The 72,089-nt window shown below is 41.7% G+C and overlaps 1 protein-coding gene and 1 long non-coding RNA gene across 6 annotated transcripts; one reads left to right on the plus strand and one right to left on the minus strand.

Moving 5' to 3' along the window:
• Window positions 1–21,404: 21,404 nt before the first annotated feature.
• Window positions 21,405–43,282, plus strand: LOC450382 (lysozyme-like protein 1). Of its 2 annotated transcripts, none has more exons than XM_507723.7 (5): window positions 21,405–21,575; window positions 24,218–24,381; window positions 24,896–25,054; window positions 42,166–42,244; window positions 43,047–43,282. In XM_507723.7, the coding sequence occupies exons 1-5, from the start codon at window positions 21,463–21,465 to the stop codon at window positions 43,114–43,116; spliced, it is 585 nt and encodes a 194-aa protein (XP_507723.2). In that variant the 5' UTR covers window positions 21,405–21,462; the 3' UTR covers window positions 43,117–43,282. The 2 variants fall into 2 exon arrangements, with proteins under 2 accessions (XP_507723.2, XP_009456452.1); XM_009458177.4 differs by having other exon boundaries at window positions 21,415–21,663.
• Window positions 43,283–43,913: 631 nt separating this feature from the next.
• On the minus strand, window positions 43,914–55,155 carry LOC104008133 (uncharacterized). 4 transcript variants are annotated; one of them, XR_008537754.2, is made up of 7 exons: window positions 55,114–55,155; window positions 53,888–53,978; window positions 53,255–53,708; window positions 51,704–51,799; window positions 49,829–49,972; window positions 49,539–49,705; window positions 43,914–44,922 (listed from the first exon to the last, which is right to left on the minus strand). It is a non-coding gene; the product is annotated as an uncharacterized LOC104008133 (long non-coding RNA). The 4 variants fall into 4 exon arrangements; XR_010146598.1 differs by having other exon boundaries at window positions 49,849–49,972; window positions 52,886–53,708; XR_010146596.1 differs by having other exon boundaries at window positions 52,886–53,708.
• Window positions 55,156–72,089: the final 16,934 nt, after the last annotated feature.

Here is a 72,089-nt window from a genome sequence, read left to right on the forward strand (position 1 = left end):
TTCTGGCTAGCATGTTTGTCAGCTTCGACTTGGTTAGACATAAAAATTCTTTTTTTTGTGGAAACAGCAGATGTTACTCTGTGACATTGAGGATTGACACCATTCATCTATCAATCTAGAATAGGTCCTCTGTGCCTAATAGTGCCTTCATCCTGAAATGCAGGACTCACTGCATCTGCTATAATCACTGCTACCAAGTGCTATGGGTGCCCGTCTCGCTTTTCAGGTGAGCTGAAAAGAATAGCTTGGCTGACTTCCAATCACAGCTAGGAAAAATTTGATCTAGAAGGTGGGCCTCTAAGACATGTCACCAATAGCCCTACCAGTAGCATTCTTTCCTTTCTATTTGTGAAACAATTTAAGATATTTTGTAATAAAAATCTCTTCCACACTGCTCCAGCATGGGACCTGTAACTTAAAACACTAGTCTTCCCTATAAGGTTAAATCACAGAAGACTCATTTTTAAATACAGAGGGTTTAGTTGACAGGGGCCGAATCCAGTGAACCATTTATTTTTTCTAGAGACGGGATCTCTCTCTGTCGCCCAGGCTGGAGTACAGTGGCACAAGCATGACTCGCTGCCACCTCGAACTCCTGGGCTCAAGCAATCCTCCTGACTCAGCCTCCTGAGTAGCTGGGACTTCAGGCGTAAGCCACCATTCCAGGCTAATTATTTATTTTTTGTGGAGACAGAGTCTTGGTACGTTGCCCAGGCTGGTCTCAAATTCTTGAGTCCAAGAGATCCTCCCATCTTGGCCTCCCAAAGTGTTGGGATTACAGAAATGAGCCACTGTGTCTGGCTTGGTGAACCATTATTAGACTTGAACATGAATAACAGAGAACAGGCCTTAGAGGAAAGGACAGAGGGCTGTCAAAAAATAATACTGTTGGCCGGGCGTGATGGCTCACGCCTGTAATCCCAGCACTTTGGGAGGCTGAGGCAGGCAAATCACGAGGTCAGGAGTTCAAGACCAGCCTGACCAACATGGCGAAACCCCGTCTCTACTAAAAAATACAAAAATTAGCCAGGCGTGGTGGCGCGTGCCTGTAATCCCAGCTACTCAAGAGGCTGAGGCAGGAGAATCCCTTGAACCCAGGAGGCGAAGGTTGCAGTGAGCCGAGATGGTGCCACTGCACTCCAGCCTTGGCGACAGAGCGACACTCTGTCTCAAAAAAATAAAATAAAATAAACATAAATAATACATTTGAGGCAAAGGCAAAATTTCAAAAAACATGGCTTTGCTAGGGCTTATGGCAGGATAGGTGCTGTAGCAAAGGCAGCCTGGGGCCACAAGGGAATTAATTAAGATACTGGATACCTCCACGTGGGTGGGCTGGAACAAGAATACCACTAGAGGAAGAGGTGGATGGTGAGACACCCAGAAAGCCGTCTGCTAGGTAATTCTCCCTGGTCTACATTGTCCAGATAAAGACATTGCCTTTGAGATTCTTATATGACATGATTATTTATCTCCAGACTTAGGGACACCTGGCCCAGGAGGGTGACTGCAATACCACCACCCTTTTTATTCCACAAATATGGCAATTGGTTTTCTAGGCCTCCTCTCTAGGCTTCATAAAAGAGCAATGGAAATTAAACTAACAATGCACATCCATCAATACCTTGCTCAAATTGTATTTTCAAACAGTAAGTTCCTCCAGAAATGTTTTACTACTGTAAAACATTCAGAAAAAATATATATCTCAGATGAAATGGCTTTATGCTTCTAGCAAAACAATATTCCTGGAAATATGTCAAAGTCTACCCATTTCAAAGAAAATATTGATATGAGAACATCAAATATTAACAAAACAAATCATGCCATCTGAAGGAAAGTAAAGAAATGACACAGAACTAACCCTTTCATGTGTTTTTGATGGGGATGTAATAGGATTTGGAGGGGGGCCGAGTTTCTCTTTAAAATGATAGCATCCATGTGAACACGTGTTAAATTCAGCACATTTATCGTCCAGTTGGTGAAGTAGTTCCTTGGGAAATGAGATGACAAATGCGTTTTGGTTTCATAAAATGTACTTCTGGCTTTCTTCGGTTGGTATTTAATTGGCAATGAAAACACTTTCCACAGATTGAAACAGACACCTCAGGATCTCATTTATAGTCCATTGGGACAGGGAAGTATATGGCAGGAAAACAGTTTCAGCTTCCTTGGAAACGCAAAATGAAAGAGAGTTTGCCAAGTCAGGAGTGTTTTAACAACCATCGAGTGTGGGGATCCATAAGGCTAGTCCACATCAAATTTTAGGGTGAACTCCCCGGGTGTGTTTGCGTGTTTATGTGTGAATACACATTGTTCTAGGGTTATGGTTTTCATCATATTTGGAGACAACTCCAAAAAGGTTAAGAACCGCTGATGTAAAGTAAAACAAAAATGAAATAGTCAGTAAGAAACAGAAGTGTATTTTGGAAAGAACAAATATTGTAAAACTGAATAGTTACTGTAGAAGGATTTGTTGACTCCAACATTTTCCTAAAGACTCGGCACCCAGGCCCGGGAAGGGGCAAAGGCAGAATCCCATTCCCTTGGCAGCAGAGGCCGTCCCTGAGCAGTCTTCGTGCTTTATGTCTTAATGTCCTCAAAGCCAAGATTTACTTTTAGGGTTTTACAAATATATGGCAGGATGAAAGGTCAAGACCCGTTGGGTCCAGAAACTGAGATGAGTAGGTCTAGCATGAGAACCAACAGGCTTCCCAAGGACTCAGTTTGGCACTGCCTCATTCTTCAGTTCTGAAATTAGGATGACATTAGAGAATATACTACAAGCAAAATGATCCCTTCGTAATTGTGTTGAAGTCCACACTTGTAGGAGGATTTCATCTGGCCTACAGATATTGACATTCATATCTTTTAACATTAGTGTGTGTAAAAGCCAAGACAGAAAATAATGCAGGTCATAGTCTTGCAACTGACTTGCAATACACACAAAGCCCAGCTCAAAGAGAAAGAGTGCAGCAGTCAGGTTCTCCAGAGAAGCAGAACCAATAGGATGTATATTTCTATGGAGATATGTTTAGACAGAGAGAGAGGACGGAGACAGAAGAAAGAGAGAGAGTAATATAAGGAATTGGCTCATGTGATTATGGGAACTGGCAAGTCCCAAGGTCTGCAGTTGGCAACCTGGGGACCTAGGAGAGCTGATAATATAGTTCCAGTTGGACGCTGCAGGCCTGAGAACCAGGAGTACTGATGGCACACATTCCATCAGCCCAGAAAAGCCAATGTTTCAGTTTGAGTTTAAAGGCAGGAAAAGACTGATGATCCAGATCAAGGCGGTAAGGCAGGAGGAGGAGTTTCCTCTCACAGCCTTTTTGTTCTATGTAAATCTTCAGTTGACTGGATGAGGCCCACCCAGATGAGGGAGAGCAATCCACTTCACTCAAGCCACCAATTCAAATGTTAATCTCAAAAGCATCCTTACAAACACACCCAGAAAAATGTTTGACCTATCTGGGCACCACATGGCCCAGTCAAGTTGATACAAAACTAAGCATTAAAAAGAGGCTGTTTCTTTTTAATCAATACCTCAGCTCCTACACATCAAATATCTATTGTCTTTTTCAAAGCTGCCAATTCAGTAGTCTTTGCAGATCTAATAATAATGGCTGGTCTTTGCTTAGCAATTACTGCATGCCAGAAAAAAAAATCTGAGCATGTCACACAGATTGACACACTTGACCTTCACAATAACTCTATAATAGAGGTTTTATTATTTTCCCCATATTATAGATGACAAAACTGGGATGCATGTTCTACAAGAGTCCAAGAGATTTTAAAAGAAGGGAAGGAACTGAGATTCAAATCCAGGCAAACTTGGCCCCAGAATTAGGCTTCCAGCTGTCTCTCACTCTGTCTCATGCATTTACTACTATCCTACAATGCTTCCACATCTCAAAATGCTTTTATCACTTTTTTTTCAGAAACACATTCAGTGCCAGTATGCACTATTTTGAAGTTTATTTCCTCTGAGGCTGAATTTTTTTTAAAGCCAAGTATAATTCCATGTCATATCTGCCTATTAAGATAGTTGATAAACTCAGATAATACTAACTTGGCAAGGGGTGCCTATAACCTAACAAGGTGAATCCTCAAGTGTTCTTCATATAATACCTCTAGCAACAAAAGCAAAAGAGAATTTGGTCAGTGCTGTAGTGTAAATGTTGTGTCCTCTCCTAAATTAATATGTTAAAATCCTAATGCCTAAGGTGATGGTATTAGGAGGTGGGGCCTTTGGGAGATGATCAGGTCGTGAAAACAGAGCCTTCGTGAATGGGATTGGTGCCCTTGTAAAAGAGACCTAAGAGAGTTGCCTTGCCCCTTTCATTATGTGAGGACAGAATAAGTTGCCATCTATGAACCAGGAAGCAGGTCCTTTGCAGATACTGAATCTGCTGATGCCTTGATCTTGGACTACCCAGACTCCAGAACTATAAGAAGTAAATCTTGGTTGTTTATTTCATCATACCAGTCCAAATGGACTAAGACAGTGATTCAATGACACATATAATTGATATGGAAATATTCTATCCTAACCAAATATGATAGCAGAAAATATAACAATAGTTATTCCTGGAATCTAAAACAAAGCGAGTGCTGTGGTTTTACACACCAATCCCCTGCCTGCATTCCAAACATGTAGCATTAACAGGTTAAAGTAAATTAATTTTTAAAATCATAACCATGCAAAAAGAAAAACAACCCAAGATTAGTGACCTCATGGGTTATGAACAGAACAAAATACACAGCAGTAAGTGGGAACTGAAGCCTTTCTACTGGGCTTCAAGATTGAAACATGTGTGAAACCAGGGTCTAAGGTGGCCCGCCCCGTTCAAATGGAGCTTTCATGCTGTGTCGTTAAACTGCACAGAGCTGCTGCCTGATGTGGTGGGAGGAAGTAGAGACAGCTGTACAGTTTGGAGGTGAGCAAGCCCTTGCTGGTTTAGGAACAGGAGCTCTGACATCCCATAGGACACACTAATAGAACTTGTTCTGAACTGGGAACCCTGGTGGGATAGAGGCAACTGTAAGATATCCACATAGAGGTATTAACATGGGGAAAGGAAAAGAAAACATGCCACACACACATCAACACACACACATCCTTCTCAAGGTGAGCACACACACACATGCTTCTCAAGGTGAGCTTGAAAACCAAAGCAAGAACAAGACACTATGAAACAAACAAACAAATACATGAATCCAGAACAGGGATGATTATAAAAGATAAGTACTACCACTCAAACAATAATATATTAACTGAAATTTAAAACTAAATAGAAGTGATAATAAATACTAGACTTGTCATAGCCATGGAATTAAAGAGCTATAATATACTGATTGATGCAGAATGAAGCACAGACAGATAAAGACACCTAAAATATGGAAGAGAGGCCAGGAAACATAGAGAACAGATTGAGACCCTCTCTGATGGACCTAATTGCAGTTCCAAAAGTAGAGAATATACACAATGGTTGGTGGAGTGGCATTTTTGAGAAGGTCATGGCTTAACATTTTCTTGAATTAAAGGAGAAAAAAAGAGTGTTCATACATGTAGTGCATGCCAACTGTGGACAGGACAAAAAAGACGTAAAACAACACCTAGATATTTTGTAGTGAAATTGTAGAACACCGAGGAAAAAGAAACAACCTTTAGAAGTTATAAGGGAGAAATGAGAGATGAGCTACACACCGGTAACAGTAAGAGTACTGTCTTAGTTTTCTGTGTTATGTAAAAAATTACCACAAGCTTAGCAACTTAAAACAACACACATTTCTTATCTCATTGTTTCTGTGGGTTGGGAGATTGAACATGGTTTAGCAGCAATTGAGGTGTCAGCCTGGGCTGGGTTGTCATCTGGAGGATCAATTGGGAAAGGATCTGCTGCTTCCAAGCCCACTCAGGTTGTTGGCAGAATTCACTTCCTTGCAACTGTAGGACTCATGGCTGTTGCATCTTCAAAGCAGCAAGCAGAGCGAGACTCCAGAGCCTGTCTGCAATCAGTCAGTGTTATGTGACACAATGTGATCACAGGAATGGCATCCCATTACTTTTGCCATATTCTATTGGTTAGCAGAAAGTCACAGGTACAACCCACACTTGAAGGGAGGTGATTACATAAGAGCTTGCACACCAGGAGGTGAGATTCTGGAGGCTGTCTTGAGGTCTGTTTGCCATAGGCAGTAGACATCTCACCAGCAAGAGATACCAGAAGACAGTAGAGGAATTGCCTCAAAGTGATGGAGAAAATAATCGTCAGTCTGCACTGGGAGGAAATTTCATTTAAACTGAGAGCCAGATAAAAGTCGTTTTCGAACACATAAAAACTTAGAAAGGTGACTACTCTTTCTGACTTTTGGAACAGTATTTTAAAATTATTTTAAATAACAGTAACAAAGACATTGGTAAAATATGTTGACATGGCTAACTACTGATATTTAAATGTTAAATAATTGATTATATTTTGTCTTTATAGAGACAGACCTAAAATTCCAGCTAGAAATATCATGAAGATGGGGAGATAAGATGGAAAGGAGGAGGGAATGCATGCTAACTGACTAACAGAGCCTTTGTTGTTCAGAAGAAAGACAGAGGCACTGGATAATTTTAGATATCATTAGGAAAATGTAAAATAAAATATATATATATAAACTGAATTTCACCAAAAAGTGAAGGAATACAAGTTGTAATATTCAAACCAGCCTAAGGGAGGGAAAAAAGCAAATTCAAAACAAGAACAATTAAAAAAAAAAGTTTTGTTTTTTTTTTGAGATGGAGTCTTGCTCTGTCACCCAAGCTGGAGTGCAATGGTGTGATCTTGGCTCACCGCAACAGCTTCCTCCCAGGTTCAAGCGATTCTCTTGCCTCAGCCTCCCTGGTAGCTGGGATTACAGGTGGGTGCCACCGCACCCAGCTAATTTTTGTATTTTTAGTAGAGATGGGTTTGGCCATGTTGGGCAGGCCAGTCTTGAACTCCTGACCTTAGGTGATCCACTGGCCTCAACCTCCCAAAGTCCTGGGATTACAGGCATAAGCCACCGTGCCTGGCCAAAAACATTTTTTTAACCAGTTCAACGGATGTCAAGAAAGTAGGAAAATATATGCAAAAAAAAGCATGGTTCAAAAAAGATAGCAGGAAGAAGCCGAATGTGTCAATAAACACAACAAATAAATGTAATGTGATTATACTCAACTATTAAAATATGGTGATTGTAGGCTGGGCGAGGTGGCTCACTTCTGTAATCCCAGCACTTTGGGAGGCCGAGGCGGGTGGATCACGAGGTCAGGAGATGGAGACCATCCTGGCTAACATGATGAAACCCTGTCTCTACTAAAAATACAAAAAAAAAAAAAACTATCCTGGCATTGTGGTGGGCGTCTGTAGTCCTAGCTACTTGGGAGGCTGAGGCAGGAGAATGGCGTGAACCCGGGAGGCGGAGGTTGCAGTGAGCCGAGATCGCGCCACTGCACTCCAGCCTGGGCGACTGAGCAAGACTCCGTCTCAAAATAAATAAATAAATAAATAAAATAAAATAAAATATGGTGATTGTAAAAAGCACAGTTAAAACATCTGGGGAAAGTTTTAAAATGGAAGAATTTTTTGAATTCATGAATTTCCAAAGCACCCTATTGCTTAGCTAGTGATTCTCTAATGTCTAGTGAAGGATTTGATGAAAATGCAGATTCCTGGGCACTGCCCCAGAAATATTGGTTCAACAGGTCTGGTTTCTAAGCCAGTCATCTGGATAATTAGCAAATTAGCCAGTTTTCTTTGATGAGGATGACCTGAATGCCAAGCTCTAGAAGGTCAGATTCTTCAGCAGCCTTCGGCCTAGCCATCTAAACCTTCCATCATCAGCTCATCCTACTTCTCCCGATTTAGCTTTCCTGATCCCCCAACAAACCATATTTTTCCTTTTACCAAGAAGAGAAGGGAGGCATGACTTTGTTACAGGAAAGGGGTCCAGATCTAGACCCCAAGAGAGGATTCTTGGATCTCACGCAAGAAAGAATTCAGGGTGAGTCCATAGAGTAAGTGAAAGCAAGTTTATTAACAAAGTAAAGGAATAAAAGAATGGCTACTCCATAGACAAAGCAGCCCCAAGGGCTATGGTTGCCCACTTTTATGGTTATTTCTTGATGATATGCTAAACAAGGGGTGGCTTATTCACGTCTCCCCTTTTTAGACCATATAGAGTAATTTCCTGATATGGCTGTGGCATCTGTAAACTGTCATGGCACTGGTGGGAGTGTAGCAGTGAGGACAACCAGAGGTCACTCTCGTCGCCATCTTGGTTTTGGTTTTGGTTGGCTTCTTTTTTTTTTTTTTTCTTTTTTCTTTTTTTTTTTTTGAGACGGAGTCTCGTTCTGTCGCCCAGGCAGGAGTGCTGTGATGCAATCTCTGCTCACTGCAACCTCCGCCTTCCCGGCTCAAGCGATTCTCCTGCCTCAGCCTCCTGAGTAGCTGAGATTACAGGCACCCGCCACCACACCCAGCTAATTTTTGTATTTTTAGTAGAGACAGGGTTTCACTATGTTGGCCAGGCTAGTCTCGAACTCTTGACCTCAAGCGATCCACCCGCCTTGGCCTCCCAAAGTGCTGCGATTACAGGCGTAAGCCACCACACCCTGGCTGGCTTCTTTACTGCAAACTGTTTTATCAGCAAGGTTTTTATGACCTGTATCTTGTGCTGACCTCCTGTCTCATCCTATGACTAAGAATGCCTAATGATCTGTGAATACAGTCCAGTCGGTCTCAGCCTCATTTTACCCAGCTCCTGTTCAAGATAGCATTTGCTCTGGTTCAAATGCCTCTGACAACTTGTCTAGTTTACTGCTTCCCAGGCTCAAAGCTACAAGAGTAGGTCCAGGGTGCTCTTCAGCCCTCATTTCTGCAGCAGCAAAGTTGAAAGTCAGACAAAATAAGCCAAAAAGTGCTGAACTATGACGGCTAAGTCCTTAGGGGTTTATTAGACTTTACTTCCCTCGGACATTGAGAAAAGTCTTCAGCTGAAGTCCATTAAGCAAATTGAAACGCTGGAGAAAAATAAACATAGATTGAGGTAGATAGCAGTTTTATGAGAGCAAGGAAGCAGTTAGTTCTAACAAAGCTCCCGTCTGTTACTTGGACTCTTGGATGCTCTTAAAACTCTTAAGATACTGTTCTCTCCAAGATATTTTTTTATGACTGCTGGCAGTCATAAAAGAAAGTTAATAGAATTTTTTCCCCCACAAATACAAAAGCTGGTACAACCAAAAATAAAAATATAATCACATTGTTTCTCAGCACAATTCCTGACACCAAGCCATTTGTCCTTGTGTCTCCAAACAGGGAATTAAATAATAAACCCAAGACTGTGGTATATTGGGTACATGCCACATAGCGCTTGGACTTCAGATGAAACCAAACCACACTAATATACACTTCCCCCAAAGTGGAAACCTGTATGTTAGAGAATCACTTCAAATTCATACTTTGGGGGAATTATTAGCAATATCTGAAAAACAAGACATTTTATTTCCAAATCTTTAATAATGCAAAATTAAAAAAAAAATTTTGTTGCACACCTGTGATGTGCAATGTTGGGCCTATGACACATGCGAAGAAGATGAACAAAAGAATTATATGCAAATCATCTTTCTTGCAGATGATTCCGTGCATTTATTTTAGGCATTTAAAAATAAAGTCACCACTTGGACTTTGTCTCCAAGGCAAGGAATATTCCCTCAGGGCGATGACTCTCAAAGCTCTATGCATGCATATTTTCCTAAGGGACAGGGGTGAAGCCAGCATTAGATTTTTCCATTTCACATTCTGTGGCATATTCAGAGGCCCTGCTCTCTTCCTCACCTTGCCCTGAGGTTATGGAAACAGAGCCTGGTTCCAGCCTCATTCTCCAGCAGATCCACATGCATGGCCTTGTTCCTCTCCAGGGGGCAGGGCTGCAGAAGATGAAGGAGGTGAAATACAGATTTAGTCGTTGGATTTTCTAAGCCAAGTAAATTCAATATTTCAAAACATTCTTACATTTTAAAAGGCTCGAGCTTTCTAAATACTGCAAAATTATTTACTTCCAAATATTTCCAGCCTTGCTTCATACTGAACATATACGTGCATAATTACAGACATTACATATTTCCAAAGAAATAAGGGGGGAGCAAAACCCCTGAGTCATCTAACCTCATTACAAGTGAGAACTATTGTTTTGCAGAAATGTCACAGTATTTTCTTAAAGGGAAAAAAAGCAAGTTGTACTAATTTTGTAATAGATAAAAGCAAAATTTCCTCTTTTATGTGCAATTAGTTACAAAGGAGAGTCTCTCTGAAATATAAATGGCCAAAGTCTCCCTCAGCCCAAGTAAATATCTCCCAAAAGAGCCCATAATAATCTCAGAGCTAGCTGCTGCTCTCTTGACACTGAAAATCAAATTAAATCTGATTATCCTTTCTAGCAGGGCACAGGAAAGATATAACCAGTTTAAATCCACAGAAACCCCGAACTTCATTTTTGCCAATCATTCTAACATTGTCTCCCTTGAAATCTTTCACAAGACGTGCCTTGAAAAAACAAAATGGGCTAATTTGGCTCCTCCTGTGCTGTCTTTTCTCACTGGTTAGTGAAGACGCTATGGCATGCATTGTGCAGAAACCAGAGACAAGAGGTTCAAATACTCCACAAACCAGATTACCAGCCAAAGGAAAAATCTAAAGGAGCAAGAGTTTCCCCAAACCCCCAAATGAAATTAGAAATAATAACCCCCTGGAAGTGCCCAAGGTCTTTAACATTTGTGGAATGCTTGGTTAATATCAAACATTATGACCACATGTGTGTTAGCAGGCAGAATTCCCACTCAACCCTGGAGTCTTGACTTTTCTCATGCAACCTCACTAGTGGCAGAAACTCTGCTGTGAAAACCTAGAATTGTAATTAGCATTATCTCCTGTTAAAGAGACTATGTGTACAACAAAGTGTAGAATTCTATGCTGTGTAAAATATGGAGTTTAATTAGAAAATGGGGAGCCTGAGGAGTAGGGGTGCCTTCTCAAATGGGGCTGGTGACCCACTGCCCTTGGAGTGGAAGATAAATGGGGACCAGCCTTCTGAGCACTCAGAGGTTTGGGAGGGGCAAGGGGACCTGATTAAAGTAGATGGAGAAACTTTTTTTTGCAGAGATTGTGAAAAAAATGACAACTTCTAAGGGGGACAGAATGCCTTTATTCAACATCAGCCACCATGAGCAGAAGCACACTTCTCAATTACAGCTGACCCTTGAACGCCAGGGGTTTGAACTGTGTGGGTCCATTTATCTTCAATTTTTTTTCAATACGAGTTGCACATAGTATGCCTGCCTCTTCTGCTTCCCCTTCTACCTCCTCCACCTCTGCCACCCCGAGACAGCAAGTCCAACCCCTCCTTTTCCCCCTCCTCCTCAGCTTACTCAACATGAAGACAACGAGGATGAAGACATTTACAATGGTCCACTTCCGCTTAATGAATAGTAACTATATTACTTTTCCTTGTGATTTTCTTTTTCTTTCTTTCTTTTTTTTCCAGAGTCTCACTGTGTCACCCAAGCTGGAGTGCAGTGGCGTGATCACAGTTCACTGCAGTCTTGACCTCCTGGGCTCAAGTGATCCTCCCACCTCAAGCCTCTCAAGTAGATGGGACTTCAGGTGCAAGCCATCGTGCCTGGCTGATTTTTGTATTTTTTGTAGAGACGGGGTCTCACTTTGTTGCCCAGGCTGGTCTTGAGCTCCTGGCCTCAAGTAGTCTCCCCACCTCAGACTCCCAAAGTGCTGGGATTACAGGTGTGAGCCACCACACCCAGCTGTGATTTTCTTAATAACATTTTCTTTTCTTGAACTTCTTTTATTACAAGGATACAGAATAGAATACATATACCCTACAAAATATGTGTTAATCAACTATTTATGATGTCGGTGAGGCTTCCAGGCAACAGTAGGCTATTAGTTGTTACGTTTAGGGGGAGTCAAAAGTTATAGATGGATTTTTGGCTGTGTGAGAGTTGAGGCCCCTTTTATTCAAGGATCAACTGTAATTTGAATGATGGATATTGGGCAATGGCAATAATTTGCTCTTCTTGTTTAGAATTGTGCTATACTAACACTGCTATATTAACAAAGGAACATGATGACATGGGCTTTCATTTTACACTGATATGAGCCGGTTATGTGGACAGTTGCATCTCTGGATTAAATGATAGTTTATTATTATTCATTTGTTGACTGAGCTCCCATAGCCATGTCCTATTAACTCAATATTCATTAAGCTCTGACTGAGTGTCTGGCACTAGGACTCTCTTTCTCAGAGCAAGTCACTCGATCACAAATATTGACTCAACAAGCACTTACCAAATGCTTAACTTGGAGCCAAACTTTGTGCTACACATTAAAAAGGCAAAAAAGTAACTCCCTGGACCTCAGCTTTTTTTAATCTGTAAAGGAAGGTACTGGACCACAACAATTTTGGGGGGTTGCCTCCGGTTTTTAAAAAAAAAAGAAATCTCATTTTGGTTTTGTTTGTTTATAAATAATTACCTTTAATTTATAAACTCCAAGAATCTAGATTCATTATTGCGGCTTCTCCTGATTCTAAATTAGACATTCGAAAGGTCACCAGATGATTCCATGCTCACCGTTGGAGCCCGCCAGCACTGGGAGATCAATGTGAACTGGAATTTTCAACACATGCTTACAAATTACTGCAAACCCCAGATACAATAAACACATGACAGAGAGGGAATCGAGATCCTTAGAATCATTTCATAAAACGCCTTTCCCACTTGATAATGGCAACATAATCAGGATTCCAGCAGAGACGGGGCCCTCCTGTGTGAGGAGGAGCTCAAGGCTGGAGGTGGTGGGTTTGGTGCCTCCTGTCCCTCTTATCCGTCTCAAAGTAACAATCATTTTGCCATTGACAGGAGCCCGCAGTTGTAAGCCTGCTGGGTTTCTGATTTTTCTTATTCTGGGAGTGCACGGTTGGATTAAATGATGGAAAAAATCATGCCACACAGACATTTTCCTTTGAAGATGTTAAGGAGAGTTCAGCCACAGTGCAAGTTCTTTCTGCATTTATCTTGGACTTTAAAAAAAATTGGAAATGGCTATAACATGACATGCTGACATATGAGAATAAAAATGGGAAAGATCTGTAAAGATGTTGGCAAAGAAAAGAGGTCTACCAATGAGTGGGCATTTGTAGGAAAAAAGTAGCAAAATGCATTGGGCACAGGACTGAATGTTCACACACACACATGCACACAAATACGTACACACTCACATACAGACACACACATAGCAAGAGATATTCTCCAAGGGTTAGAGCACCAATAACTGAAGAAATTCCTGGAGTACCACAAAGGTAGGGAATTTGCGTGTTATCCTACTGTCCTGAACTGTGTGTGCCTAAAGGATTTTGGAGTGTTTGGGATCCTGGAAAATTTTCTGCAAGCATTTGGCAAATGTTGAAAATGTCATGGAATTGAAATAATTTTTAACAGACCCAGTGCAAGATGAGTGTGGCATGGAAGACGCTGAAGGATTCATGTCATATCCATCCACCTGCCTCCAGGCTGTAGGCAGAACACAGCCTGCAGAAAAGCTATTTAACTTAGCAGGCTCAAAAGTAGCAGTTCTTAACATTGTGAAAGTCCCACGTTCCTTTGAGAATTTGGTCAAATTTAGAGTGTGTCACCAGAAAAATGAACATGAATACCCCTACTTAAATTTACAGGTTTTTTAGATCACTTGAAGCCTTGGACAAAGAACTCCTACCCTTATTAGAAAATATCCCTAGATCTTATTGATGAATGAATCTTTATGCTGAAGGACCTCACATTTCCTCACCAAAGTAACTTAAACCTACCTGATACTTTTGCCTAAGGCTTCATTTTTTTTTTCACCATAGGGGTGGGTTAATAACATTCATAGTAGTGATATCTCTACTAATGATCATAGTAACCATATATGTTAAGCTCTTGTCATGTGCCAGGAACTATTCCAACAGTTTTAATAGTAACAATTGGTCATTGGCAGGGCACAAGTTTGTATCCTGGAAATCTGATGTCAGAGCTTGCATTCTGATTCTAGATTCTTCTACCCATGAAAATGTTTCTTTTCTATGCATGACAATGGAAACTGTTGAACAACATACACAGTACAAAACTATGAACCATATTAAAAAGAAAATTTTTTTAAAAAAGTAAATCACCCACCACATCTGTCTGTCACCTAGGCTGGAGTGCAGTGGCACAATTGTAGCTCACTGTAACCTTGAAGTCCTGGGCTCAAGAGACACTCCCGCCTCGGCTTCCTGAGTAGCCGGGACTATGCTCAGCTAATTTCTCCATCTTTTTTTTTTTTTTTTTTTTTTTTTTTGTAGAGACAAGGTCTCACTACACTGCCCAGGCTAATCTTGAACTCCTGGCCTACAGTTATCTTCCTACCTTGACCTTTTAAAGTTCTGGGGCTATAGGCATGAGCCACAGTGCCTAACCTTAAAAAAAAAAATTATCCTTTTTCCTTATCATTTCAAAGAACTCTAGATGGTTACCTAGGGTTTTGGTCAAAGTGCACATCCTTTTGTGAGGATGGACTACTTTGCAGTTCCAGTGGCCAGCTGCTACCCACCAAATTCATAATTGGAACCCTACAAAAATCTAAGAAAGAGTGTAGTCTTGACAAAGTATGATGTCAAGATATATGGGTGGGTCTCAAATGACCACTGGAGTAATCCAACCTGTTTGATCACTTTTAGAAACATCTAGAGAGCAAAGACCAACTCTTTCCTATGATATAGTTGGTGCCTCTTTTGTGTTTGAATTTTTGAAATAAGCTTAACCAGCAATGGTAGTGTCTATCATACAAGTCTAAAATAGTGGAGGTGGTAGCAGAATACATACAGTGGGATGGGCCAAGGCTTATGACATGGCAATGAGGTTTGATTTCCTATAAATCCATCTCTGTGTTTATAACACATTCTATTGCTGTGTTATTCCTGGTGGTACTGTCTTAGTCATACCCACGGAACTTATCCAGTGCACTTGACTTGGAGACGCATTACCTGTGGGCACCCTTGAAACTTAGAGCCATGTGCTACAGTCCCCAAAGTTCCCTAGAGTAGTCTTAGACTCAGCCCTATCTGTCACCCTAATGGCATAATGACTCCCCTACTGGTCTGTAACAGTGTCATAAATCTGACTAGTAGGAGTTCATTGATTATAGTTAAGGAGGTGTTTTTTTGTTTTTAAACAGATTTGAAACCAAGTCTTATTCAGAGGCCAAATATTCAAGCTCCTCCCACTCCCCCCACACCCACAAAAAGTAGAGCTGGAGAGCAAGTCAGATTGCCCTGGGGACAGGAGTGGGTCTGTCCATTCCCAGGGTGGCTCAGACCTCCTGGTGTGGGGCTTGGGGAACAGGGGCATCCATCCTAAGGCAACTTCATGGGGCCTTTAGTCTCTGAAGAACTGAAGTTTTCACAGTCTGAAAACAGGTTTTGGGGAAAGAAAACCACAGTATTTTGAAGATGTCTCAATTCATATTGCCATTCTCTTGGGAAAAGTTACACATTGAATCAACCTCAGTGATTAATTCCCAATCGTAAATTCATTTGTCAGGTTGGCCAGCTGAGCCCACAGGAAAGCAGCCATCCACAGTGTCAAGTTAATAGAAGATGGAGAGGACTAGCTATTTCAGATTTTCTCACACTTCAGTGGGCATTAGGATCACCTGGGGAGCATGTCAAATCTCAGATTCCCAGAGACCACCACACCCCTAATTCTGCAGACCTCGACTAAGATCAAGACAATTTTATTTTAACATGTTTTTCAGGTAAGGTTCCCAGGCTGGTGGTGAGAACTACACTTTGAAAAACACTGGTAAAAACATTGTAGACCCAGTTATAGGAAATATCCAGAACAGGTAAATCTGTAGAGACAGAACACAGATCAATGGGTACCAGGGCTGGGAAAAAGGGAAATGGGAAGTGAATTAATGGGAACAGAGTTTCCTTTTGGGGAGATGAAAAAGTTATGGAACTAGAGAGAACCGATGGATGTGTGCTGTGAATGTACTTAATGACTCTCATTGTATACTTTAAAATGGTTAAAACAGTACATTTTATGTAATGTCTATTTTACTGCAAGTTTTAAAATAAACAAATAAATAAAAACACTGCACACATTTAAAACCTCTGCTGCCATCATCACCAGTGAGCTGACCAAGTCTGTGTTTGATTTGCTTTGTGTTTCTGTGTGGTCTTAGCTTTGTGGCTGGTTACCCCTTGTGGGTAAATGTGTAAGTCAGCTTAGGAGTTTGAATCTTTACCCCTGTGTTGTTTGGCTCTTGTGTCTTCATCTTACTTTCTATGGCCCCCAGGTAAGAAGATGGAGAATAATGTATCCATTTGCTCCTTTTAGTTTACTGCAATATGTGGTCATTTAGATGGCACATAATATCACCAGTGCGGTCCCATTTTATACAAAAAATAAGTAGGATCAGACTGTATTGGTAGAGTGAAATTAATATGGTTAATTTGATTAAAATGAGACCTTTAAATAATAGAACGCTCACATAATTTATCTTGAGAAGAGGAGTGAGTTTGAAAACTTTTTGTGGCACATGTGTGCTGGGTTTCTTATTGGCAATGTAGTTACAGTCATTGGCCACTGTAGAGATTAGTCACTTTTATTTTACAATAATCAAGCAGTTCAAATCTGCTCACCTTTTCTGTGATAAGTGGCTATCAACAGTATGCTAACAGATTTTTAAACTTATTTTGGAATCATTTTAGATTTATAGAAAAGTAGTGCAGAGAGTCCAGAGTCCCACATACCTTTTTCCCAGCTTCCCTAACATGAGCATCTTACACATCCACAGCATGTCTGTCAAAACCAAGAAAGTAACACTGGTGCAATATATTAACTGCAGGTTTTATTCAGCTTTCACTTGTTTTTCTAATATTGTCCTTTTTCTATCCCAGGATCCAATCCAGGACACCGCATTGCTTTTAGTTCTCACACTTCCTTAGTCTCTTCCAGTCTAGCGTTTTCTCAGCCTTGCTTTTCTTGACTTTGACATACTTGAGGAGCAGCGGTCAGGTATTTTGTGGATGTCCATCCTTTGGGGTTTTATTTATGTTTTCTCATGATTTGAGTGGGGTTATGGATTTTGGGGAAAGAAAACCACAGAGGTGAGGTGCCCTTCTTCTCATGTCCTATCAGGGGGACCTAACATGACTCATCCCTGATGAGGTTAACCTGGATCACTTGGCTAAGATAGAGTCCGCTGGGTTTCTTCACCAGAAAGTCACCATTTTCCCCTTTCTGCATTATATCTGTGGGAAGCAAGTCAGTCGAGCCCCTACTCAAAGGGAGGAGAATTAAGCTCCATTTCCTGGAGGGGGATTATCTACATAGATTACTTAGAATTCTTCTGAGAGACAGACTTGTTTCTTGTCCTCAGATATTTATTTATTCAATCATTTATTTATATCAGTATGTCCTCATATATATTTATTTTATTCTGTGTGTTAGAATCCAGTACTATCGTTGTTTATTTTGTTGTGCGATTGTCTCAGTTTAGGCCATCGGGGGTTTTCTCAGTTTGGTTCCTGTGTCTCTTCGACATGTGCCTCCCCCACCCTCAGCATTTCCTTATTCTTTGGCACCAACAAGATACCCCAAGCTCATTTTGCATTTTCCCTGACTCAGTTCTGCCATCAGCTTATTTTCTAAGGAGTCCTGGTTTCTTTTACTGGAGAATGAAATGGTATTAGAAGCAAGTCTGTGTATTGAGAATGCCCATAGCTACTGGAGTGCCACTGTTTCTAGGTAGATGGACAGATTTATATTAATGTCTCCAACTCTAATCCAGTGTCACAGAGTTCAATTCTAGTCTTTCTCTTTTGCTTGTTTTTAACTTCTCTCTCTGACAGTGTGAAATCTGGCTCCCATTATCTGCAATTTTTTTCTTCATTTGTTTAATGCTACTTTACATGTAGTTTCAGAATTGCTAACTCTTACCCCAGGGAGAAGGGAATTCACCAACTGAAGTACAGTGTTTATATACAGATTGTTTTGTCTTTAGACTTTAGATATTCAGTCAAAACACTGTTTTCTAAAGTTACCTGGATCCGCATCTCTTTTCCCACGCCTTCAGTGAGGTTATGTTATACGTTTGTAATACAGTTAGGTCTTTTTCTCACAGACTAAATTCTATCCTGGTATTCCCCAACATCCTGGATGATTTTTTTAAAGTTTGCATACAATGAAGTTCCCCCGTTGTGGTGTACGGGTCTACAGATTTTGACAAATTCATGAAGCCATGTTTCTACTACCCCAGTATCATAGCGAACAGTTCCAATGACCTAAAATAAAATAGAATGTGTGTGGTTCCTTTGTAGTCAATTTCTCCTCTAACCCTTGACAATCACTGAACTGTTTTCCATCCCTATAAATTTTGCCTTTTCCATAATGTCGTATATATGGAATTATATATAATACGTATATATAATAGTAATCTTTTGGGTCTGCCTTCTTTTATTTAGCAAAATGCATTTAAGATTCATCCTCATTGTTGCGGGAATCAAATAGCTCATTCCTTTCATTGCTGAGTAGTATTCCATTGTATGGATAGATCATAGTTTTTTAATATATTTGCCTGCTGAAGGTCATCTTTGTTGCTTCCAGTTTTCATTGATTATGAATAAGGCTGCTATAAACATGGGTTAGCTTGTTTTTGTGTGAATGTAAGTTTTTTATTCACTTGAATAAATACATAGGAGTGTAATTGTCGGTTTATGTGATAAGTCCATGTTTAATTTTATGAGAAACTGACTAACTGTTTTCCAAAGTGACTGTACCATTTGTATTTCCACCAGTGATAAATTGGAGTTCTTACAGTTCTGTGTCTTCATCTTTTGGTTTCATCTAATTGATTTTAGCAATTCTAATTAGTGAGAAGTGATATCTAATTGTGGTTTTATTTACTCTTTCCTGGTGACAATGATATTGATCATCTTTTCATATGCTTGTCATTTGTATATCTTCTTTGAAATGTCTGCTTAAATCATTTGCCCTTTTTTTAATTGGGTTATATGCTTGCTTATAGTTGAATTCTAAGAGTCCTTTATATATTCTGAATACAAGGCTTTCATCTCATCAGACATTGATTTGTAAATATTTCTTCCAATCTGTAGCTAATCGTTTCATTCCCTTAACAGTGTCTTTCAAAGAGCAAAAGTTTTCAATTTTGATCAAATCCAACTAATCAGTTTTTTTTTCTTCCTTTCATGGATTGTGCTTTGGATGTTATATCTAAAATTTCATTGCCAAACCCAAGGTCCTGCAGATTTTTTATATTTAACTTAAAGAATTTCATCGTTTCACACTTTTTACATTTAGGCTTTTGATCCATCTTGAATTAATTTTTGTATGAGATATAAGGTATGTATTCTTCAATATGCCTTATGACTTGTTTTATTTTTGTTGTTTTCGTTGTTTTGCACATAGACAGTCTTATTTTAGTACCATTTGTTAAATGGAACATCATCTTTCCATTGAATTTAATTTGCATCTTTATAAAAAGCTACTTGACTACATATTTGTAACACTATTTCTAGGCTCTCTATTTTGTTACACTGTCCTATGTGTCTGTTTCCACCAATATCATCCTGTCTTGATTACTACAGCTTTATATTAAGTTCTAAAATCAAGCAATATGAGTCCTTCAATTTTGTTATTCTTCTGAATAGTTTTGCCTACTCTGGTCCCTTTGCCTTTTCATATAAGTTTTAGGACCCTCTTATTGATATTTTCTAAACAATTTTTCTGGGAGTTTAAATGGGATTCCACTAAATCTATGTATTAAATCTTAATAATATTGACTCTTCAAATTCATGAATATGGTGTATCTTTTTCATTTACTCAGGTCTTCTTTAATTTTCCATCTGTCTTATAGTTGTCAGTATATATATCCTGCACATATTTTGTTAGGTTTAAATTTAAGTACTTCATTTGCATTTGTGTACTACTGTAAATGGATTTTTTTTATTTCAAACTCTTATTTTCTATTCCTAGTATATAAGATTGTAAATGGCTTTTGTATATTTACGTCATATCTGAAAACTTGCTAAGCAAGCATTTTTGAAAAAGAAAAAGACAATCCGTCTCTATTTTCTCACTGGTAAGATCCCTATTTCAAAGCATTTTGAAAAAGATGTTTGAGGGAAAAACCTATACATTTTCTCATATTATAGACTGTTCACAAGAAGTCCACTAATGGCTTCTAAAGATAAAAAAGACCCTCAAGCAGCTTGAAATAACGAAAGTTGCAATTGAAACTCTGCTGAAAAATTATGTTTCATCTCTAATATTGAGAAATATTGAAACATTTGATAACACAGTGTGCTATCTTCCTGATACAAGCCCATGTGAAAGGCAATTTGGCAAATATCTAGCAAAATTACAAAATTATACCCTTTGATCCAGCAAGATATTCTTGTAAAGTTACAAATGACATATGTACAAAATTACTGGTTGTAATATGTTTACAATAGAAGAATAAAATAAGTGTGCATCAATATGAAATTGGCTAAGTATGCTATGCTGTATCTGTATAATGCAATACTATATGAACTTCAAAATAGATTTCGACAAAACCTTTGCATTATTGGCAGATGGAATTTAAGAAAATATAACGATTAGTTAGGTGCAGCCAACAATAAACTTCTACTTAGATCTACATATTCCAATGAGAATTCATTTCAAATGTGTCACTAAATCCGAACATTGAAATAAATAGACCTTGAAAACAGCTCTTTATTGATTCACAAAGTGTTAAGCCAAATTTTTCAAAAATAATAAAATCATGTTATTACAAAAATATTTTATTAATAATAATTTGACTATAGAAAAGAAATGTGCTGTTAATAAATTTTTAATGTTAATTTCACCTCTGTCATTAATTTTCAAATTTTAGTTTTATGTATGTTGATAATTTATGTAGCATATTAGTACTGAGGTACAGAAGTATGATTTATAACTTAATGTACATCTAAAGAGGATACATGCTTAACTTTCTTTATTAATGGAATTTGTGATAAAATTTGCAGACTGTTGCCTCAGAGAACAGCTCTCACTTGGACAGGAGGCCCTGGCCAAGTTGTGTAATGAGGAGGGTTGTTGAGGGGAAAAGACAAAAAACAAGAGGTATTAAGCCCCAGAAGACAGTTATCACCTGCCTCAGAACACAAGCATGCAGGATGATATAGCTTTTAGTGCCAAGAAGTAGAATTCTAGCATCTCTAGGTGGTGAGAAACAAAGGATTAAGAATTTTTCTTTCTCTAACACTCTAAAGAAAGGTTCTTGAGCTAGGAAAGGATTACTCGCGCCTTGTTAGAATCAGACATGGCTTCAGGGGATGCAGGACGCTCACCTGAGCTGCCTGTCACCCACTAAGTGGAGCAGTGTTTCTTCCGCAGACTCAACTGAGAAGTCAGCCTCTGGGGCAGGCACCAGGAATCGGCCTTTTCAGTAAGACCTAAATTACTCTTATGAAGCCAACTGTCTCTGAGAACCAGCAATGGCAGCTTCTTGAAGGATGTAGAACATGATGCTTGGGGTAATCATTGCTGCGGGTTTTCTTTTGACTTGTTTGAGATCAGTAAAATTCTAAGGCAGGGGATGGAAACGAACTCTATTTGTAAGCTCTGTATCTTTTTTTCTTTTTTCTTTTCTTCTTTTTTTTTTTTTAGACAGGGTCTCTCACTCTGCTGCCCAGGCTGGAGTGCAGTGTCACAATCATGGCTCACTATGGCCTCAACCTCCCAGCCTCAAGTGATCCTCCCACCTCAGCCTCCCCAGTAGCTGGGACCACAGACACACACCACTATGCCTGTCTAATTTTTGTATATTTTGTAGAGGCAGGGTCTACCTTTGCTGCCCAGGCTGGTCTCAAACTCCTGGCTTCAAGCAATCTGCTCACCTCAGCCTCCCAAAGTGCTTGGATTACAGGTATCACCCACCATGCCTGGCCTTAGCTCTGCATCTTAAACTTTGTTTGTCTGTCCCTCACAGCTTAACACAATGCTGTACACCACGGACTGGCATGCTTTCTCTGAAAAGGGCCGGATAATAATAGGTTAGGCTTTGTGGTCTATACAGCCTCAAACACAATTACTCAACTCTGCCACTGTAGTTGGAAATCAGCCACCAAAGATATATTACCAAATGGGTGTAGCTATGTTTCAATAAAACTTTACATACAAAAGCGGGCCTGGTTTGCCCACGCTTGCTATTCACGTTTGTAATGTACATGCCCCTCATGCAATGCAGTTCCTTACTTTATTGCTTAGTCACCTTAAAGCCCTGCTTGTTACTTGGTGCGGTGGCCTTGCTGATGACTACTTATCCCTGTTTTGGGCCTAGCCTTTCAATGCAGGAATCCAGCCCCAGGGAGAGAAACTAATGACTGGAGAAGTTTCCAGGCAAGTGCAGAAAATGACACGGGATGAACATATGTAAGAACATCAAGTTCAGGATCCCGAGTAGTTGTCAGAAATTTCACTTCACCCCATCCCAGCAAGGCTGTTGTATTTGGGGAAGACATTATTTTAAGAGGGGAGGAGATTGTGGAAAATCAGTAGGCAGCAGGAGACAGCTCTCTTGATCCTACTCCCATTTCAGATGATTCCGCAGGGGTCTCTTTATTGCCCCTCTGCTCCCCCAGGTGCTTTCCTCCTTTCGTGAGGCATCGTCATCTATCCCTCTTGCTCCCCAGTCAGGCGCCAGACTTTTAGGAGGCCCCCCGGAGCACTGGTGGTGAAGCTTAGCAAAGCAATGCATTTGCAATCTAAGATAAAACACTCATATTTTGGGCTGGGCATGGTGGCTCACACCTGTTATCCCAGCACTTTGGAAGGCCGAGGTGGGCAGATCACAAGGTCAGGAGTTTGAAATGAGCCTGACCAACAATGTGAAACCTCATCTATACTAGAAACACAAAAATTAGCCAGGTGTGGTGGTGGGCGCCTGTAATCCCAGCTACTCAGGAGGCTGAGGCAGGAGAATCGCTTGAACCTGGGAGACAGAGTTTGGAGTGAGCCCAGATGGCGCCACTGCACTCCAGCCTGGACAACAGAGTGAGACTCCATCTCAAAAAATAAATAAATAAATAAATAAATAAATAAATAAAAGCACTGATACTTTGGAAGCAAAGCTCCCACATTTGGAACTGAATCAAGAAAAGAAAATGAAAGAGTAGGTGCTTAATCTTCACTCTTCGATAAACCCCCAAACAATAACCCTTAAAGTTTTCCATACAGGCCCACGTGTCTTTCATCTGTGGCTGAAATGGGCTGTCTGTTTCTACACATCCAGCTGAACCTTGAACAAATGTAGGGGTCATGGGCACCGATGCCTGCTCAGTTGAAAATCTGCATGTAACTTTTGACTCCCCAGAAACTTAACGACTCCATAGCCTACTGCTGACTGGAAGCCTTACTGATAACATAAATAGCCAATAAACACATATTTTTTATGTTCTATGTCTTCTATACTGGATTCTTACAATAAAGTAAGCTAGAGAAATGAAATGTTATTCAGAAAAGAATAAGGAAGAGAAGATACATTTACTATTTGTTAAGTGGAAGTGGATCATCATAAAGGGCTTCATCCTGATTGTCTTCACACTGAGCAGGCTGAGGTGGAGGAGGAAGAGGAGGGGTTGGTCTTGCTGTCTCGGGGTGGCAGAGGCAGAAGAAAATTCACGTATAAATGGACCCACGCAGTTCAAACCCATGTTGTTCAAGGGTCAGCAGTATAGGGAATGTTTCACCCTTGTATTCTATTTTTTATTCATAGAATTAAAATAGACATCCTAAAAATGCCCCCTGTGGTTTTCACCTGGATGTGTATTAAGGAGGGTTAATTTTTTCACTTACTTAACCCTGAGAACACAGTATTGACTTGAAAGTTACTGCATGGAAAAGCATTAAGGAGACAGCCTGCAGTCGCATTCCTTCCCTGGACTGTAGAGTGGCCGGTTTTCCCTGATGGTGGCACTGAATGACCAAAGTGACAGGCAGCATCTAGGCAGGGCTGTGCACAGTCACCGCTGTGGGATTTCGAAGTTCCTGAATCAAGATCATTTGACCCATTCTCCGGCTCTTTGGCAGGTTCTGTCTCCGGCAGGCTTTGAGGATGAAGGCTGCGGGCATTCTGACCCTCATTGGCTGCCTGGTCACAGGCGCCGAGTCCAAAATCTACACTCGCTGCAAACTGGCAAAAATATTCTCAAGGGCTGGCCTGGACAATTACTGGGGCTTTAGCCTTGGAAACTGTGAGACTCTTTCTTTCCTGCTCTCTTTCTGTCCTTGACCTTTCCCCTGAGATGTTGAAGGTCCTGGCCACACTCCCTGCTGTGTCTTCCCAACTACTCCTGCTCTGCCCTCACCGCACCCAGGGGTGGCTGCTAGCCTAACTGTGGCTCTCTGTGTCTCCTCTCCTTCCTCCCCTGCCCCTCATTTCCTTATTCCTGGAGTCCTGTCCTTATGACACTAACCAGGGAAGGGGAAAATAATGCCACCTCTGCTGGCATTTTGGGGAGTGGGGGGACCTGACTTTTGGTCTAGATTAGGCTCAGCCCCTGACTGGGTGTGCAGCTTCAAGGTGTGCCATCCCAGCCCCCGATGTGCCCCTCATGTGCTCCCTGGGTGCATGCCCGCCCTGCCCTACCCAAGGTGTATTGGGAGGAAGCAGTCAGGTAACAGGGATGAGGAAACTCGCCCTCAGACCAAGCTTAGAGCAAAAGATGGCACCTCCTCTGCTGGCGTTTCTGGCTTTCCCCCCTCCAGGGATCTGCATGGCGTATTATGAGAGCGGCTACAACACCACGGCCCAGACGGTCCTGGATGACGGCAGCATCGACTACGGCATCTTCCAGATCAACAGCTTTGCTTGGTGCAGACGCGGAAAGCTGAAGGAGAACAACCACTGCCATGTCGCCTGCTCAGGTGAGGCTCTGACTTTCCAGTGATGCCATCCTCAGGACCAGGTGAGAAAGCCGACAATGGGATCACCAACCATGTCTTGCTTTAACTAAAATTTGGAGTTCAGGCTTGCAAATAGGTCTGTTCCAGATTGGTAAATTATGCAACAGTTTCCAAGGTGACACTCAGGATCCTGTGGCTGACTTGTCCAAAGATGACTTATTCCTCGTAGGACAGTTTTATGAAGCCCCCACTAAAGCCTGGGGATGGACAAACAACCCTACTGCCCTTTCATGTTAGACATATTTGATGTCTTCAGTAAGAAAAAGGAAGCTGCCTGCCAGCTGCTTTCCATAAGCAATTCGCTCAAAGGATGCAGTTTGTACTTCTTAGTGCAGAATGAGATGAATACACTTTAAGTTTCTTTCTTGTCTTTTCCCTTTTTCTTTTCTTTCTTTCTTTCTTTCTTTTTTTTTCTTTTCTTTTCTTTTTTTTTTTTTTTTTGAGACAGGGTCTCACTCTGTTGCCTAGGTTGGAATGCAGTGATGTGATTATAGCTCATTGCAGTCTTGACCTCCAGGCCCCAAGAGATCCTCCCTCCTCTGGGTAGCTAGAACTATAGGCACACGCCCGGCTATTTTGTAATTTTTTTGTAGAGACAGAGTCTGGCTACGGAGTCCCGTTATGGGGTCCCACCTGGGCTGGTCTTGAACTCCTGGCCTAAGGAGATTCTCCTGCCTCGGCCTCTCAGAGTGCTAGAATTATTGGTGTGGGCCAGTATATTTAGCTAGCCACATGTCTTAAACATTAGAAATTAAGCTAGAATTTACTTTCACGTCTTCTACTTTAGTTATTCCAGAAATACATATGAGCACAGCATTGAGGATAACAAAATACATCAGGCATGAATTCTGCTTTACCGAACTTTCATGTGACATGACAAGAAAAGAGAATATGTGCTTACATGAAGTTAAATCATGTAAGGAGGAGTGCGCTGAGTGCCATGGGCTTCAGAGGAAAGTGACAGTATTAAGAAAACCATGGAGCCAGGCACAGTGGCTCATGCCTGTAATCCCAGCACTTTGGGAGGCCAAGGCAGGTGGATAACCTGAGGTCAGGAGTTCAAGACCAGCCTGACCAACACGGTGAAACCCCATCTCTACTAAATAATACAAAAATTAGCTGGGCATGGTGGTGGGTGCCTGTAATCCCAGCTACTCGGGAGGCTGAAGCGGGAGAATTGCTTGAACCCGGGAGGTGGAAGTTGCAGTGAGCCGAGATTGCACCATTGTACTCCAGCTCGGGTGACAGAGAAAGACTCTGTCTCAAAAAAAAAAAAAAAAGAAAAGAAAAGAAAAAAGAAAGAAAAAAAGAAAATCATGGAAAATTCTGTAAACACAGTGATATTTGACCCGAGACTTAGAAGATAGGGAAGATTTGGGTAGAGATAGAGAAAAGTTATCCCAGGCCAGGGGAAGAGCAAAAGCAAAGAGGTGCCTGTGGGAAGGTGTGAAGCATGAACAGAGAGTAGGGAGAGGCTTGTTTTTTCTGTAACAAAGTGACATGAAGAGAATCCCAGGAAAGGCAGGTGGAGAGGCTAACGACCATCTGAGTGTGAAAAACCCAGGCTAAGAGGCTTTCACTGATTTCTGCCTGCAAGAGGAAACCAAGAGAGGTCAGTTAATTAAGCATTGCTTCAGCAAGATCAATCTGCAAGCAGGGTGTGGGATAGATTAAAGCAGAGACCATTTAAGTGTCACCGCAGTTATTGAGCTAAGTGCCATAAAAAGACTGAATGATGGTCATGGTTGGTGACATGGAGAAGACTGATGCAAGAGATGCTGAACAGGCAGAGGGCAGAGCTCAGTCAAAGGCATCTTCTCTGTGCTCTCTCTAGAGTGTAAGTCCTTTCAGGGCAGAGAGTTCTGTTTCATTCACTGATGTATCCTCAATGTCTAGAATGGTGCCTGGCCACTGCAGGAGCTCAATAAATGTTTATTGAATAAATGGAGAGAATGAGGAACAAGAGTGAAGTCAGAGAGTCATAAAATATTCTATTGCAAATTCTTTCAGAGCAGAAAATAAACCGTTTTAACTTCTCTTTGCCACATCCAGGAGTCCTCTCCTTATTGAAGGGGGATACATCCCAAGACCCCCAGTTGATGCCTGAAACTGCAGATAATACCTAACCCTGTACATACTATGATTTTTCCTGTACATAGATACCAATGACAAAGTGTAAGTTATAAATTAGGTACAGTAAGATGTTATCAACAATCAATCAATAATGGGATAATTATAACAATATACTGTAATAAAAATATGTAAGCACCTTCTCTGACTCTCAAAATATGTTATATTGATAAAATTAACCAACCACTGCTGAGTGTAAATGAAAACTTGGAAAATGAAACTGCAGATAAGGGGGAACTATTGTACAAGATAATCAGTATATGGGTTTGAATGTTTGAATGACTGAATAATATGTTAATTCAGTCATTCAGTAATTCAGTATATTGTCCCTACCCTAACATTGATAAAGAATGATCACTACCTCCTGAGATAGATCTCCCGATTGTTGGTCAGCCCTTAATTTAGAACACTCCTTTGTTAGGCCAAAATCTGTCTTCTTCTAGCCTTCTATATCAATCCTGGTTTTTCCTTCTGGGTTTATTCAAAACAAGTTTGCTTTATGTTACACATAAAAACTTATTAACTGTATGCAAATGATTTATAAGTACCTCTCATCTCCGGTTTCTTATCTTCTGAGCTAAAACATTCAGTATATTCACTTTCCATAGGCATGACTTTTGAACCCTTCTCTGTCCCAGTCAATCTTATTAGCATTCCCTAAGAGCTCACCAATGGAGTCTTTCAGTTAAATACGAGGATTAAATGTGTGCATTTACCTCCCATGGTGGGCTGAGTCCCCAACTTCCAAATATCCACTCTCTAATCTCTGAAATCTCTCACTCTGTTACCTTACAAGGCAAAAGGAACTTTGCAGATGTGTGGAAGGATTGAGATCAGGCAGGGGAGATTATCCGGGACAATGTGGGTGGAACCAGTCTAATCTCATGAGTCTTTAAAAGCAGAGAATCTTGCCCAGCTGTGGTCAGAGAGAGCTCCAATGATAGAAGAAGAAAGTGAGATTCAAAGTGTGAGAGGGACTTCACCCATCATTGCTGGCATGAGTCAAGGGGTGTGAGTGGTCCCTAGAAGCTGGGAATGGCCGTCAGGTGACAACCTGCAAGCAACAGGGATCTCAGTCCAACACCCACAAGGAACTGAACTCTGCCAAAACTCAAGTGAGCGAGGAAATGGATCTTCCTGCAGAGCGTCCAGAAAGGAAAACAGACCTGTCAGCACTTTGACTTCAGCCCTGTGAATCCCCTGGCACTCTTCCAGCCATCGGAACTGTAAGGAAATTTTGCAGTGTTCAAGCCACAATGTTTGTGGTAATTTGTTAGGGCAGCAATAGAAACCCAATACCCCTCTCCTCCCTCTTGGTGTCCTACCAAATTAATACCAAAGGGATTCGAGAATCAATAAGATAAAAAGATAAATCCACATATGCAAGATAAATGGAAGAGGAAACAATACCAAAACATTTAGAAGCTGGAAAGCAGGAGGCAAGTGGTGACTAACTTAGTGATTAAAGACATCTGAATCCTAAATCAGCAGAGAGAAAGCTGAGAAGCAAACATAGAACCAACAACAACAACAACAACAACAAAAAGCTCTGAAATCAGTAGCATTAGCTACTTCTGGAAGTTAGAATGAAGACAGATTACAAACAGGAAGACACATTTAAAGTTCACTTAAGGAGTAGTTAGAACATCCAGTCCCTTCCTGAAACATTCACCTACTGACTGCCCCTCACTCACCCTGGCAGAATACTGGGACTTTTTCCTCTAGACGAGTAAAGTAGAAAACCTCTCAACTGAGACCTCAACAATCTTTGAGGTTGAGAGCTCCAGACCACAGACATGGGAGATTAAGTTATAGTTTCTATAGTTCCAACCACCATCTCCACTCAGACCCCACAATGATGGCAGCCAGGCCAGACTCTCCAGATGAGAAGATTTTCTTCTAGGGATCTGGCCAAATTGAAAGGAAATTACTAATGACTCTGAGTGGGACTCCCCAGTGAACAAGACTGGTCAAACCTCCCTGCAGTGAGATCCACAGTTGAAAATCCCTACCTCTGAGCACAGGGCTCTGCCAGCCTTTAGTGCCCCTCTCTTAAATAGTTGCAGAGAGCCAAGGCTCACCAGACTTCAGAGGAGTAGCAGTGACATGAAAAAAAATGAAACAAAAACCAAACAGAGAAAACTTTTTGAAAGCAGAGTTTATGCAAGGAAATGAAACTTCAAATTCAGAAAACTATCATTAATATCTTCAGATAGATAAGAGAGGATGCTTGGATGAAACAAAGCAAGATGCTTTTTTTGACAAAAAAAAGAGAGAAAAAGGAAACATTCAGAGAACCAAATAAAGAACCTTTGGAAATTAACAATATGATACAGAAATGGAAAACTCAGTAAAGTAGTTAGAAGATAACATTGAAGAAATCTCTCTAAAAGCAGAGTGAAAAAAAGAGATGAGTGAAAAATAGGAGAAATAAGAATGATAAAATAAATGGATATAAAAATACTTTTTAGCAGGAGAGAAGAGAAACAATAGATAGCACACAACCTTTAAAAAACATTTCCAGAACTAAAGAGCATGTGATTTCAATTTGTAAGGTTCATCACATGACCAGTACAGCAGTCACTCCTTGTCTATGGTTTTGCTTTCCATAGTTTCAGTTACTCATGGTCAACTGTGACTCAAAAGTATTAAATAGAAAATTCCAGAAATAAACAATTCATAACTTTAAAATTGCATGCCATTCTGAGTAGTGTGATGAAATCTTGCACCATTCTGCTTTGTCTCATACTGGATATAAATTATTCCTTTGTCCAGCATATCCACATTGTATACACTACGGTCCCATTAGTTACTTGGTAGCTGTCTCAGTTATCTGCCTTAAAAACATAGTATATGTAGAATTTGGTACTATTCACCATTTCAGAAATCTACTGGGAGTCTTGGAATGTATCCCCCTTGGATAAAGTGATTATTGTACGCTCACACTCAGGAACATCCTCATACAATTTCGGAACGCGATAGAAAAACAGAATATACAACAGGCTTCCATTTCAAAATAAAAGTTCCGTACAAAAAATCAAGCATCAGAGTGACATCAGACTTCTCAACCACAACACTGGAAGCTAGAAGAAAATGGAAAAAGTCTTCAAAATTCTTAGGGAAAACCATTTCCAATATAAAATTCTGTGCTACCAAATTATCAGTACATTTTGAGCATAGAATGAGTACACTTTCTGAGAACCAAGTTGTTAAATTCTTTACCTCCTGTATCATAAAGAATCCTGGCTGGAAGACAGAACAAACACAAACTGGGTAATTGGAGGAGAATATTAATAAAGACTCTACTTACAAAAATCTGATCAAATCATAGAAAAAACATGGCAATAGTGAAGTGAGGGATTAGGAATCACAGGCAATTACCACCCCCTTGCCCAATGAGGAATGGAAAGAGAACTATGACCAGCACCGAGGTACAAGGGGTCTGCAGGGAGAGGACAACCTTCTAGGATCTGAGACCTTCCTTCAAGGGACGTGACTTGTGCTGAGTGACCTGACAGAAAGAAAGCTGGAAGATATTATATGTATATCCCAACCTCAGTGTCCTTCCTCTGTCCCTTCCCTGCTGATGCCTACTCTTATTTAAACCCCTTCAGAAGTCAGAGGACATGGGAGACCATTGACGGCAACTGTGTGCGTTGGCCTCTGAGTGCACAGAGCATGGTGGAGAAGGGTAGAGAGTGGATCCGTCAGGGCAAAGATGACATATTCAGCTCACCTCCCATGCACCCTCTCTCACAAAACCATAGGAAAACATGCTTCACAAAAAGGATAAACTAAAACAATAAAGAGGAAGACATGGTTCAGGAAACAAGGGACTCAATAAGGGAGAAAGGCAAGAGGAATGCCCAGCCTGATTGTGAAGGATGATCCCAGGATGAGCTTTTATTATAGATTTCTAGTTACACCTCATTATGGTCAGAGAATATGGTCTATATCAGCCGTCCCCAACCTTTTTGGCACCAGGGACCAGTTTGCAGAAGACCAATTTTCCATGAACCAGAGGGAGGAGGATTGTTTCAGGATGATTCAAGCACATTACACTTATTGTCCACTTTATTTCTATTATCATTACATTGTAATATATAAGAAATAATTATACAACTCACCATAATGTAGAATCAGTGGGAGCCCTGAGCTGATTTTCCTGCAACTGGACAGTCCCATCTGGGGATGATGGAAGACAGTGGTAGATCATCAGGCATTAGGTTCTCATAAGGACTGTGCAACCTAGATCCCTTGCATGCTCAGTTCACAATAGGGTTCGCACTCCTATGAGAATCTAATGCTGCCACTGATCCAACAGGAGGTGAAGCTCAGGTGGTAATGCAACCAATGGCAAGTGGCTGTAAATATAGATGAAGCTTAGCTCACTTGCCTGCCGCTCACCTCCTGCTGTGTGACTTGGTTCCTAACAGACAATGGACTGGTATCCGTCTGTGGTTAGGGGGTTGGGGATCCCTGGTCTATATGGTTTCAGACCTCTAATATGTCTTTAATCTTGTTTTACAGCACAGCAAATGTGTCTTATGATGAATATGCATTTGAAAAAAAATGTGTATTTTATATTTGGTGGGTAGATGTTCTATAAGTGACTGTTATTTCCTTTCTGATTTTCTTACTGAGAACTTATTAGACAGATCTTACTAGAACTATCATATAGTGAGAGATAGATATTGAAATTTGCAACTATCGTTTTAGTTTTGTCTATTTCTCCTTTCAGTCTTGTCCATTTTTGAAGCTTTGTTATTAGGCACATATTCATCGAGGACTGTTATGTCTTTGTGGTGAATTGACCCTTTTGTCACTGGAGTCCATGTTTCTCCTTAACTCTGGTACTATTTCTCATCCAGAAATCTACCTTATCTGATAGCAATACAGCCCACTCTCACTTTCTTTGGGGAAGTCTTTGCATAATATGTTTCTTTCCATCCTTTTACTTTTAACCCATCTGTGTCTTTATATTTAAAGTGAATTTCTTATAGATAGCATATAGTTATGTGTTGCTTTTATATCCATTCTGGTAATTACTGCTTTTCAGTAGGAGTGATTAAACCATAGGTCAGCAAATGTTTGCCTAAAAGGCCAAATGGTAAATATTTTAGGCTTTTCAGGTCATATGGTTTTGATTGCAACTACTCAACCATGACAGAGTGTGAATGCAGCCATAGAAAGTATGTAAATGAATGGGACTGGCTGTGTTCCAATAAGGCTTTATTTACAGAAACAGGAGGTTTTCCTGTGGGACATACATTGTGGAACCTTGATTAGATCATTTACATTTAATGTGATTATTGATATGGTTAGTTTTAAATCCCATCTTGCTATTCTGTTTTCTGTTTATGCCATCTATTCTTTGTTCCATTTCTTCTGCTTTCTTTGGAATTAAAAAAAAAAATTATTATTCTCTTTCATTTCCTCCATTGGTTTGTTAGCTATATCTCTATTTTTGTTTTTAGTAGTTACTCTAGGGTTTCCAATAGGCATCATTATTGTATTACATTCTACCCTCAAATAACACACCACTTCATATATAACATATGAGTTTCTTAACAGTATTCTTTAATTTTTCCCATTTCATCCTTTCTGCCATGTTGTCATGCATTTTTCTTTTATATTTATATACCTCACAATCCATTTTTATTATCTTTGCTTTAAACAATTGTCTTTTAAATAAATTTTTAAATGAGAAAAAAGTTCTCTAATATTTATTATGTATTTACTATTTCCAATACTCTTCATTCCTTTGGTGGATTTATTTGGGGAAGTAGTCAATTGATATCACTTTCCTTCAGCTGAAAGAACTTTCTTTACCTTCTTTTTGGTTTTGGTTTTGGTTTTTTTAGACTAGAGGTCTACTAGCAAGCATTCTCTCTGCTTTTGTTTGTCTGAAAATATCTCTATTTTATTTTGATTTTAAGGAATATTTTCTTTACATATAAAATTCTGGGCTGACAGTTGTTCTCCTCTCAAGTTGTTGCTGTTTTGAGACAGGGTCTTGCTCTGTCACCCAGGCTGGAGTGCAGTGGCATGATCACAGTTCACTGCAGCCTCAACTTCCTGGGCTCATGTAATCCTCCCACCTTAGCCTCCCGAGTAGCTGGGACCACAGGCACATGCCACTATGCCTGGCTGGTTTTTATTTTATTTTTTGTAGGGATGGGTGATATGGTTTTGCTGTGTCCCCACCGAAATCTCATCTTGAATTGTAACTCCCATAATTCCCATGTGTTGTAGGAGGAACTCGGTGGGAGGTGATTGAATTATGGGGGCAGTTCTTTCCGGCACTGTTCTCTTGATAGTGAATGAGTCTCACAAGATCTGATGGTTTTAAAAACAGGTGTTTCCCTGCACAAGCTCTCTTTTTGCCTGCTGCCATCCATCTAAGACGTGACTTGCTCCTCCTTGCCTACTGCCATGATTGTGAGGCCTCCCCAGCCATGTGGAACTATAAGTCCATTAAACCTCTTTCTTTTGTAAATTGGCCAGTCTCAGGTATGTCTTTATCAGCAGAATGAAAGTGGACTAATATATGGGGTCTCGCCATGTTGCCCAGGCTGATCTCAGACTCCTGGGCTCAAGTGATCCTCAGCCTCCCAAAGTGCTGGGGTTACAGCTGTGAGTCATCATGCTCAGCTTCAAATTGTTAAAGATATTCCATTGCCTTCTGTGTTGCCTTGTGTATGATGGGAAACCAATGATTTTCTTATCTTTGTCCCCTGTATGTAATATGTCTTTTTTATCTAGTCATTTTTAAGATTTTCTCTCTATCACTCATTTTCAGCAATTTGATTATGTGTGATATTTGTGTTTATCTTACTTGGCATTCATTAACATTTTGTATCCCTGAGTTTATAATTTTCATTAAATTTGAAAACATTTCAGTCATTCTTTCTTCTAATATTCTTCTTTTCTCCTTCAAGGATTCTAATGGCACATATGTTAGATCGCTGCTGCTGTCACATTTATCACCATGGCTGTTCATGTTTTTAGCCTTTTTCCCTCCCTGTGTTTTATTTTCAGTAGTTTCCATTGTTATGTCTTCAAGTCCACTGTTACTTTTTTTTTAAATGCTAATCTATTAAGCTTATTGATTGGATGTTTCTTTTCAGATACCATATTTTTTATTTAGTGTTAGGCAAACTTTCGTATCTCTCATTTCATTTTATTCATGTTTTTCTTGAAGTCCTTGATATAAGTAAGGATGTTTATAAGAAGTGATTTAAATTTCTTATCTGCTGTAGAATCAACTGTCATTTCTGGGTCTTGCCCTTGACTGATCTTTCTCCTGGTATGTGCCACATTTCCCTGCCTCTGCACAAGGAATCATTTTTTATTGAATACATACATAGTGTGTGTGTTGATGGCTGTTGTGAGTCCTCGAGTCTTGTCTTCTTAGTTTAAAAGAATTTCAACAAGAGATACACAGCAAAGGAGATGTAGCATAGACTAATTTATTGAAAAAGAAAAAGAATATTTTGTAAGTTAGGTGCAGAATGGACAGTACACCCTGAGAGAAACTTCAGGGCAGGCTGCTCGTAAGGATGAGACATCAAAGGCCGGCACGAGGGATGCTCCCTTTAATGGAGTCTTCCATGATTATTCATAAACGGGTGGGAAGAGGTGTTGCTAGTAAGCATGTTCCGGGTGGTCCTCTTCGTGCATTTGCGCAGTAGCTGTACATGGATGTTCATATGTCGCATGTCTCATTAGCATCTTAAATCTCCACCCAGGTGTGTGTTTTTTATTATTATAATGAGCAAAGCGTGAGTTTGAGGACAGGTAAAGTCAAAATGCGCATGTTCCCTACAGGGGAAATTCCCTTCTGGAGACAGCTTTGTTTGAATGAGCTGGCCTACAGTGTGAATGCTGAGGCTCATCGTGTTGACTGGCCAGTCACCATAGTTGCCGTACCCCGCGGACACAGTTGCTTCCTTGCCTACCTATCCTGCCTCATATGCAACATTGTTGAGTGTCTAGACTATGTGTCTTCCTTTAAAGAGTGTTGAATTCCTTTTCCAACCAGCTAAGTTTATTCTGATCAGCGTAACTCTTAAACTTTGTTAGTGAAGTTCTGGAGTAGTTTTTAGGGTAGGGCTAGTTTAGTCCCACTACCAAGGCATAACTAAGCATCCAGTGTCTCTTTTGAATGTGCTGAGGATTCAGCAAGGTCTATTCCCTTGGGCTAGTCAGAAATCAAATGTCTTCCAGCCCCGCGAGGTCTGTAATTGCCCTGCTCCCTGGGGTAGTTCTCTGCCTAGCCCTGTGGAAATTTACCTGTGCATACCCAGTTTAGCCTTCAGTCAAAGACTGGGTGGAATCCCTTTGCAGATTTCTGCTGCTCTTCTTCTGGGTAGCTCCTGCCTCCCAGGTATTCTCCACAAAATCTGAGCTGCCTTGGCGTCTGATGTCTGTCTCCTCCTCTTAGATGGCCATCCCCTGCCTGGTTCTACCTCCCTGGTCTGCAGAGCTCCTCTGGGCAGAAAGTCATGGCAGTCACAGGGTTCACTGTGTTTTTCTCTCTCTCAAAGATCATGATCCTGCATTGCCAGTTGTCCATATCCGAAAACAATTTTTCATCTATTTTGTCTAGTCTTCTGGTTGTTTATAGTGGGAAGAGAAATCTGTGACTCCATCGTGGTCATGTTGGACTTTAAATGCAGATTACTAATTTAACATTGTTCAGTTTCATTCCAATTAAGGAAGCCTGGGGCAAAGGTCTATCTGCAAGACAATCTTAGATTCTAAGAAATTAAAGTGTTGGACGGTTCATGGTCAGAGGTAAAAGGACACTCATATCTGTTTTCTTATCGTGAAGAGCATGGGATTTTGGGGGATAGCCTTAAAATAGAAAACAAGATGTTGGTTTTATAACTAACCACCCTCCATGAAAGGCCTCCCTTAGCCTCAGGCCAGAGAGTTTTTTATTAGAACAATGTCATTTTTTCCCACATATTACAGAAGTAGGGACATTTGTCATGGGAAACTGAAAAAAAGTTAGCATTAGGGTGTGTTTACAAGGTACGTGACGTTATATGCATGTACAGCATGGATACACTTCATGATCATTTTCTTCTTCTTTTTTTTTTTTGGTAGAGAAGGGGGTCTCGCCATGTTGCCCAAGCTAGTCTCAAACTCCTGGGCTCAAGCGATCCTCCCATCTCGACCTCCCAAAGTGCTGGGATTACAGGCGTGAGCCACTGCACCTAGCCTGTGACCATTTTCTGAAGCTGGACAGTCTCCTCACTCTCATTCCAAATTGTATTCCTAAAATGCCTTCCTACTTTCCCTAAACTATTTGGACAGAAAATTGATGCTATATTCATATATACAAAGCATACATAAGCACACACGTTCATATACCTACACATATACATACACACAGTGTACAAAATGCCTGATGTGATGACAGTATTTACCCCCAACAGCACAGATTTCATTAAAATAAGAGCATTTGAGGAAAAAATGATTACTAACTCTCTATCTAGTGTAGTCTAGTGCACTTATATTAATTTTATTTTTCATCACCCTGGTATCTGAATTGGCCTTTGTCATCTCACGGGGGAAAGAGATGAACATCGAGGGTGTGTGGCTGCTAGATTTCACTTGGGAGGCAGGAGGATGCCGAGGAGAGACACAGATACTTTGAAGTAGAACTAACATAACTGAAAATAGGACTGAAGCTCTTTTTGTGTAAATTGTTGCTGTTTTCTGTTGGATGTGGAAGAATAAACGATTCTTTGCTGTTCAACATAACCCTTTCTTTATTCATGTTTGACTGGACAGAACTGTCTATTTAAAGTAAATTGAGCAGAAACAATTACTGGCAAGAGTCCTCATTTAAAAAGTGCTATCTGAACTCATTTCTGCCCCTCTGCTGCCCTTCTGTGGCTATTTCTTGTAACAACACCTCAGTGCTCAGGGCTGGGAGGCAGGAGGGAGCTCTTGATTTCCCAGCCCCTACTTTCCCTAACATATTTTCCCAAGCAAATTCAGTCAAGTCCAACTTTCAAAACATCCCAACTGCACAACAAAATGCTATAACAAAGTAGGAGGAGACAAACAACTGTACTCGGTGTCCACTTCCTGGTCCAATATGGCCCCACCGTCCCAGAAATCCTTACAGGGCATCCACAATCAAACTGCCCTGCCCCTAGTACAAAATGTGCTCTTTCTGTACATGCCTGGGATGACCTCCAATCCCAGAATAATAGAATGTGATCTGCTTCCTCCTCACTATGTATTATATAATCTGTGTCCCTCCAACCTCTAGAGACCGCCCCAAACCCACATCTCCCAGAAAATATGCTAGACCATTTCCAAACACAAACCACAGTGTCTCAGCATTTATCAAGCACCCGAAATAAAGTGTCTCTAAGTAACTTGAACATGTATCAGGTACCAAATGCTTAAATTTGGATAACCTCATAGATAATTACTTGAAAAATTAATAAAGTATATTTTAATTATTGACTTTATTAACATGTAGTGTTTTATGAGCAGGAATCTTTGCTTAAGTGACTTCTGTTGGAAGAAGAGATCAGAGGAAAACAGAATTTAAGCCCTCTATCAGAATACAAGCTCATTAACTGGGTGTGTGACCTCGGTTTTTGGGGATAAAATGGTACCCACAGAAATGGTTGTTCAGAGAACTGATGGAGATTTTGCGTGAAGAGATTTAACATGTGCCTGACATAGACTAAGATTTCTATAAAGCGTAAGCTAGTAGTAATAGCTATTATTATCTGAAATATTTATATGTCGAGAAGATAGGCAAGAGACTTTTATAAGCTGATATAGCTTTAGTTTTCACTGTAGAATTGTAAACCAAATGCCAGCGAATTTGCATATGTTGTTTCAATTGCTATCTCTTACTGATGATATATTTTGTTAGTTTTTCTCCTGGTTAATAGAATTTTGTTTTAAATAAAAATTAAGTCACGTTCAGAATAAATTTGCTTAAAAGAAATCTGTCACTACCTTTATCTTCTAGTGAAGCCGAACTGAGAAAGCCACAAAATTAGCAACTCAGGGAAATAGCATGCTGGAGGGAAAATTCCACTTCCAACAGAGTTAACAAAATAATCTGGTATTACAATGTTCTACTGAAATGCAACATTTTATGCTAGCATTTTTTACAATTATTTTTTTCTGGTATCAAAAATAGTGCATTTCTACTGTAAACAAATTTTAGAAAATACGCAGCTAAGACTTAAGAGCATTGGTGATCCCACAGTTAAGAGCCAATCCTTCTTAAAGTATTAGTGAATTAATGACTGTCTTTTTTTTCTAAACCAGTGCTGTCTAATAGAAGTTTCGGTGATGATGAAAATGTCTTCCATCTGTGCTGTCAAACATGAGAACCACTAGCCATGAGTGGCTATAAAGTATCTGAAATGTAGCTAGAAAAAATAAGGAACTAAAGTTTTAATTATGTTTAATGTTAATTAATTAAAATTCATAGTGTTTTGAATTTTTCCCAGCTTTAGTGAGGTATAATTGACAAATCAAAATAATATATATTTAAAGTAAATAACATGATAATTTTATTTTTGTATACATTGTGAAATGATTATTACAATCAAGTTTAACAAATCCATCACCTCACATAGTTACCGCTTATGTATGTGTGTGTGTGTGTGTGTGTGTGTGTGTGTGTGTGAAAGAGATTGAGAGAGAGAGAGAGAGAGAGAAGAACACTTAAGATTCTGGCTCTGTCACCCAGCCTGGAGTGCGGTGGTGCAATCTCAGCTTACTGCAACTTCTGCCTGCCAGATTCAAGTAATTCTCCTGCCTCTGTCTTCTGAGTAGCTGAGACTACAGGTGCATGCCACCACGCCTGGCTAATTTTTGTATTTTTAGAAGAGATGGGCTTCACCATGCTAGCCAGGTTGGTCTCAAATTCCTGACCTCAAGTGATCCACCTGCCTCGGCCTCCCAAAGTGCTGGGATTACAGACATGAGCCACCGTGCCCGGCTACTCTCAGCAAATTTCAAGTGAACAGTATGGTATAATTAACTATGGTCACCATATTGTACATTAGATCCCCAGACCTTCCTCACCTTATAACTGAAAGTTTAGACCCTTCCGTCAGCATCTCCCCATTTTCCTCACCAGATACTGCTCTACTCTCTGCTTTTATGAGTTCAACTTTGATAGATTTTGCATATGAGTGAAATCATGTGGTATTTGTCTTTCTGGGTCTTCTTTCCTTCACTTAGCACAATCTCCTTCAGTTCATTCATGCTGCTGCCAATGTCAGCATTTCCTTCTTTTCCATGACTGAATAATATTCCACTCTCTACATAAACATATTTTTATCCATTCATCGGTCAACAAATATAATTTAAATGTAAATTGTCACATGTTGCTAATGCCTGCCATATTGGCATTAGCCAATACAGCTCTCAATGGATATTTTTATGATATTGGGAACTTAACATTGCATTGGGAGCATTTCCCCCATGTTATAAAACATCCTGGGAAAACATAATTTAAATGGCTCTTTATTTTATTAAATGAAGGTATTATGATTAATTTGAACATCACTGATTATGAGGCAATTGGATTTTTTTCATTTTAACTCTTGTAAATAAAGCTATAGTAAACCACTTTGTAAAGAAATATTTGTCTAGCATCATGACTGTTTCCTTAGGATAGATCTGGAGAGATAAATTATTAGGTGAAAGGATAAACACCTCTTTAAGGCTCTAAACACATGCTGCTATGTTGGTTTCCTAAGACGTTGAATCCATTATACGCCCACGAGCAAGTATCCAGAGAACCTGCCTCTCTGTGCCCTTGTCAACGTCAAGCATTACCCAATTCTCTAAAAAACAAAAACAAAAACAAAACAAAACAAAACCTTTGAGTAATTGACAAGCAGAAATGAGATCAAGTGGTTTGAGTATTTTTGTCCTTGATTGGTGGTTGTGGTGGTCATGGAGATGGGCCTCCCAGATCCCCTGCTAAGGAAAGACATGCTGCCCCTGCTGCAGTTGTGTGATGAGCAGACAGTACCTGCCACCTGCTTCAGGATTGGCTTCAGGTGCAGGTTGTTCCCTTCCGGGGTGACCCACACCCAGTGACATGTGAGGCAGAGGCATGTGGACCTGGCATGTGGGCCCGACTTGGGCCACTCTGATGGGCAGTGCTCACTCGGGAGCTCATGGCTGGGCTGCCCAAGGAATTGCTGGGTCTGCATCACAAATGGACATCTCTGTCTGCCCATCCTGCTTCCTCCACACCATTCCTTTCATAGGTGTGGATCCCTGAGGAATATCTAGCACCTCAAACCCATCGCAGCGTCTGTTCCTGGAGACCCAAATTGCAACAGAAGTGATATTGGACTTTTACATTTTATTTGCCTTTTTCTGTCATGTTTGTGTTGAGAAGGATTCTGAGGCTACTTTTCAGGCAAGCAGGAAAGAATGCAGATATCAAATAATACATTTCAATCAAAACATTTGTTATGTCTGAAGCAATAGAAAATGTAATAAATGGCCGGGCACAGTGCTGGCTGTAATATCAGCACTTTGGGAGCCAAGGCAGGAGGATCACTTGATCCCCAGAGTTCAAGACCAGCCTGGCCAACATGGTGAAACCTTCTCTCTACAAAAAATACAGATAATAAAAATGGCCAGGCATAGTGGCCCATGCCTGTAGTCCCAGCTACTTGAGAGGCTCAGGTGGGAGGATCACTTAAGCCCAGGAGGTTGAGACTGCAGTGAGCTATAATCATGCCACTGCATTCCAGCCTGGGTGACAGAGTGAGATCCTGTTTCAGAAAAAAGGAAAAGTAATAAAGATAGAGATAGACGTATTTGACTTAAAAAAACTTTTTGCATATGAAAAACACCCTAGACCGAGTGTGATGGCTCACACCTGTAATCCCAGCACTTTGGGAGGCCGAGGTGGGTGGATCACTTGATGTCAGGAGTTTGAGACCAGCCTGGCCAACATGGTGAAACCCCATCTCTAGTAAAAATACAAAAATTAGCCCAGCATGGTGGCACACACCTGTAATTCCAGCTACTGGGGAGGCTGCGGCAGGAGAATTGCTTGAAGCCAGGAGGCAGAGGCTGCAGTGAGCCGAGACTATGCCACTTCACTCCAGCCTGGGTGACAGAATGAGATTCTGTCTCAAAACAAAAACAAAAACAAAACAAAACAAAACAAAAAACCCTGGATAAAAATTTTTTAAGGCACAATATGAAATGACAATAGACAAAGGTTTAATATTTACCTCCAAAGAGATCTTATATGTCAAACTAACCCAAATAGAGAAAACATTGTGCTATCCTGTCTTATGTGCCATTTTTTTTTCTTAAGACAGAGTCTCACTCTGTTGCCCAGGCTGGAGTGCAGTGGTATGAACACAGCTCACTGCAGCTTCAACCTCCTGGGCTCAAGTGATCCTCGCACTTCAGGCTCCTGAGTAGTTGGGACTAGAGGTGTACACCATCCCACCTGGCTAATTTTTTACTTTTTGTAGAGATGGGATCTTGCTATGTTGCCCAGGCTGGACTCAAACTCCTGGCCTCAAGTGATCTTCCCACCTCAGCCTCCCAAACTGCTGGTATTACAGGTCTGAGCCACCATGCCTGGCCTGCGCCTATTTCTTTAAGACATAAAAAACATTCTTGCATGGCATCTTCTCTAAACACATTTCCAAAAACCCTTCAGGATTGGGCTCTTCCTCTGAAATGTCAGGTAGTGCAAGATGAAAACGGTCTTAAAACAACAACAAAAAGTTCTTTTTGAAGAAGCTTAATGAAAATGAGATTGTGGCTTTGCAGGCAAAATCATAGTTCTTGCAACCCTCTTGATCCAAAAAGACAGAGAAAAGTGAAGTAAAGTTGAGTTGAGGTCCCTCTCCAACAACAAAGTCTCGCCTAACCCTGATATCTTCTCTCTTTTACAGCCTTGATCACTGATGACCTCACAGATGCAATTATCTGTGCCAGGAAAATTGTTAAAGAGACACAAGGAATGAACTATTGGTAAGAGTGTTTTCTTGGGAGACTTGTGCTGTCATGGGCAAAACCTAGTGTGTGTATTTATCACAGTTATGGTGGAATTGACAAACTCACCTCCGCAGAGTGGTCCAACCAATGGAAGGAGACCTTGTCTATATTCTCCTCCATCAGTGTGTGGGTGTTCAGTGAACATAGTAGTACATAGAAAGGGAGAGGAGACTTGGGATTGGGTTAAGATAATTTGCAATTGCTTTTCATATGAACGTAATCCAAACAATGGAGAAAGGTATTTTCTAAAGTGACTTGGAAAGGGTCAACTGAATCAATTCGAGAGAGGAAAAAAAAAAAAAAGCTTGAGTTTGTTCTAGATTTGGATAAGATTTTGAAGGTTACAGCAACATTTTGCAGGGAAAGAGAATGAGCAGCAGCAAGAGGAAAGTGAGCAGGTCTGTGTCATGGCGACTCAGCAGAAAGCATCCCCAGCATTGAGCCTGGGGCCTTGCATTCGCTGCTGCTGTGTTCTGGTGAACGTTGCCAGCTGGCCCCACTCAGAGAACCCGAATTTTCACAGATGTGGGTATGACATGAAATGACCCGTCCTTACAAAAGTTGATTGCTTGTTGCTGAAGCTAACAATGGCTAGGAGAAAACCAGGAGACAAAAGTCTGAACTAGGCAGAAGGACAGCATCCTTGAAGCTCAGAAGCAAATGAAACCCAACCCAGGGTTCCGCTGGTGATTTTGGTTAATTTCTGTAGGCTTTGAAACTAAGACGGTTTGGATTGTCATGCTTCTTTCTGCTGCTCCTGCTTCCCTCTCATCCTCAGGCAAGGCTGGAAGAAACATTGTGAGGGCAGAGACCTGTCCGAGTGGAAAAAAGGCTGTGAGGTTTCCTAAACTGGAACTGGACCCAGGATGCTTTGCAGCAACGCCCTAGGATTTGCAGTGAATGTCCAAATGCCTGTGTCATCTTGTCCCGTTTCCTCCCAATATTCCTTCTCAAACTTGGAGAGGGAAAATTAAGCTATACTTTTAAGAAAATAAATATTTCCATTTAAATGTCTTCACTCTGTCTCAGTTCCAATGATGTCATAATAGCATGGTGTTAAGACTTGAAAAATCACCTCCACAATGCTCTAGCCTTGGAAGAAACAAAGCTCCCTTCTTCATTGTAGGGAGTTCTGGTTTCTGTGGCCCTGAAACTGCTGCTCATTCAAAAATAAGACTCCCTCATCTTCAGGGCCATCCTCAGAAACAGGACACATGCAGAAGGGTGAGGTTAGGAACTAGGAGCACCTGAGGGGCCGAATCCCCTTAAGAGTACCCCAGAAGGACCGTCTATGCATGCCCACCCACAAGCCTAGACACCATTTATCTATCTACACGCACGCAAGAGACGCAGAGAGATAGGGCAACTGAGATTCACTGTTTGATATTGAAATTCTCATAAAAGTTCTCAGTTGCATTTTCTGTATTTTGTATTCTGCATTTTCCAAGTTTTTCCTGACATATTTTGCTATTAAAGAAAAACATCACCAGGCACGGTGGCTCACGTGTGTAATCCCAGCACTTTGGGAGGCCAAAGTGGGTGGATCACTTGAAGTCAGAAGTTTGTGACCAGCCTGACCAACATGGAGAAACCCCGTCTCTACTAAAAATACAAAAATTAGCCAGGCGTGGTGGTGCGTGCCTGTAATGCCAGCTACTCGGGAGGCTGAGGTGGGAGGTGGAGGTTACAGTGAGCCGAGATCATGCCGCTGTACTCCAGCCTGGGTGACAGACCAAGACTCTGTCAAGAAAGGGAAGGGGAAGGGGGAGGGAACGTTTTTTTTCCGGAGTAAAAAATAAGACCCCTGGCCAGGCACAGTGGCTCACGCTTGTAATCTCAACAATCTGGGAAGCCAAGGTAGGAGGACTGTTTAAGGCCAGGAGTTCAAGGCAAGTCTGGGCAACATAGCAAGACCCTGTCTCTACAGCATTTTTTTTGTTTTGTTTTAGTTGCAGCTTTTATGCCTAAATCCTGCTGGAAATTCTAATGGGTCCAAATAGATAAAATTGTAGCTCTTACCCCTGACATCAAGAGAGTTCCCCATGTTATTCCACTTCTGCTTAAATCAAGCTTGTCAAACCCATGGCCTATGAGCTGCATGTGGCCCAGGATGGCTTTGAATGTGGCCCAACACAAATTTGTAAACTTTATTAGAGCATTATGAGATTTTTTTGTGTGATTTCTCTTTTAAGCTCATCAGCTATGGTTAGTGTATTTTATGTGTGGCCCAAGACAATTCTTCTTCCAATGTGGCCCAGGGAAGCCAAAAGATGGGACACCCCTGATTTAAATTAAATCTATCCAATTCAAAAAGCCATGCTTACAACCCCATGACAAAGTTGTTTTCAACCTTAGACGTGCAGATTTTATTCGTATGGCTAGGAACTTGGTGACCCTCTGATGGAAGTCTGGTGACATGGCAGTGAGCTGAGCGTCTCAGACCCCAAAGCGATATTCCCAGGATGCCTTCTGCTCCGCACAGGGATGGCACCCCCTCCTGGCTCCCAGGGCGGGGTGGTTCTGTGGCACCTGCTGGGTTTTCTCTTGCCCATTATCAATCCACATGCCTCTGTTCTGCTGGGGCAGAGCTGGTTGGAGCTGTCTTGTTCTAAATTTAGGTGAAGGTAGTAGGCTCATGTTGAATGCAATTTGACCTGGAAAATGCCTTCAATTGATGTTTGTTGGAGAATTGGTTATGCCAACAAGTAAGTTTCCCACTTAGAAGAAAGTCTCCACTGACGAGACTGATGGATACTGTGACAGCGCCTAAATAACCCTTCAATATGCTCTTACTGCCAACTCCCCAGGCCTCAACTGATGGCTCCTTTCCTGCCCACCGGCTTGCCTTGCATGCAGAGGCTTTAAGAACGCCTAACTGCTACTTGCCTAAATAAATAAATAAACATGTTATATATTTCTAAACATACATGTCATCCTGGGACAATTTAACAGGCATTATAAACCCTGAGGAAAAAAACCTTTTGAACCCCATCTAAGAATTGAAAAGTAATTTTATAAGATAGCTGAAGAAAATTTGAAAAATGTAGAATCCATTAAGCTGCACTAAATCAATAATCTGTGCTTACAGAAGGCCATAAATATGCATTTTTCATTATTATTGTCCTGTTAGTCATCTGCCTTGCAGCCCCATTCTTAGCCAAATTTCTGCTTCATTAAAACCAATGGCACCTATTTATGAGCTAAGTTAGCATGAACCTGGCACCAGCCATTCAAAGACTGGGGAAAATATTTTTTTTAAACCAACTCCAAAAATAAGTGTTTTAAAATTTAAGGTAAAAAGACATTGGCTGTCCTAACATTAGACTCATCTATCTTTTTGCAAAACTCACAAGATTTCTAAGCATGCAATCCTACTCTTCCCCTTCCCCCATGTTTGATTTATTTCTATAAAGAATAATTTAGGATGAAAAGAATACATTTTCCCAGATAATTTTCCATAATTAAAGCCTTCAGAAATTCAAGAGGAAATGAATACTTCTATGCCTGAGTTATCTTTATTTAACAAAAGCATATTTTAGAAAAACCCACACTCATATTCCCCTTTATAGTTTCTAAGACACTTGGAAGTAGATTTTCATTTACTCCTCATGGCCACATTATCTGCTGGTTACCAGATACACTGAGCAGACCATTGGGTATTAGGGGATAGTGACTGGCTTATGTGGGTATGTTCTTTCTGTGGGGACTCAGCTCTGCCTAATTCTTGGGACACCTCCCACTCCCCCAGCATCTGGCTCTTTGAATCCCAACTTGTTCCCTGTTGTTCCTCGATGCTTTCCGGTCTGGTCTGGTCTGTGATTTTCCCTTGATGCCTTTTATACCCAGTATATCATTTCCTCTCAGGTGTCCTTGCTCTTGGTTTTTCCCATACATGGAGGTTGTGCCACTCCCCTGCAGCCTATTCAAGCCTGGCCCAGCCAACACAAGCTCCCAGCTCCTCTAACCCCTAAAGCTCTTGCCTCTGAACACATGGCTGGTGTGTGCTGTAGGATTAGGTGACTGGGGATTAGTGTCCTCATCCAGCCTGTAAGCTCTTTGAGGCCTGGACCATGCCCTTCACTGCTATATTTCCACAATCCCTGCTGCAGTGCTAAACACATAATAGTTAACATTCAAAAATATTCGATGTTGGCCAGCACTGCAGGAGGCCAAGACGGGAGGATCACTTGAGACCAGCCTGGGCAACACAGTGAGACCCCATCTCTACAAAAAGTACAAAGATAAGCTGCGTGTGGTGGTGCACACCTGTAGTTCCAGCTACTCAGGAGGTTGAGGTGGGAAGATCGCTTGAGCCCAGGAGTTTGAGGCTTCAGTGAACTATGAACTAGCCACTGCACTCCAGCCTGGATGACCGAGTGAGGCCCTGTCTCTTAAAAAAATTAATTAAAAAATTTGATGTTGGTTTTTTGTATCACTGGACACATGTGGAATCACAGAAAGTTTACAAATAAGACCTTGCATCTAGAACATTTTTGTTTTCAAATCAAGTTCATGTTTATTATTTCATACGCTCCTCACAACAATCTTGGGATATAGGGGAATGTAACCTTCATTCCACACACGTCCCTGAGATACGGAAGGGGTAACTATCGCCCAGGGGCCACAGCGCAACAGCAGAGAATCCAAGAGGCCCCTGCTGCCCTGCGGGGATCTTCAGAGCTCAGTGACAGAACGTGTCCTAGTTCCTTTACGAACAGGGAGTGCCTGAGCCCTTCACCTGTGTTCCACACAGCCACTTCCTTGAGTGTCTCAAATATGGCACAAACCCTAAGCCAGCCCCTGAAAGATCTGCAGGAACAATTTAGTCTCTTCAAGGTGAATTTAAAAAAATAAAGCCTTCATCAAGAGACCCAGGAAGATTTCCTCTGTGTCTCCAAAATAGAAGGAAAATGCTCTGGATGTCTAAAACTGGAACTGTCAGTAAACAGGAACTACTCTTTCCAACTAGAAATACACTATATTTTTTTGATTTAAAAAATTTAGGCCGGGCGCGGTGGCTCACGCCTGTAATCCCAGCACTTTGGTAGGCCAAGGTGGGCAGATCACCTGAAGTCAGGAGTTCGAGACCATCCTGCCCAACATGGTGAAACCCCATCTCTACTAAAAATACAAAAAAATTAGACAGGCATGGTGGTGAGTGCCTGTAATCTTAGCTACTCTGGAGGCTGAGGCATGCAAATTGCTTGAACCCTGAGGCGGAGGTTGCAGGGAGCCGAGATTGCATCACTGCACTCCAGCCTGGGCAAAAGATTGAGACTCCATCTCAAAAATAAATAAAAAAATAAAAATAAATAAATAAATACCATAAAAATAAAAAGTTTAAGGGCTCGGGTGCAGTGGCTCATGCCTGTAATCCTAACACTTTGCCGAGGTGGGAGGATCCCTTGAGCCCAGGAGTTTGAGACCAGCATGGGCAACAGAGTGAGATCCCATCTCTACAAAAAATAAAACAGATTAGCCGGGTGTGGTGGCCTGTGCCTGTGGTCCCAGCTACTTGGGAGGCTGAGGTGGGAGGATCACTTGAGCCTTGAAGGTCAAGGCTGCAGTGAGCTCTGACCGTACCACTGCACTCCAGTCTGGGCAACAGAGTGAAACACTGTCTCAAAAAAAAAAAAAAAAGTTTAAAGCATGAAAATGTCTTCCAACATAGGCCAAATAGCCCCACTCCAGCCCTGCTCAGCCCCCTGGTGATGCTTCTCCAGGTTGCCAGGTTTCCTCTGCAGTGCTTCTGCCTTCAAGGGTCCGACTGCTTGAGGACAGACATGGCCATCCCCCAGCGCTCGGGCTGCAAGCAGTTCTTTACACACGATGTCAGGGGAAGGAAATTCACACATCCAGCTTGCAGAGGAGTCATGGCCAGGGAGAGCTTAGGATCTGGATCTGGGAGGAACTCTGGGCACAGTAGAAGCTTCTGGAACAAAATGGGGCTCCTTGAGGGCAGGCAGGCAGCTTCACAGCACTCTGCCTTGAGCAGGTAATTCTTTCCCTCATTTTTCTCCCTTCTCTCATCTGATTCCACAAGTGCAGGGAAATAGAACAGGGGACACTCAGAAACTGTTCCGATTCACAGATTCAGCAATCACGTTGGTTTAAACTGATCCTCCAGCAACAGCAGAAAGAGAAGAGGAAGCCCAAGGTCAGAAGCTAATGAACAGAGTCTTGCTGGAGAGCAGGAGAGAGAAGAGAAGCAACGAATCTTTCTTTATACCAGGCTGCAGTTTGCACAGTTTTTACCACTGGGGCCTCCTCACTGATGTAACCCAAAAGAAACGCTGTGTTTTGAATGGAGACATTGTTTTACTCACCTTATTGGTTAGGCTCTGTTCATAACAATAATCTACATTCTTTGTAGAATAGATAGAAAATAATTTCCAAAACCGAAAAAAATCCATAACTGCTATTAATATATTTTGATGTTTTTTCTTCCAGGTTTTTTTTTCTTTTTCTTTTTCCTTTTCCTTTTTTTTTTTTTCTTTTTTTTTTAGAGGCAATGTCTTACTCTGTCACCAGGCTAGGCTAGAGTGCAGTGGCACGATCTTGGCTCACTGCAGCCTCAAACTTTCAGGCTCAAGTGAGCCTCCCTCCTCAGCCTCCCACGTAGCTGGGACTACAGGCGTGAGCCACCACTCACAGCTAATTTTTTAATTTTTTTGTAAATACAGGGTCTTGCTATGTTGCCCAGGCTGTTCTTGAAGTGCTGGGCTCAAGCGATCCTCCCACCTCAGCCTTCCAAATTGCTGGGGTTAAAGGTATGAGCCTCTTCCAGGTTTTTTACAGATTTTTAATAAAGTTGGAATTACAGGATACCTAATTTTATAGCTATTTTTAAATTAATACGACACAAGATTTTCCCCACATTAATATTTTCTAACACATGACACATAGAAACAGCATAACAGTTACTTACGCTGACCTGTGATTCACTTCCTCTCTCCCCTATGGTTGGATATTGAGGTTGTCCAGTACCATTTTCAGGCCTGGAGCTCTAGGCCAAGTTTTGCAAAGAGCCCTTCCTCTTCTCACTGTTTATTCTCCTCTGAACCTCACCAGAAGTCCTCAGCACATGTTCTTCATGGAGGTCATCTTTCCCTGGACTGCTTGGCTACTTTAGAAGTCAAATCAAGACTAGAAGTATGAAAGCCAATCACAATTTCCCAACAATTAGGATCCATCATTCACCATTTGGTTGGTACGTAGAGAAAACATTTTAAGTCAGTACTGTGCTGAAAAATCCTAAACATGCCATTACCTTAGCTCCAGGTCTTCTGTCCCTGGTGATGGAGCAAAGCCAATAGCTGTGCAAACAGAGTGGGGAGTAGACAGGGCGCCCTTGAGAGACTGCCAGAGCTAAGCCCAACTCCTCTGTGACTGGCGGTGTGAGCACAGACAAGACACTGAACCTCTCTGTTTCACTTCCTGTAAAATGGGAATAACAATATTTGCCATGCACAGCCATGGTAAGGACTAGCAACCGTATTAGAAGCATGTTAATCACCTGGCACAAACCAGGCTTGTAATAAACATTAGTGATTAATTTACCTGGGGATGGTGGCACACACCTGTAGTCCCAGCTACTTGGGAGTCTGAGGTGGGAGGAGCGATTGAGCCTGGAAGTTCAAGGTTACAGTGAGCTATAATGACACCACCGCACTCCAGACTGGGAAACAGAGTGAGACCCTGTCTCTTTAAAAAAAAAAAAAAAAAAAGTGATTACTGTCCTATTTCTGCATTTTTCTTTGTCTATAATTTTGTAATAGGTGATTTCTAACAGGACCTGCAGACACTTTGACAGGATAAACTACATTTTAATGTGAAATAAAGGCATGTTCAAAAAGCAAAGGTGCAGATAGTGGCTGAATGAGACCACCTGAAACTGAGGCTGTTTATTTTCACAGGTCCCTGCTGCTAAGAATTCCAAACTACAAGGGAAAAAGTTAAACTCAGCTAGATTTCCCTGCCTGCTCAAGACCACACCCCCAGTGGCAACATAATTCTTGGTGAGGATGAAAAAACTAAATCTATACTTGCCTTGAGAAAGCATTCATGCAAAATAAAGCCCAGATTCATAAGTAATCTGACTTCAGCATCACTTTTCAAAACAGTATCCTGTTACCAGCTAAAGCAAACAGAGTGGTTTCAACCCCAGGAACTGACAGGCAGTGCAAAAGGGCAGATTGGAAGAGATTAAATATTTGTGCAAAAGCCCGTACCCCCCTTCACAAAGGGCTGCCTCTGTCTGGCATAAAAGGGAAGGGATGCGGGAACTGAGAAGAGGGCCTTATCTTTCCAGAGGAAGGACTGTTTGGGGCCGGAGGAGGTGGAGAAGGGGAGAGAAAATAGCGGAGAAGGGGAGAGATAATAGCAGAGGAGGGGAGACATCAGATGGGTGTGTGTCCCCGGGTCGCTGTCGAGCCGGGCCAGGCTGCTGTCATCGGCTGAGGCTGCACTTCTGACCCCTGCGGTGAAGCCAAGCCGCGCGGGCTCAGGGGCAGACGGAAACAGGATGACTCGAGCTTTGAAGCTGCCAGCCTGTGATGGCAGAGAGGCCAGAAAGAAGCCCGCTCCAGAACCCACTCTTTCAGCAGCAGCACCACATTAATTTGCAGGGGGGTGGGAAGGACAGAGGAGGGGAGGGGCGGAGAGGGGAGGGCAGGAGAGGTCGGGCTGGGACCGAGGCCAGGGAAGCGGGTCATGTGCACAAGGCAGCCCAAAGGCCTGCCAGGGGGTGCCCAAGAAGGACTTTAGAGAAGGGAGATTTTGAAAAATTATTTTTTAAAAAAATTGTAGTTTTCGACTCTGCTGACAGTCGATCGAAGCTAGTTTCTGCTTCTGAGACATTTTAGTGGCTGCCAGGAACTTAGAATTTAGAAGAGAAAAAAGAAGAGGAAAGGAAAAAATCTACAATGGAGCAGTCTGCGCGGGCGGTGGGGAGATTGCTGGTAAGATGAGAGTCTTTGAGGAATTGGGATTTTTCTGTGGACTTTGGAGCTCCTCGGGGCCCACCATGAAGACCAACATGGGGCCGGCAGCGCAGGGAAAAACACCCTTGGGAGGCCCTTTGAACACAGCTCACGTTACCACATTTGAGGAGAGAAAACGGGAGGGACGGTCCCTTGTGCCAGTCGAGGGACAGGGCTGGAACTGTGGTTCCAAACCCTGGCTGCACAATGCGATCATCAGGACACTTCAAAAAATGCAGATGCCAGGCCTGGCTCACTTCAGTTAAATCAGGCTCCCTGAAGGCAGGGTCCTGATGCAGATATTTTATAACTCCCCCGTTAATTCTAATGCTCAACCAAGGTTATGAACCCTGAGTAAGAGACTTAACGGGACCCTGCTGAGCACAGGCTTCCCCTGGGCTACAGTGCCCCCTCTCCGTCACGGCACTGGGAGAAGAACATCAAGGTCACCCACCTTCTGGCTACCGTGAAGACTCAGGAAGTCGTTCCTCTCCGATAGCTGAGAGTCAATACAGGGACCTCAAGAGTGGAGCCTCATCATCAGAGTAACCTGGGGACAACAGAGGCCAGAACACACACAACACTCAGCAAGTATTCAAAGGCCAGGCACGGAGGCTCATGCTTGTAATCCTAACACTTTGGGAAGCCGAGGTGGGAGGATTTCTTGAGGACAGGAGTTTGAGACCAGCCTGGGCAACATGACGAGACCCCCCTCTCTACAAAAAGAATTAAAAGAATTAGCCAGGTATGGTGACTCACACCTGTAGTCCCAGCTATTGAGGAGGCTCAGACAAGAGGATCTTCTGAGCCCAGAGTTCAAGGCTGCAGTGAGCCATGATAGAGCAAGAACCTGTCTCAAAAAAAAAAAAAAAAAAAAGCCCACCAAAACCAATTTAAAAAACCCCCAAATATGTGAGTAACTGTGCCAGGCACTATGCTATGCAAATGGTGAGCATAGCCAATTGGTTGATTCTGCAGCTCTGGGTTTTCTCTGTAGGCAGGGGCAGGAGAACCAGCTATACCCTGAGGTCTACAAGTCCAGAGAGGGCAAAAGCACAATTTCCAAAAAGCTAAATCCAAGACTCTTCACGCAAATATAAAATGAACACATGTCAAACACTTTATCCCACTCACTAATTAATGAGGAATCAGTAAGATCTTAATACCAGTTCAGAGAGATCTGAGGAGCTAGGCATTTATGGGCAATTAACAAAAGGAATGTTAGGGTACGATTACTGGCTAGGTAACATCTTACAGGGAAATAAACTATAAACTATGGAGTTGTTTTTGTTTTTCCTGCCAGATAGAAATTATTTTCATCTCTACCAAAGAAAAATCTAAAACTTAACACATAACTTCCCTAAGTCTAGGAATTTTAAACAATAGTTAAGAGTGTGTTGAACAAAGTGCTTTTGCCCCTGTATGACACTGTAAGGACGTGATGCCTACAGATTTGCCTTGAGGTCTCACTCTGCTGCCCAGGCTGGAGTGCAGTGGCACAATCATAGCTCACTGCACCCTCGAATTCCTGGGCTCCAACAATCTTCCCACCTCAGCCTCCTGAGTAGCTGGGACTACAGGCACAAACCACCATGGCCAGCTAATTTTTCTATTTTTTGTAGTAATAGAACCTCACTATGTTGCCCAGGCTGGTCTCGAACTCCTGGGTTCCAGTGATCCTCCCTCCTCGGCCTCCCAAAGAGCTGGGATTACAAGTGTGAGCCACTGCACCCAGCCAGTCATTTTTCTTGATAGCAAGAGACAGATGACGAGACCACAGAAATATGAAGAAATATGAAGGTGATATTGCACAAGAAAACTCAAAATCTATGCAATTACAAACCAATAAAGTATAGGTGCTGTCTGATTATACTGAGCCACGCTAAGGGGTCACCCACACATCAGCTGTGGCCCTGTCCCCTCAACATCCTGGGCAGAATGACTCAACCTTTTATAAGGGAAGCCCAAGGTCTTCTGCAAGATTCCTGAGACCTAAAAAGCTTACATTTTCATGCTTTTCTCCAGCTCTGAGCCTCTGCTTCTGCTGAATTCGTTCATTTAAAAATCCTCTCCTCTCCTTGCTATTGTGTCACTGACAGGAAAGGGGTCCCTTTTCTTCATTTGGACAATACAGAAATAAAATTAAACCTTCCACAGAAGATATTTATATGGACTTTCCTTAGAAGGTTTAGGAAGACAGAAAGATCTAGATTTCCAATGCAAAAAACTCAGACATGAGAAATTCCTGTTCCCCAAGTGTTGCTTCTCCTCCTGCTCCCCTTCCGGGGTTTTTCCTCTTCTTTTTTCTCTCTGACCAAACACCTGTTTTCTTTTATTCTGTTTTTTGTTTGTTTGTTTGTTTTTATCATCTTGGCTCCTAATTATTCAGGTGCTCAAAGTTTTATCTTCTCTTTAAGCAGTTGATGAAAAAGTGCTCTTAAAAAGAAGTTCGATCCCGCCTGTAAGAAAAATTTTGGTGCCAGCAGATAAGAAAGCAAAATTTCCCCCCACATTTATAGTAAAACATATATGTAATAGAGCCCTCCTCACACCCCCACTTCCCCCACACCCCTGCTTACTCTGTCCCAGCCCCGCACACCTGGGATCTAACCTGTTCCCCACACGCCCAGAATCTAACCTGTTTCTGGCACAGCCAGCAGCTTCTTGTTCCTCTCACAGGTCCCCGCTCAGTGGCCACAGTCTCAAGGCGAGAACCGTGGGAAACTCTCCTAGGTGTGAAATGAAAGAAGCACCAAAACACTCAATCATCAGGATCAACAAGGTTTTAATGCATGATCTATTTGCAATATGCGATGCATTAAACTAATGCAAAAACTCCATGACGAACAAAAAGTCAACATTTCAAAGACAGGACCAATATTACTGATTTTTTTTTTCTTTTTCTTTTGCCCCAGGTTTGAATGTGGCTCTTCACAGCACTATGAGTGATTTTCATTTCATTTTGAAATTTTTTTCTTTTTTTTTTTTTTGAGATGGAGTTTCACTCTTGTTGCCCAGGCTGGGGTGCAATGGCATGATCTTGGCTCATCGCAACCTCTGCCTCCTGAGTTCAAGCCATTCTCCTGCCTCAGCCTCCCCAGTAGCTAGGATTACAGATGGCTGCCACCACACTGGGCTAATTTTTGTATTTTTTTTTAATTTTTATTTTTAGTAGAGACAAGGTTTCACCATGTTGGTGGGCTGGTCTCAAACTCCTGACCTTAGACGATTCGTCAGCTTTGGCTTTCCAAAGTGCTGGGATTACAGGCATGAGCTGCCGTGCCTGGCCTATTTTGAAATTTTGATATTTTCTTCATCATGGGGTTTTTGCATTAATTTTGATTTTTAAAAAATAATGCCTTCAAATGTTATTTATCTTGACTCCTGAGTTTTTGGACACCCCCTTAAACTGTGTGCTAAGGCTTCACCCTCATCCCAGCCCTGGAAGTATTCTAATCAGGGTGGAAAATAATGCTACTTGTCCTTTCTGAGCAATAAGTAAGGGAGGGAAGGAAAGGAAGGAAGGAAGGGAGGGAGGGAGGGAGGGGAAGAGAAAGAAAGAGGAGAGGGAGGGAGGGAGGGAGGGGAAGAGAAAGAAGGAAAGAGAGGGAGGGAGGGAGGGAAAGAAAGAGAGAGAGAGAAAAAGGAGGGAGGGAAAAGGAAAAAAGGAAGGAAAGAGAGAAAGGAAAAGAGAAAAGAAAGATCTTTCTGAGAGATAAAAGGTAGAGAAGTGGAGTGGGGCTTGTCACACTGACTTAGCCAGAAACAGCAGACAGTAAGCAGTATTCCTAGCAGAACAAGCTGGCAGGAGACTCTGTCAGGCCCCAGTCTCATCTAAAAATAGTGAGTTGTGATGGTTCTCACCCCTGGCGGCACAGGAGAATCGTCCAGGGAAGTCTTTAAAAATACTAATGCCCCGGGCCTCCCCACAGACTAAAAAGTCAAAACCTCTGAGCATGTGGCCATCAGGCCACTGTCATTTGCCACCAAGGTCATGAACCCCAGCCTCCTTCCAGTTCCAATATTCTGCACTGTCTCTGTTTGCTCTGCGGCTGCTCTTGGAGGGATCAGTAAGGTCGCTTTTGTAAACTCCTTAAAGAAACCTTTGAGAACCTGAAAACAACAATAACAATACACTCCCCTCTTTGGCAAAATGCTCATTTGGCACACACACAATTCAGTTTCAGGAATCCCACAGCCCCCTCCTCACTCTCAGGAAGCCACCAATTGGTTCTAAATTAAAAATTCCTCATCTATTTTAAACAGCATCCAAAAAATCTTGATTCTTCATGTGTGACCCCATGCTAAGTGCTGCATGAAGGAGTTTATCTGGACCCGTTTCTCTCTCTGGAAGTTAAGACACAGCTGGCGGGGTGGACTGCGGTTCCTGCTGCCACCTCTTGAACTTCCTTCCACAGTTTTCAGAGCACACGCCTCAGTCTAAGGTTCCTGCTCCAGACTGCGGTCAGACTCACCTGAGAGCTTTAGAAAAATATTCCTGCCTGGGACCCACCTTCAGAGACCCTTATTTACTTAATCTGCAATGGAAATGGGCATTTTTTATCATTTATTTATTTATTGAGACAGGGTCTTGCTCTGTCACCCAGGCTGGAGGGCAGTGATGCGATCATAGCTCACTGCAGCCTTGAACTCCAGGACTTAAGCCATCCTCCTGAGTAGACAGGACTACAGGCATGCCACTGTATCTGGCTAATTTTTAAAAATTTTTTAAAGGTATGGGGACTCACATTGTTGCCCAGGCTGGTCTTGAACTCCTAGGCTCAATCGATCCTCCCACCTCAGCCACCCAAAGTGCTGGGATTACAGATATGAGCCACTGCACGTGGCTGACATTAGCATAATTTAAAGCCACACTGTGCCTCTCATGGGCAGGCAGGGTGAGAGCCCCTGTCAGTCATGCGGTGGGAGACACAGAGGGCTGCTCCGGGACAAGGGCCTGCTGCACAGGTAAGCTGGCTTGAGGGGGCTTGCTGATCTAATCACTCCCAGCTGTAGGCCCAGCTAAATGGGTGGTTTTATAACCTACTTAAAGTTTAATAATCCAAAATATAGAGTGCTTTTAGCACAGTGTAACAAGAAGAGAACTGGCCAGGGAATGAGAAACCGAGGGTTCAGGTCCTGGCCATGCTAACGATTTTGTGACCTTGGCCGAGACTCCCACACCCCGGAGCCTGCCTCCTGCACCAGCAGTTAAGTGCACAGCCTACTGCGCTTGGCAGACATCAGGTCAAATCCCATCTCTGCAGCACAGCGACTAACTTACCCTGACTTTGCCCTTGTTTGATCGTCAAATAGTATTACCTCATGGGGTTGTCATGAATATCTAAGTGCCTAGCATAAAATGGATAGCAAGTGCTCAATAAGTTTTTGTTATTATTATGATTCAGCTCAGCAAACTTCGAGGAGCCGTTGTTAGGATAAATGAAGTAATATATATGCAGCCCCTAGTTAACTGTGAAGTAGTGTACAGTGGTGTCACTGTTGTTGACCTTGTGGCTTTCAGTAGACTGAAGCCAGGACAAGAGTTTGTGGATTCCAGACTTCCTGGAACAGAACTCATAGTATCTTACTACCCCCACCTCAATGCTTTCAGAAAGCTTGTTTGAGATCAGAATTTGAAGCTGGGCACAGTGGCTCATGCCTGTAACCCCAGAACTTTGGGAGGCTGAGGCGGACAGATTGCTTGAGCCCAGGAGTTGGAGATCAGCCTGAGCAACATACGGTCCCTATCTCTACAAAAAGATAGGGTCTACAGGTAGACCTAAAAAAATCCAAAAAAAATTAGCTAGGCATGGTATCGTGTGCCTGCAGTCCCAGCTACTAGGGAGGCTGAGGTGGGAGGACTGCTTCAGCCTGGGAGGCAGAGGCTGCAGTGAGACGAGATCGTGTCACTGCACTCCAGCCTGGGCATCAGAGTGAGACCTTGTCTCAAAAAAAATTTTTTTGAGAGAGTTCTGGAGCAGTCGCATCCTAGTCAGATTGGGTACCACAGTCCGTTTGGCCAAGGAGTCTTGTAATGGTTGGTAGTTGCTTTCTCACATGAGGCTGAATGAAAACCCAGCTCTTAGGTTCCGCGCAAAGCACAGGGCGACAGCAGTAATTGGACTGAATTGGTTAATTAGAAAAAGAAATCAGGTGAGTGTTACCTTATTCTGGATATTTAAAATGCTCCCACAGTGAGGCCTAGCAGAGCTTGTAGGCATCTGAAATACTTAAGAGGCATAGCTCAGAAACTATAGACATCGCCATTTGCTCTTTTGTGTCTTTCCAGCGAGTGCTGACAAATGCAACCTGAAAAAACTCAGTTCCTAAGACTCCTGGCCTTCCAGTGAATACGCAGTGTTGGGGCATGTGGTTCCCTGATCAGTTAAAGAAGAATCTGTCCATTTCAGAAAGCAGATTGGAAGCTGCTTTCATCCAATCAATGAAATGGTGCTGACTTTATTGGCATAGTAGTATGCATTGCACTCACAAGTTCAGACATCCAAGTCGTAGCTTGCTACCTGCTTGAATAAAGAAAAGGAAAGAGGAAGAGAGAAAAAATCCACTAAATTCTCAAAAGTACCTTGCAACACTGAACATAAAGTGTTGGGGCCATGGTATAATGGTTTGTCAGCTGAAAAATCAAAATTTTCTACACACAGCAGATACATGGGCATTGCAGAGGGTAACAACTAATGACATAATAATAATAATACCTAATAAATGTTCTTCTATGTTGGAAACACAGCTAAGGACTTTTCATTCATTAACTGAATATTCTTAACAATCCTATGAAACTAATCTTATCCTATTTTACAAATGAGAAAACTAAAGCCCAGAGAGTTTAATGAATTTGTACAAGTTTAGTTGATTAACCTAGTTAATTAACTAATAAGGTTAGTCCATTAGTTCAAGTAATTCAATTCCAGGTCTTTCAGATACTAAATCCGTCTTCTTGACCATTGTACTATGCTACCTCAATACATAGCCCAAAACAGAGTTCACCCAGAATTTTAGCCTCCCATTCCCGAGGAAATGTGAACAGTTGGAAAACATGTTGGAAAGAATATGGAGGGGTATTTTTCTTTCTCTCTGGGACCCTTCCCTCCTTGTACCAGAGAGTAAGTAACAAATAACCAAAGGGCGAGCAACAGAAAGAAGGGACCAAGGAAGAAATCTGAATTGATCAAGAGACAATTGTGCAAAGTATCCTGAACCAAATTCGGAGATGTTCCAGAAAGTTTACACACTTAGAGTCTCTACCCAGTTACAAAACATTTGTTAGCAAATGTTCACGCTGAATGAAGGACACACATTTCTCAACTGTATTCCTGACTTTCCTACCTGCTGACTTGGTAATTTCAAAAGACCTAGTATAGCTATGGGATATATTTCTCATGACCAAGTAGGTTCCTTAATTTTATCTTAATACATCAACCATGTAATATTTTAAACTACTAGAAAAGCCTAAAATGGGAATGCGAAATGGCAAAAGAGAGGGGAGGAGAGAAGAGACAGCAGTTCTAACTCAGCCTTCCAAAAAGACTTTCAAAAAAGAAATATTCTAGATGAGGCCAGGAGAAGCCATCTAAAGTGGCACTGAAGCTCCAAAGAGTTCCACAAAGAGCGAATCAATTGCATTTATGTGCTTTGGAAAAAACAAAAAGCCCAAACTTGGGATTTCCTGTTAGCCCAGAGCAGCGCGGCTCTATCCCTAGGACTCAGTGGCTCCCAGTGCAAAAGCCGGTTCCCTATGTGAGTTATGTCCTGCGTTTGACCATCCGATCCGCATTTTCCCGTGGATTAATAATTTGACCACTCTGGAAGTCTTGCTGTGTGTACTGAAACTGTCTGTTAACTCTCCTGTGGACTGCTGGGTTTGGTATTTAATCTTCAACAGGAATTTCAGAAGGTCAAAGTCCCCATCTGAGAGGAGTGCCATGCAAGTAATGAAACCAGGCAGACAAGTTCACCTTCAAGGAGATGGAAGTCTTTGAGTGTGGTTGACAAAAGACCTTTAGACCATGGGCATTTGGGGCCTGGGGTAGAGCGAACGGAGAAGAAAATTAGCTTAGGGAGAGATTCTTAAATCAGTGGGAAAAAAGCAAAACATGTGACATGTGGAGTTGCAAGCTTCTGGGACATTTGGTTTCTATTAACTGCACAAGCAATAGTTTTGGTCATTGTTGTTGATGTGTGTGTATGCATTACGTTTAATGGGCACCCAGTGCAATGGCAGTAATAAAAATGGAACAGAGCAAGTATGTGAAGGAATTAAAGCTAGAACTTACCAGTGTAAGTTTATTTCTAGTTGGTTTTTGAAAAAAATAAACCCAAATATTTGCAGGTCCCAGGCGCTCTGAAGCCTGTAGTTTCCCACACTTACAGACAGCACCCCATGGTGTGTCAACTTTCTCATTTCAAAGTCCAAAGCATCCTAAAGCAAACATGAACCTCACAGTGAAATGGCCTCACTCTGATTTACACATCATTATTTCTCCAACTGTTGATTTAGTCCAGTCATCTCTGATGGCATCTTCTAAAGGAAAGCTTCTTCATATTCTTCCCCAGGAGACAGTCAAGGCTGTCCACGGACAAGCGGGTTGAGACAGCATATTCCGTGCTGAATCTGAGGGCATAAGAAATTTGCTTGTGCTTTCTCCTATTTCAGTTCTGTAACCTCCATTCCAATGCAGTCGTGTGAATCGTTTGCTTCTTTGGGTTAGTAATAGATGTTGCCGTTTATTGGCCACGTATATACTCAGCCCTCCCCTTATGGAGAGACAACTGGAGAAACTGAGGTCTTTATCCAATGACCTGCTCCATGCCAGCATTTCTGTAATTGGGGGTTGGGACATCTGAGCTACAGGAACTTCTGAGAGTCCTAAGGCAGTGAGATATTGCTATAGTGACCACCAACATCAATGTTTGAAACATTTATAAAATAATAATAGTAGCTTCATATAACTAAGAACTCACTATACCAGGAATCTTTCATACATTATCTTTATTTCTCAGACAACTCACCCTACATAGGAGGAGTCTAAGGCTGTAGACATTCGGGAAGCTTGGAAAGACCTTGCAGGTGGTAAAGGGCAGAACCAGAACTTGCATCCATGTATCCTTTTGACTTTGAAGCCTGTTTTTCCCTGGACCTCAGGGATGAGATAAGATGCCCAGCATCTATCCACTTCTTCACGCCTCCTCACACTCTTCCTTTTCTTATTCTTCAGCTCAAGGATCTGAGGTAGTATCAAGAGAGGACCATCCCTGTTGGGGGTCAGTGGCTCATATCTATAATCACAACACTTTGGGAGGTTGAGGCAGGAGGATTGCTTGAAGCCAAGAGTTCAAGACCAGACTGAGTAACATAGCAAGATCTCCTTCTCTATTTTAAAAAAAATATTTTAAAAAAGACAGCTGGGAACAGTGGCTCACGCCTGTGATCACAGCACTTTGGGAGGCCGAAGCAGGCAGATCACCTGAGGTCAGGAGTTCAAGACCAGCCTGATCAACATGGTGAAACCCCGTCTCTACAAAAATACAAAAAATAGCCAGGCATGATGGCAGATGCCTTTAATCCTACTTACTCAGGAGCCTGAGGCAGGAGAATCACTTAAACCTAGGAGGCAGAGGTTGCAGTGAGCCAAGATGGCGCCATTGTCCTCCAGCCTGGGTGACAGAGTGAGACTTCTTTTCAAAAAAAAAAAAAAGAGGGAACCATCCCTGAAAATCTTCAAACAGTTGGTTAGCAGCTGTGAAACTTATGTGACTCCACCTTAAAATGAGGTGGTTTGTTTGATGTCTACCATTCGTACTGAAGGATAATTTGGAATATGGATAATCGTAATATTTCTTATGGGAGCAGTCATGACCTAAAACTCTGGCAACTGCCATTGCCCTGGTGTGCTTTCCAAATGAGAACAGAGAAGATGCCTGGGATGACTTCCCACATTCCTGAGTGAGCTGCGTGCTCGTGGTCTACTGCTTACCCCAGGTCATCTCTGCAGCAGCTCAGCAGCACCTTCCATCTACTGCCCCAAACATCACCCACATTTTGGTCTCCCCCACCTCCTCCCATTTTTGCAAAGCCAATTGGCTCTCATTATTCTGAACCAATCTTGCCTAGCTGTGTAACCACCACTTGAGAGAAAGTTAATTTTATACTCAGTGCATTTACTTCTATTTGAAATAGATATTAAGGGCGCTCTGCTTTCTAAATTCTCCCCAAGTGAAACAGAGCTCTCTATGAGGCCCCTGAGAACAACAGAGCATTAACACAATTCCTGCCCTGAAGACGTTGTGTCTCCTCTTAGGTCAAGAGCCAATAAGCACATAATTGGCCCTTAATTGTATGAACTGTATTCCCGGTGCTTTTCACAGCACATGGCATTGCATAAGGGTCAACATGGCTTGCTGATTTATGTGTTGATCTCTCTCTCTGTGTGTGTGTGTGTGTGCGTGTGTGTGTGTGTGTGTGTGTGTGAAGAGAGAGAAGGGGATTTGGCAGTGATGGGAGGCCACAGCAAGGAGGGCACCAAGAATTAGATAACTCCTATAATCAGTGTTGTTTACTATTCATTAGCAAGAGAAAATACAATTGCAAGAAAATCCATTTATGATTATAGAGGAGAATGGAACTATGCATTCCAGATTTTTTTCCAACAAAACATTCAGACACAACTTACATTCACACTTTTCCCCTAGAAGTAATAATTAGCAAACAGCTGTCAGAAGGTTTGTTGACAACCTTTCTAATGTCAATGTCCATGTCTTTCAAAAGACCCACTTTGCAATCCCTCCACCCACCGGCTGGCTGAGGTCAAAGGAACATGGAGTGCGCATGTGTATCTATGCCTCTCTGTATTTTCCACCATATTCTTCTTTCTCTTTCTCCCTCTTCCTTCCCCTCTTATTATTGTAGCATCCAGGTTTTGTCAATTATCAAACACTCAAACACTACATACGCACATCCTTACATAAAATAATTCAATGAAGTGAAAAGAAAGTCCCATATCTTCCTCTCTGTTAGCACCATGGGTTAATGGAATGAACACTGAACTTCGGAATCAGAGACTTGGATTCAAGTTCTAGATTCATTCACTTGCTAACTGTGTGATGGAAATTAGTTTAATCTCTGCAGTTGACTCCTCTGTAAAGTAAGATACTTAACTCATGGCATTATTCTTAGGATTAAAGAAACAAATGTGAATATGAACAAATGAACATAGTTTCTGATGTTCAATAAATACTCAACATACATTTCATTCCTGTCTGGTTTTTCCAGTGGCAGAAAAGATAACACACCAAAACCTTAGCCTGTTCATCAGGAAAGCCTAGACTTCAGATAAAGAACAAATGGAAGACTTGTTTAGAACACTGGCTCCAGTTTTTTTTTTTTTTTTCCCAGTTATAGTTCCTAGCTCTATCCTAATGGATGATACTAATTTTGGAGAGAGTGAAGATTTTTCTGAGAGAAGAAGACATTCAAAGCTGATCTCTCAACAAGGGATGGCAGTATTTCCTCCATCAACATTATTTGTGCCTATTTTTAAATGTTATTTTAAAATAGCAATGGATTTTGCTATTGATTAATGAGTGTCATGGAGAATTGATCTGGTGTTTCTTCTCATTATCAAAGAGAATAAAAAGGAAATTTCCCCTTCCTTCTCGCATCAAGTATGGCTAAGCCTTTGGGTTTGGAGTTTTGGGCTCAGTTGCCCCCCTCCAGCCCCTTTGAGGTGGGACAAGATGGAAGGCCCCAGAGGAAGAGGGACAAGGCCTACTCTGGGGTCAGACTGAGAAAACCAAAGAAGTTGGTTTTAACACATGGCGGAGACACATTGTTACTCTGATGGGGGCAGTAGACTACAAGGAGGCCTGAAGAGCAAGCAGGGGTCTGACATCACCAGCAGAGCTGCTGCCTTGGAAAAAACGTTGAGTATCCCAAGCACAACTCTACTCATAAACCACAGACTCAATTTGGGTTTCACCAGTTTTTCCACTAATCCTTTTTCTGTTCCAGGACCACACTGGATACCCCACTGGATTTAGTCATTGTGTCTCTTTAGTATCCTCTAATCTGTGACAGATTCTCTGTGTTTCCTTGTTTTTCAGGACCCTGACACTTTTGAAGAGTATTGGCCAGATATTTTGGGGACTGCCATTCCCTCTGCGTTTGCCTGGTGTGTCCTCATGATTAGGCTGTAGGAAAGGCTTTCCCCTTCTGACAAACACAACGACGTGGATGAAACTTGAGGATATTATGTTAAGTGAAATAAGACAGTCACAAAATGGTAAATACTGAATGATTTCACTTGTATGAGGTACCTAGAGTATGATTTCAAGTATCTACTCATATTGTCATAAATGGCTTTTGATTGTCATCTGTAAATGGAAATGCTACCTCCTATAACCTACATTCCCACATGATCCAAAATTTTGGTGATTGATTATAGCACACAGATCTATAGTAGATGGTCAGCTCCAAAAGGCAGGAACTGGGACTTTTCCCTCTTATATCCTTGGCCCCTACCACAGTGTTTAAAAACTAATCATTAAGTAAGTAAGTGAGGCCACCATGCCTAAACCTAGCTTGCTGGGTATGTTGCAGACTGGATATGGAGGTCTTCTGTGGAAGGGCAACCAGCAGAGGCCCTGAAACCAACACAGGTCACCCGGCCCGACCTTAGTTGCCATATGCCACAAGCCAGCATTTCTCAGCCTTTATTGCACAGAGAAACTCCTGGCCAATGAACTCATGAGTCGCCTCACTGTTGAGACCCTACACATGCCAGGGTAGAGGTGGTGTGGTATTCTCAGCCTGCTAACCTGTAAGTCTTCTCTTCTCTACCCTAGGCCTGAAATCACACTGCTGCATGGAAGGAGCATGGCATTATTTGGGGAAAACATTGAATCCGTTCTGTTTCAACTGAGTGATTTTTAAGTGTATGTGCTCTTTTGCTTGCAGTCAAAACTCACAACTGACAGGACTCGCCCAAGAATCTTGACCCTGTGTTTGTAAAGCTCTGATCTGGGCAATGGCTGCTGTGCTCTCAGCTTCTGAGATGAGGGTGCACAGGCACCTGGTCTTTGGAAGGGAAGCATGTTAGCTGCCAATTTTGCTCTATGAAGGATAAGACACTTGTATTGAGGAAACTATGGCTTAATAGTTTCATGGGACAGACTCCAGGGGAAAAGCCAGGAGAGGCAGCTACAGCAGACACAGTACATCCAGGTTAGGAAAACCAACCAGGTTGTACCATTATAGAGGGGCCAAGTAAACACTCAGCTGACTCCAGGGAGACTTGGATTAAACCCAAGTTCTCTGCAGCCATCTGCAGGAACCAGGGAATTGGGAGGCTCAGGTGGTGGAGAGGATGGCACTAAAACCTCCAGAACTTGGATTTAGATTCTGTTCAAACAAATGGGACACCACCATCATTGTAAACCACAAATGGTGTGAGCCAGAAGTTAACTGTGTCCTGAAAAAGGAGAAAAGACAAATATCTCTGGATCAAACATTTTAGTACATTGTGGAGGCCAAGTGTGGCAGTGAAGGTCTTCGAGGATGTAACGTTCATAACTCATTGCCTAGTCTATAGCTTCACAGCATGGTGGGCCCTGCCTGCCCCAGGCAGAAGTGACCAACAGTGACCCCAGTACAGAGCCCCAATCAATCAACACATGTTTATTGACTGTCTACAGCATGAAAAGAGTTTGAGACAGACCTAAACTCTGGAAGTCTGTAACGACAGGCAGTATTGTCTAGGTCATGCCCTGCCCACCTAGCAAACCCCCTCCCTCATCTCCAACTACTGAAATCCGACCCATCCTTCAAGGTCATGTCAAAGACAGTCTTCTTTGTAAAGCCACTTTTGATTCCACCCCCAGCCTCATCCTTATAACTGTGATCCTTCCTGTCTTTGAACTTCTCAGAGAATTTAGTTTCTACCTCTATGATTACACTTATCACAATCTGCTTTGGAGGGGCAAAGCAGATTGTGATATTAGCAGAATATTTTCTTTCTTTCTTTCTTTTTCATTCTGTTTTTTTTTTTTTTTTTTTTTTGAGACAGTTTCTTGCTCTGTTTCCCAGGCTGGAGTGCAGTGATGTGATCATAGCTCACTGCAACCCCTGCCTCCTGGGCTCAAACCATCCTCCCACCTCAGCCTCCCAAGTAGCTGGGACCACAGGCACGTACAACCACATCTGGCTAATTTTTGTATCTTTTTTTGTAGAGATGGGGTTTCACCATGTTGCCCAGACTGGTCTTGAACTCCTGGGCTCAAACAATACACCTGCCTCAGCCTCCCAAAGTGCTGGGATTACAGGCATGAGCCACTGTGCACAGCTTGGAAAAGCTATTTTAAAAAGAGTCAAACTTTCAACCAGGTTATAAACTCCTTGAAAGCAAGATGATGCTTATCAGAGTTGCCCCTGCAATGCTTGGCAAAGGGGCCAGCACAGAGCAGATATTTGTTGGTAACTGGACAAGTATTAATAGATGAAGGTTAAGGATGATGAAGAAAAACATTCAAGTATAGTTCTTACTTCCTTTCGTGTACGGACACCAGAAACACAGTAATTTAAGGGCCTCCGATGCTGAAGTTAAAGTTTTACTGTTGTCAGAACATTTTCCTTATTTATATGGCAGGTTAAAATTACCAAGGTATCATATTTTCCAAGAAGAATAACAAGCACTGGACTAAGAGTTGAGAGGCCCGAGACCTAATCTGGGTTTTGCCACTAACTAGTCACATGGCTCTGGACAAGGCACAATCTCAGAGGACCCAAACCTCTACAATATTAAGGACTCTGACTAACTCATCTCTATGGTTTTACAGCTTTGTAATTTTGTGAAACTATTTCATATATATCACATCCTCTAAATTAAGATGACCCTTGGGTCTTTACGGAAATACTAGAAAAGCAAAGCCAGCTCTCTGCTTAAGAAAAAAAAATATAGATAGATAGATAGATAGATAGATAGATAGATAGATAGATTTAGCCTTCTAAACCATGGATCAAATATTATATCATCTGAGAAGCATCTCTCTCCCTTAGATGTGATTGCTCTTTCTTCGGTTCTCCTGGGGCATTTATTTAGAGTTATAGCAGAAATGGAAGTTGGATGGTGTATATACACACACACACACACACACACACATACACACACACATATATATATACATATATATACACACACACACACACATATATATATAGGCTGGGCATGGTGGCTCACACATATAATCCCAGTACTTTGGGAGGCTGAAGTGGGTGAATCGCTTGAGGGCAGGAGTTTGACACCAACATATCAAAACCCCATCTCTATTAAAAATACAAAAATTAAGATGGCCGAATAGGAACAGCTCTGGTCTGCAGCTCCCAGTGTTATTGATGCAGAAGATGGGTGATTTCTGCATTTCCAACTGAGGTACCTGGTTCATCTCATTGGACTGGTTGGACAGTGGGTGCAGCCTACAGAGGGCGAACTGAAACAGGGCGGGGCATCACCTCACCTGGGAAGCACAAGGGGTTGGGGGATTTCCCTTTCCTAGCCAAGGGAAGCCATGACAGACTGTACCTGGAAAATCGGGACACTCATGCCCAAATACTGCGCTTTTCCAAAGGTCCTAGCAAATGGCACACTAGGAGATTATATCCCGTGTCAGGCTTGGCAGGTCCCACACCCATGGAGACTTGCTCACTGCTAACGCAGCAGTCTGAGATCGACCTGAGAGGCAGCAGCCTGGCAGGGGGAGGGGCATCTGCCATTGCTGAGGCTTGAGCAGGTAAACAAAGTGGCTGGGGAAGCTCAAACTGGGCAGAGCCCACCACAGCTCAGCAAGGCCTGTTGCCTCTGTAGATTCTACCTCTTAGGGCAGGGCATAGCTGAATAAAAGGCAGCAGAAACTTCTGCAGACTTAAACGTCTGTGTCTGACAGCTCTGAAGAGAGCAGGGGTTCTCCCAGCATGGTGTTTGAGCTCTGAGAAAAGACAGACTGCTTCCTCAGGTGGGTCTCTGACCCCCGTGTAGCCTAAGTGGGAGACGCCTTCCAGTAGGGGCCAACTGACATCTCATACAGGCAGATGCCCCTCTGGGATGAAGCTTCCAGAGGAAGAATCAGCCAGCAATATTTGCTGTTCTGCAGCCTCCCCGCTGGTAATATCCAGGCAAACAGGGTCTGGGGTGGACCTCAGCAAACTCAAACAGACCTGCAGCTGAGGGACCTGACTGTCAGAAGGAAAACTAACAAAAAGAAAGGAATAGCATCAATATCAACAAAAAGGACATTCACACCAAAACCCCATCTGTAGGTCACAAGCATTGATGCAAAAATCCTCAATAAAATACTGGCAAACCAAATCCAGCAGCACATCAAAAAGCTTATCCACCATGATGAAGTCAGCTTCATCCCTGGGTTGCAAGGCTGGTTCAACATACACAAGTCAATAAACGTAATCCATCACATAAACAGAACCATTGACAAAAACCACATGATTATCTCAATAGATGCAGAAAAGGCTTTCAACAAAATTCAACAGCCCTTCATGCTAAAAACTCTTAATAAACTAGGTATTGATGGAACGTATCTCAAAATAATAAGAGCTATTTATGACAAACCCATAGCCAATATCATATTGAATGGGCAAAAACAGGAAGCATTCCCTTTGAAAACTGGAACAAGACAGGGATACCCTCTCTCACCACTCCTATTCAACATAGTGTTGGAAGTTCTGGCCAGGGCAATGAGGCAAGAGAAAGAAATAAAGGGTATTCAATTAGGAAAAGAGGAAGTCAAATTGTCCCTGTTTGCAGATGACATGATTGTATACTTAGAAAACCCCATTGTCTCAGCCCCAAATCTCCTTAAGCTGATAAGCAACTTCGGCAACGTCTCAGGATACAAAATCAATGTGCAAAAATCACAAGCATTCCTATACACCAATAACAGACAAACAGAGAGCCAAATCATGAGTGAACTCCCATTCACAATTGCTTCAAAGAGAATAAAATACCTAGGAATCCAACTTACAAGGGATGTGAAGGAGCTCTTCAAGGAGAACTACAAACTGTTGCTCAACGAAATAAAAGAGAACACAAACAAATGGAAGAACATTCCATGCTCATGGATAGGAAGAATCAGTATCATGAAAATGGCCATACTGGCCAAGGTAATTTATAGATGCAATGCCATCCCCATCAAGCTCCCAATGACTTTCTTCACAGAATTGGAAAAAAACTACTTTAAAGTTCATATGGAACCAAAAAAGAGCCCGCATTGCCAAGGCAATCCTAAGCAAAGCCGGAGGCATCATGCTACCTGACTTCAAACTATACTACAAGGCTACAGTAACCAAAACAGCATGGTACTGGTACCAAAACAGAGATATAGATCAATGGAACAGAACAGAGACCTCAGAAATAACACCACACATCTACAACCATTTTATCTTTGACAAACCTGACAAAAACAAGAAATGGGGAAAAGATTCCCTCTTTAATAAATGGTGCTGGGAAAACTGGCTAGTCATATGTAGAAAGCTGAAATGGGATCCCTTCCTTACACCTTCTACAAAAATTAATTCAAGATGGATTAAAGACTTAAATGTCAGACCTAAACCATAAAAACCCTAGAAGAAAACCTAGGAAATTCCATTCAGGACACAGGCATGGGCAAGGACTTCATGACTAAAACACCAAAAGCAATGGCAACAAAAGCCAAAATTGACAAATGAGATCTAATTAAACTAAAGAGCTTCTGTATGGCAAAAGAAACTACCGTCAGAGTGAACAGGCAACCTACAGAATGGGAAAAAATTTTTGCAATCTACCCATCTGACAAAGGGCTAATATCCAGAATCTACAAAGAACTTAAACAAATTTACAGGAAAAAGACAAACAACCCCATCAAAAAGTGAACAAAGGATATAAACAGACATTTCTCAAAAGAAGACATTTATGCAGCCAACAGACACATGAAAAAATGCTCATCATCACTGGCCATCAGAGAAATGCAAATCAAAACCACAATGAGATACCATCTCACACCAGCTAGAATAGCGATCATTAAAAAGTCAGGAAACAACAGGTGCTGGAGAGGATGTGGAGAAATAGGAACGCTATTACACTGTTGGTGGGAGCGTCAACTAGTTCAAACATTGTGGAAGACAGTGTGGTGATTCCTCAAGGATCTAGAACTAGAAATATCATTTGAACCAGCGATCCCATTACTGGGTATATACCCAAAGGATTATAAATCATGATACTATAAAGACACACGCACAGGTATGTTTATTGCGGCACTATTCACAATAGCAAAGACTTGGAACCAACCCAAATGTCCATCAATGATAGACTGGATCAAGAAAATGTGGCACATATACACCATGGAATACTATGCAGCCATAAAAAAAGGAAGAGTTCATGTCCTTTGCAGGGACATGAATGAAGCTGGAAACCATCATTCTGAGCAAACTATCACAAGGACAGAAAACCAAACACCGCATGTTCTCACTCATAGGTGGGAATTGAACAATGAAAACACTCGGACACAAGGTGGGGAACATCACACACCAAGGCCTGTCATGGGGTGAAGGGCGGAGGGAGGGATGGCACTCGGAGAAATACCTAATGTAAATGACAGGTTGATGGGTGCAGCGGGCCAGCATGGCACATGTATAACTATGTAATGAGCCTGCATGTTGTGCACAGGTACCCCAGAACTTAAAGTATAATTTTAAAAAATACAAAAATTAGCTAGGCATGGTGGTGTGTGCCTGTAGTCCCAGCTACTTGGGAGGCTGAGGCACAAGAATCACTGGAACTCAGGAGGCAGAGGTTGCAGTGAGCTGAGATCATGCCACAGCACTCCAGCCTGGGCAACAGAGCAAGACTCTGTCTCAAAAAAAAAGAAAAGAAAATTATTGTCCTCTGAGATTTTTCTTATCAATTTTTTATATTTCTAATTAGGATATCAAATCTTTACTGTGTATATCAAAAAGAAATAACTTCCCATAAGTTAAAAAAATAATAAATTTAAGATAGATTTAGGAGAATACCAGAAAAGAATTAAAATAAATTACATTTCTTTAATAGTTCAATACCTTAACCTTTAGAAGAAAATAAAAATTAATGTCTACCTACATTGGGTCAACATTTTGCCCTATTCTTACCACTGTAAGAACAAATATAATAATAACATAATAATTAAGATAAGTGGAATATATTCACTAGTACAGTAGTTTTATGTTCATTGCAATTGTTCAGGCCATGAAATCATGCTTTTACTTTATCACTCATAATTTAACTTTGGTTCATGTTCACTGCTAATTAAACTTTAAGACTAATGGCATCATTTTTACTTTCAAACAAGTCTATGGAAAGTAATGACTTGAATATCACCTGAGTTTTGAAAATAAATAATTTCTGGCTTTAAAGTTAGTCATCTGTATTTGGTAGGTATTGGAGAGGAGGGAAAGAAAAAAGGCATTATTTCAATTCTAGAAAACTATTAAATATAATCCGTACAGTTTTTAAGGAACGGCATGGCCAGGGTATGATGGCTTATGCCTGTAACCCCAGAGTTTTGGGAGGCAGAGGCAGGAGGATCACTGGAGTCCAGGAGTTTGAGACCAGCCTGGGCAACATAGCGAACCCGTCTCTAAAAATAAAAAATAAATTTATTTATTTATTTATTAAAATCAAACAAACAATAAGGAAAAGCATGGTTTGAGAACATGAAATTATGTTCGAGTAGGAAAAATAAGAAAGGAAAGGTTTCATTCAAAACTAGTCTCTCTATACAGAATACTCGGAAAGATGCTTCCTGTTCTTGAAGAGGATTATTCCCTTTGGTTTGCCAGTTTTGTGTGTGTTGGTGGTTGGAAGGCAGATTACGAACACAGTACATTGCATTTAAAATATTGTTATTGAAAAACATGATTCAATATAAATACTGTCATTTAAGATTTACGCTCATGAAAATCTACTTATGACCCTGTGCATCTGTTAGCCCACCATGAAGAAAAGCCTCCTCTTGTAAAGCCCAACCTCATTCACTGAGAACTTCCATGGCGAAGGATTCAGCGCTCTTTTCTTCTTGAACAGAAACAGTCCTCTAGGTCTGGCTCTCAAAATGGAGTCCTGAGAGTCCCCCTCTTCCCTCAGAGTTCCTCATCCTATGCCCTCATCGCCCCCTGGAGTTTCCTTCAAGGGACTTACCATAGTTGGTAACTATATACTTATTTGTTTGTCAGATTATTTAGTCAGTGTGACCCAGATCCCATCTCTGGAACCTCATTAAACCGTAAGCTCCTTGAAGGTAGGACCTGTGTTTGTTTCACTCCCCAGTGCCTGGTGTAGTGCCCAGCATGTGGTAGACACACAATAAAATTTCATGAATAAGTCAAGAGCTACATATGATGATAGCACTTTTAGCAGATGACCTTGATAGTTGGCACTCTAAGGATAAAAAATGCCACTCAGATGCTCAACAGTGTTTTTTTGCAGACAGATATCTAGGTAGCCCCGGTTTTGCATCAGTGCTTTGGGACACCAAGGTCCAGGCAGGACAACACTCATTTTGGGGATCAGGGGAGTTTATCTCATATCATCCTGTATCTTTTTATGACTAATGCCAGGTTCCCCAAGTAGCCCGTAAGCTTTGGAGTGTGAGAACTTGAGTGAAATTCAACTACTAGACTTGGTGCTAAGAGGATCTGGGCCCTTTACCCTCAAGTGCTTCCAGCCTAGGAGGAACTGATATAGATACCGTTAACTTTAATACCATCCAACTTCCAGCTCTACTATAACACTAAATAAATGTTC

This window comes from Pan troglodytes, chromosome 8 (assembly GCF_028858775.2).
Source record: "Pan troglodytes isolate AG18354 chromosome 8, NHGRI_mPanTro3-v2.0_pri, whole genome shotgun sequence".
In the NCBI taxonomy this organism is placed as follows: Eukaryota; Metazoa; Chordata; class Mammalia; order Primates; family Hominidae; genus Pan; species Pan troglodytes.

Coding starts and splice junctions, on each gene's coding strand:
- LOC450382 (XM_507723.7), top strand. CDS start 21,463: ATGCAGGACGCTCACCTGAGCTGCCTGTCACCCACTAAGTGGAGCAGT. Junction 21,576..24,217: donor ACCAGGAATCGGCCTTTTCA/GTAAGACCTAAA, acceptor GCTCTTTGGCAG/GTTCTGTCTCCGGCAGGCTT. Junction 24,382..24,895: donor GGGCTTTAGCCTTGGAAACT/GTGAGACTCTTT, acceptor TCCCCCCTCCAG/GGATCTGCATGGCGTATTAT.